This window comes from Acipenser ruthenus, chromosome 60 (assembly GCF_902713425.1).
Source record: "Acipenser ruthenus chromosome 60, fAciRut3.2 maternal haplotype, whole genome shotgun sequence".
NCBI lineage: Eukaryota > Metazoa > Chordata > Actinopteri > Acipenseriformes > Acipenseridae > Acipenser > Acipenser ruthenus.
In genome coordinates, this window is record NC_081248.1 from 200,568 (window position 1) to 261,515 (window position 60,948).

Below are 60,948 nucleotides of genomic sequence, written 5' to 3' on the forward strand. Positions count from 1 at the left end.
ATGAGAAGTGATACTGGTCAATGGTATGTGGTTTACAGTGAGAAAGAGCAATGCAATGAAGACACAGTCTGTGATTGAGAGGAGAAGTGATACTGGTCAATGGTATGTGGTTTACAGTGAGAAAGAGCAATGCAATGAAGACACAGTCTGTGATTGAGATGAGAAGTGATACTGGTCAATGGGATGTGGTTTACAGTGAGAAAGAGCAATGCAATGAAGACACAGTCTGTGATTGAGATGAGAAGTGATACTGGTCAATGGTATGTGGTTTACAGTGAGAAAGAGCAATGCAATGAAGACACAGTCTGTGATTGAGATGAGAAGTGATACTGGTCAATGGGATGTGGTTTACAGCGAGAAAGAGCAATGCAATGAAGACACAGTCTGTGATTGAGATGAGAAGTGATACTGGTCAATGGTATGTGGTTTACAGTGAGAAAGAGCAATGCAATGAAGACACAGTCTGTGATTGAGATGAGAAGTGATACTGGTCAATGGTATGTGGTTTACAGTGAGAAAGAGCAGTGCAATGAAGACACAGTCTGTGATTGAGATGAGAAGTGATACTGGTCAATGGTATGTGGTTTACAGTGAGAAAGAGCAATGCAATGAAGACACAGTGTGTGATTGAGATGAGAAGTGATACTGGTCAATGGGATGTGGTTTACAGCGAGAAAGAGCAATGCAATGAAGACACAGTCTGTGATTGAGATGAGAAGTGATACTGGTCAATGGTATGTGGTTTACAGTGAGAAAGAGCAATGCAATGAAGACACAGTGTGTGATTGAGATGAGAAGTGATACTGGTCAATGGGATGTGGTTTACAGCGAGAAAGAGCAATGCAATGAAGACACAGTCTGTGATTGAGATGAGAAGTGATACTGGTCAATGGTATGTGGTTTACAGTGAGAAAGAGCAATGCAATGAAGACACAGTCTGTGATTGAGATGAGAAGTGATACTGGTCAATGGTATGTGGTTTACAGTGAGAAAGAGCAGTGCAATGAAGACACAGTCTGTGATTGAGATGAGAAGTGATACTGGTCAATGGTATGTGGTTTACAGTGAGAAAGAGCAATGCAATGAAGACACAGTCTGTGATTGAGATGAGAAGTGATACTGGAGGAGCCTATTGGTGAATGCTATCGAGTTAAACCCCATAGATTATCATTGAGCTGGAGAGGAGCCTGTTTGTGAATGCTATCGAGTCAAACCCCATAGATTATCATTGAGCTGGAGAGGAGTCTGTTTGTGAACGCTATCGAGTCAAACCCCATAGATTATCATTGAGGAGAGGAGCCTGTTTGTGAACGCTATCGAGTCAAACCCCATAGATTATCATTGAGCTGGAGAGGAGCCTGTTTGTGTACGCTATCGAGTCAAACCCCATAGATTATCATTGAGGAGAGGAGTCTGTTTGTGAACGCTATCGAGTCAAACCCCATAGATTATCATTGAGGAGAGGAGTCTGTTTGTGAACGCTATCGAGTCAAACCCCATAGATTATCATTGAGCTGGAGAGGAGTCTGTTTGTGAACACTATCGAGTCAAACCCCATAGATTATCATTGAGGAGAGGAGCCTGTTTGTGAACGCTATCGAGTCAAACCCCATAGATTATCATTGAGGAGAGGAGTCTGTTTGTGAATGCTATCGAGTCAAACCTCATAGATTATCATTGAGGAGAGGAGCCTGTCTGTGAACGCTATCGAGTCAAACCCCATAGATTATCATTGAGGAGAGGAGCCTGTTTGTGAAATTCAAAAGTCATACAGCTTTCATTTATACAGTGGCTTTCATGCTGTGGGGTTAAATACATGTTGTGGAAGATATGAAATTTACACTGGCTTACCTACAGATTACGTGTTATTATTATTATTATTATTATTATTATTATTATTATTATTATTATTATTATTATTATTATCATTGTCGTTTTAATAATATGCAGCAGAGAGTTTGAAACGTGTGGGGTACAGTTTCTCTTTTAATTGTCTTGCTGTCCTTGTGGGAACCACAGCATAGTAAAGGTTAGTGAAATTCTGGTTCTGATTCGGATTATTATTCAGCAGTGGGTCGACTGGACTTGCCTCTGATTCACTTACATCCGACAGGCCTTAGGCCAGCCTCCACAGGCTCTCTGCTTACAATTGCAATGAATCAATACTGTGTCCTGCCATTGTCCATACACTGCAACACACACTGAGAGCCATTTCAACCATCTTCTCTCTATAACCCTAACCCTAACCCATGCACTGCAACACACACTGAGAGCCATTTCAACCAGCTTCTCTCTATAACCCTAACCCTAACCCATGCACTGCAACACACACTGAGAGCCATTTCAGCCAGCTTCTCTCTATAACCCTAACCCTAACCCATGCACTGCAACACACACTGAGAGCCATTTCAACCAGCTTCTCTCTATAACCCTAACCCTAACCCATGCACTGCTCCACACACTGAGAGCCATTTCAACCAGCTTCTCTCTATAACCCTAACCCTAACCCATGCACTGCTCCACACACTGAGAGCCATTTCAACCAGCTTCTCTCTATAACCCTAACCCATGCACTGCTCCACACACTGAGAGCCATTTCAACCAGCTTCTCTCTATAACCCTAACCCTAACCCATACACTGCTCCACACACTGAGAGCCATTTCAACCAGCTTCTCTCTATAACCCTAACCCTAAACCATGCACTGCTCCACACACTGAGAGCCATTTCAACCAGCTTCTCTCTATAACCCTAACCCATGCACTGCAACACACACTGAGAGCCATTTCAATCAGCTTCTCTCTATAACCCCAAACCTAACCCATGCACTGCAACACACACTGAGAGCCATTTCAACCAGCTTCTCTCTATAACCCTAACCCTAACCCATGCACTGCAACACACACTGAGAGCCATTTCAACCAGCTTCTCTCTATAACCCTAACCCTAACCCATACACTGCAACGCACACTGAGAGCCATTTCAACCAGCTTCTCTCTATAACCCTAACCCTAACCCATGCACTGCAACGCACACTGAGAGCCATTTCAACCAGCTTCTCTCTATAACCCTAACCCTAACCCATGCACTGCCCCACACACTGAGAGCCATTTCAACCAGCTTCTCTCTATAACCCTAACCCTAACCCATGCACTGCTCTACACACTGAGAGCCATTTCAACCAGCTTCTCTCTATAACCCTAACCCTAACCCATGCACTGCTCCACACACTGAGAGCCATTTCAACCAGCTTCTCTCTATAACCCTAACCCATGCACTGCAACACACACTGAGAGCCATTTCAACCAGCTTCTCTCTATAACCCTAACCCTAACCCATGCACTGCTCCACACACTGAGAGCCATTTCAACCAGCTTCTCTCTATAACCCTAACCCTAACCCATGCACTGCAACGCACACTGAGAGCCATTTCAACCAGCTTCTCTCACTGAATTGATTTATTCTTGTATTTGTATCATTGTGACTCGTACTGCAGGCACTGCAAAGCTACCTGGTAAACAAATAACAACACAAAATAATGATCAGATCACTAGTTCTAACTGTGATACACAGACAGGTTGCTGATAATCAGATCACTAGTTCTAACTGTGATACACAGGTAGGCTGCTGATAATCAGATCACTAGTTCTAACTGTGATACACAGGCAGACTGCTGATAATCAGATCACTAGTTCTAACTGTGATACACAGACAGGCTGCTGATAATCAGATCACTAGTTCTAACTGATACACAGGCAGGCTGCTGATAATCAGATCACTAGTTCTAACTGTGATACACAGGCAGGCTGCTGATATTCAGATCACTAGTTCTAACTGTGATACACAGGCAGGCTGCTGATAATCAGATCACTAGTTCTAACTGTGATACACAGGCAGGCTGCTGATATTCAGATCACTAGTTCTAACTGTGATACACAGGCAGGCTGCTGATAATCAGATCACTAGTTCTAACTGTGATACACAGACAGGCTGCTGATAATCAGATCACTAGTTCTAACTGTGATACACAGACAGGCTGCTGATAATCAGATCAGTAGTTCTAACTGTGATACACAGGCATGCTGCTGCTACACTGGTGACACTGAAGTGATTGTGATGAAATGTAAATGAGATCCTTTTTATTCTCATGATGTTTTTCACCTGCAAAGCTGCTATGATTTCTATATAAACCCATATGAGGCAGTCTGTGTTTAAGATGCAGTTCAGAAGTGTGACTTTGTGCTTGATATTGTTACAGTTTAACATGGAAAGTGACTAAGCAATCAGAGTGCATCTTTTAAGACTGTATATTTGTTTCAGTCTTTATAGCTCTATTACACTATAAAGTGGGGTGTGTTTAGCAGTGCTGGTTCAATGTACAGTACAAAGTGCAGCATTGCTGAAAGTGTTCAGGATTATTCCCTTCTTAGAGCAGCTCAATCGTTGAACAGACAGATAAATATGTATTCATATTTCTTGGCATTATTTACGTCAGTCAGTTTCATGTGTAATATATTTCAGAAAGGAGACAGCCACCAATGAAATGAAATGAATGATTTATTGAATTGACAAACAGACCTGCCTGTAAATGATTACGTTGTTGTTTGAATTTGGTCCATGGTCTTGCCCATTGGAGCTTGCTAGCCACCCCTGTGCTGGCAAAACTATAATACATTAAATATATGAGTTAGATTAAACTAATGCCAGCGGGCAGGACAAGCAGCACCCGAGGCCACCTTCCCCCTGGACAAGACACGGTGCAAGGAGGAGGCAGGGGAGGAGGGGACCAAACAAACACTGAACGATGAGGGAGGAGGGGACCAAACAAACACTGAACGATGAGGGAGGAGGAGACCAAACAAACACTGAACGATGAGGAGGGAGGGGACCAAACAAACACTGAACGATGAGGGAGGAGGGGATCAAACAAACACTGAACGATGAGGGAGGAGGGGACCAAACAAACACTGAACGATGAGGGAGGAGGGGACCAAACAAACACTGAACGATGAGGGAGGAGGAGACCAAACAAACACTGAACGATGAGGGAGGAGGGGATCAAACAAACACTGAACGATGAGGGAGGAGGGGATCAAACAAACACTGAACGATGAGGGAGGAGGGGACCAAACAAACACTGAACGATGAGGGAGGAGGGGACCAAACAAACACTGAACGATGAGGGAGGAGGGGACCAAACAAACACTGAACGATGAGGGAGGAGGGGACCAAACAAACACTGAACGATGAGGGAGGAGGGGACCAAACAAACACTGAACGATGAGGGAGGAGGGGACCAAACAAACACTGAACGATGAGGACAAAGATGAAAGAGGGTATTTATATAGTTCGATGAATAATAAGGGCGAAGATGAAAGAGGGTATTTATATAGTTCGATGATTACATATTCGTTTCTCCGGATCCTTACGTAAACAGTTGTAGTAACACATGGGAACATGTAACACAATAAAATAAAAAGGTCCTTATGCAAAATAACCAACGCAAGGGCCAAAACAAAAAGTCTACAAAAACACTTACGGAGACGCAAACAAACATGGACAGCTGGAGCCTTAATGAATCATTAAATCACTTATTCAATTCCTGGCTCCAGCCACATTCCCACGTGTTTTTGCATGGAGGATTTCCACACTGCCACACAAGTATACAATTGTAGATAAATGCACTGAATCTAAAATACCCAGATCAGTAGTTTTGTAACAGCTGCTAAAGGCTCAATTAATAGAGAAGATACACACCTCTATAGCACCAATATCATGTATATAAATATTCACAATTAATTGGCAAGGTAGTTCTCATATAATATAACAGCAATCATATAGACTACATATCTAAATGGTATTTTAGTAAACCACTTGGTTAAGGTTCCTTACTGAGGATACCGTAAAGCAGTCACTGTCACTCAAACACTTGTGTTGTTTTCCAGGGAAATGAAGATGAGATCCCTTGGGAGGACCTGTCTCATTGTCTTGAGTTTGCTACCAGCTGTTTCTACACAAGGTGAGAGGGACTGTAGAAATGAAACTGATGAAGAGACACATCACTAATGCTAACCTGAAGATCTTTCAAAAGGACAGATTCACTGAGATGCAAGATCACAAGTTTAGAGATGTTCTGTTTTTATAGGAAGGGGAATTGTAGTTCAATTTGCCTGTTCAGTCACCACTTACTAACAGTGCACTGGGGCTTTGGTTGAGTTCTGCACCAGTGTTCATAGCTGGATGTTTAGTGTAGAAGTCTCAGTGTCACAGCTTATAGCTCATATCTCATAGCTGGGTGTTTAGTGTAGAGCTCCCAGGGTCACAGCTTATAGCTCATATCTCATAGCTGGATGTTTAGTGTAGAAGTCCCAGGGTCACAGCTTATAGCTCATATCTCATAGCTGGATGTTTAGTGTAGAAGTCCCAGGGTCACCGCTTATAGCTCATATCTCCTAGCTGGATGTTTAGTGTAGAAGTCCCAGGGTCACAGCTTATAGCTCATATCTCATAGCTGGATGTTTAGTGTAGAGCTCCCAGGGTCACAGCTTATAGCTCATATCTCATAGCTGGATGTTTAGTGTAGAAGTCCCAGGGTCACAGCTTATAGCTCATATATCATAGCTGTGCGCTGCTTCTTCTTCTTCTACTAGGATAGTGTTTGAGTAAATGCTTGTTTGTTTCTAATTGCCAGTGTTTTGTTTTTCAGATGGCAGCTCTGTTGTTGGCTCTGATCAGACCCTCATTGCCTCTGCTGGTGAAGATGTCATCCTCCCCTGTCACATCACCCCCAGTGTTAGTGCTGTGGACCTAGACGTGAGGTGGTACAGAGACAGTTTCGATATCCTAGTTCATTTATATGAAGATCGAAGGGATCGCACAGATGTTCAGGACAGTGACTATCGGGGCCGCACTGCTCTCTCTAGATTTGAGCTGGAGGATGGCATTCTCTCTCTGAACCTGAGAAACCTCCGTCCCTCTGATAGCGGGGTCTATTCCTGCTATGCCACTGATGGAGTCTGGGATGGACAAGGAAAGACTGAACTGATAGTCAGAGGTCAGTGCTGAATTGCAATGTGTTTTCATGTGTAAATAACACCTCCATATCCTGGAGCAGACCTGGCTGGTGTGTCTATCTGTGTGTGTCTCACTGTCTCTATTCCCTGACAGCTCTGGGGACCCAGCCCTCAATCTCTATGGACTCTACACAAGGAGAGCAGACCCGGCTGGTATGCAGATCAGAGGGGTGGAGCCCTGAACCTGAAGTGATCTGGAGAGACAGGGATGGAAACGATGTGACATCACTGTCCAACACAACACTGCTGAGAGTCAGTCAGGGGCTCCGCAGTGTCAGCAGCTACATCAAAATCAAACAGCAATCCAACGTGTTCTCCTGTCTGGTTAGAAGTAAAATACCCAAACCAGACTGGGAATCCAAACTCCACATATCCAGTGAGTATCACATGTTTGTGGATTGAGCCTGACTGACACTGACCATAGATTAGAGTCACCATGATGGGGCATCAATATCTGAATCAAACACATGAAGTAGTGGACCAGTCAATATCTGAATCAAACACATGAACTAGTGGACCAGTTAATATCTGAATCAAACACATGAACTAGTGGACCAGTTAATATCTGAATCAAACACATGAACTAGTGGACCAGTCAATATCTGAATTGAACACATGAACTAGTGGACCAGTCAATATCTGAATCAAACACATGAACTAGTGGACCAGGGGGAGGGGGTATGGGCATTCCTCCAGTTTGACTCTCTGGTGTGTTCCAGTGTGTTGAGCTGCTGTGTTGTTTTCCAGGGGATTTTTTCCCAGGAGTCTCTGGATGGATGGTGGCTTTCTTCTTGACTTTAGCTCTCAGTATTGGAGCCATTCCTCTGCTGGTGATCCAATGGAGAAGAATGGATGGTATGAACTTTATCATTATCATGAGGCATTTCATATAGCTCTGTGCATTTTAAACATGTCAAACAGGTTTACAATAATATGGACTGTTCTGTTTTTCTTCTAGCCATGGAGAGAAAGCTTGAGCCTATGGGTAAGTAAAGCACTTAATGAAGAGATGCTGAAAACCCATTCCAGGTTTCTGCAGCAGTATCTTAAACTACCACACCCATAAATAAAGACATCCCTGGACCTGAAATCCAACTCACTAGAAATTATTATAAGCAGGTTTTTCATGTTAATTTAACTGGTTGTGTTTTTATACTGCAATTGAATCTGTACTGGAGCTGAAATAACCACACACTGTTCTGTCTGATTCATTTTAATCTGTGTTGGATCTGAAATAACCACACACTGTTCTGTCTGATTAATTTTAATCTGTACTGGAGCTGAAATAACAACACACTGTTCTGTCTGATTCATTTTAACCTGTACTGGAGCTGAAATAACCACACGCTGTTCTGTCTGATTCATTTTAATCTGTACTGGAGTTGAAATAACCACACACTGTTCTGTCTGATTAATTTTAATCTGTAGTGGAGCTGAAATAACCACACACTGTTCTGTCTGATTCATTTTAATCTGTGTTGGAGCTGAAATAACCACACATTGTTCTGTCTGATTCATTTTAATCTGTACTGGAGCTGAAATAACCACACACTGTTCTGTCTGATTCATTTTAATCTGTACTGGAGCTGAAATAACCACACACTGTTCTGTCTGATTCATTTTAATCTGTACTGGAGCTGAAATAACAACACACTGTTCTGTCTGATTCATTTTAATCTGTACTGGAGCTGAAATAACCACACACTGTTCTGTCTGATTCATTTTAGTCTGTACTGGAGCTGAAATAACCACACACTGTTCTGTCTGATTCATTTTAATCTGTACTGGAGCTGAAATAACCACACACTGTTCTGTCTGATTCATTTTAATCTGTACTGGAGCTGAAATAACCACACACTGTTCTGTCTGATTCATTTTAATCTGTGTTGGAGCTGAAATAACCACACACTGTTCTGTCTGATTCATTTTAATCTGTACTGGAGCTGAAATAACCACACACTGTTCTGTCTGATTCATTTTAATCTGTAGTGGAGCTGAAATAACCACACACTGTTCTGTCTGATTCATTTTAATCTGTACTGGAGCTGAAATAACCACACACTGTTCTGTCTGATTCATTTTAATCTGTACTGGAGCTGAAATAACCACACACTGTTCGGTCTGATTCATTTTAATCTGTACTGGAGCTGAAATAACCACACACTGTTCTGTCTGATTCATTTTAATCTGTAGTGGTGCTGAAATAACCACACACTGTTCTGTCTGATTCATTTTAATCTGTACTGGAGCTGAAATAACCACACTCTGTTCTGTCTGATTAATTTTTTTTAGCTGCTCAGCGCCTTCGTGATTTCCATTACACGAGAGTAGATGTTAAAACTTCATGCTGATTTGAACTCGGCTCTCGCCAAGATAAGCACCAACTAAGACGTAGCTTTACAGTAAACTAATGTGATCCATATGCGTCTCCATCCATTTACGTTTCCTTCCATGTGATGATGTAGATATCCTTCTGTCTGGTGTTAATGGCTGAAGTGTAATGCTGGCTCCAGGGATCAGCTTATTTTGCCTCCCTGGCGCATCAGCACACACAACGGCTGCGATGCTGGCTCCGGGGATCAACCAAAGTGCGGCCTCCCCAGCGCATCAGCATGACAACCGTCTGGATTGAGCTAAGTAGGGTACATCTCTGGGGTTTTCAAGTGGGCACCTTCCATCCTCAGTGTTTCGTCGACTAGCCCACGACACCTCAAGAGGGCTCGACGGTGATTCTGGCGTCCCAGCATCACCCCCCTCCGTCCCCCACTCAACTCAGCCCAGCTTACTTACCTGTCCCCAGCCAGAATCTTTCCGTCTCAACCACAGCCAGTTGCTGCTCCTCTCTGCTGCTTCAGATAAGTTCTTCACTGTGCGACGCAACTCTTGGCCACTGAATCCGACGTCTCTGAGAAACCGGGTTGTAGAGTGTGCCACAAATCCTCGACAACCCACTTCCACTGGGTAAACGCGAACTCTCCATCCTCGCTGTTCCGCTTCAGTGGCTAGTTGAGCATACCGCAGTCTCTTCCTCTCATACGCCTCATCTACAGCATCCTCCCATGGCACTGTTAACTCTACCAGGTGAACAAGGCGTGCTGATCCAGACCACAAGACAATATCTGGTCGAAGGTTAGTGGTGGCAATCTCAGGTGGAAAAATAAGCCGTTGACCAACATCTGCCAGCATATTCCAGTCTCTAGCAGCTTCCAGTTGTCCTGCGCGAGGATTGGTTTTAACACCTTTTCTTGGTGGTTGCTCTCCTGGGCGGAGGAATGTTGTCTTTTGTGTGTAATGTTTTGATGGAACAGGTGGCAACTTATTGGTCATGTTACGCTTGTCTTCCAATGCTAAGGCCAAACATCGCAGCACCTGGTCATGGCGCCAAGTAAACCGTCCTTGGCTAAGAGCCACCTTACATCCTGTCAAAATGTGCCTTAATGTTGCAGGTGATGAACACAAAGGACATGAGGGATCCTCTCCTACCCAGAGGTTTAGGTTCTGTGGTGATGGGAGAACATCATATGTTGACCTGATGAGGAAACTGATCCTGCTCTGTTCCATTGACCATAGGTCTTGCCAGCCAATCTTGCGTTGTTCCACACTCTCCCATCTCATCCATTCTCCCTGTTTGGCCTGGGAAATGGCCTTTATACACCTCATCCTCTCCTCCTGCTTTTGCACCTCGTTGACTACCAGCTTCCTTCTTTGAGCTGGGGCCGCCTTGTGCCATGTAGGAGGAGTTGAACTGAAACCAAGACCCCCTCTTCCATGCTGAACTTGCCCCATGATATCACCAATTCGAAGGGCAGCCTTTGCATCTTCCACAGCTTTCTTTGCCGCCCACTTTCTTCCAGTTTTCAACACAGGTGCTGCCTCCCTTACGCATTTATCGCGTGACTCTACTAATGTCATTTCCAATCTGACCTTGGCGCACTTAAACTCCTCGGTTAGAGCAGAGACTGGTAGCTGCAGTATTCCTTTACCATAAAGTCCCACTCTGCTGAGGCAGCGTGGAACTCCCAACCATTTCCTGATGTATGAACTGATTAAAGCTTCCAGCTTCTCTACTGTTGTCAAAGAAACCTCGTACACAGTCAGTGGCCACAGCAACCTCGGCAGTAGACCAAACTGAAAGCACCAGAGTTTTAGTTTACCTGGTAGAGCGCAGCTGTCTATGCTCTTCAACCCTTCCACTGCTTGTTGTCTAACTTCTCCCACACGAACTGTGTCCTTTAGATCCCCGTCGTACCATCTCCCAAGACTCTTCACTGGCTTCTCAGACACTGTTGGTATTGCCTCACCATTAATGAAGAATGTTTTATCTACTACTTTGCCTTTAATTATAGAGATGCTCCTTGATTTAGTGGGCTTGAATTGCATTCGTGCCCATTCAATGTTATTGGTTAATTTGCCCAATAATCGATTAGTGCAGGCTACTGTTGTAGTCATGGTTGTCATGTCATCCATGTATGCTCGAATTGGTGGTAGTCGCATTCCAGAAGCCAAGCGCTCTCCTCCTACTACCCATTTTGATGCCCTAATGATTACTTCCATTGCCATGGTAAAAGCCAGTGGAGAAATGGTGCATCCTGCCATTATTCCAACGTCTAGGCATTGCCATGTAGTGCTGAATTCTGAAGTTGAAAAACTGAATTGCAAATCTCCAAAATAGGCTTTCACTAAATTTGTTATTGTCATCGGTACACTGAAAAAATCAAATGCTGCCCAAAGTAGTTCATGTGGCACTGAACCATATGCATTAGCCAAATCCAGGAATGTCACATGGAGCTCCTTCCTCTCCTTTTTAGCTGATTGAATTTGTTGCCAGATCACATTGATGTGTTCTAAGCAACCTGGGAAACCTGGAATGCCCGCTTTTTGTATTGAAGTGTCAATGAAGCAGTTCTTTAATAGGTAAGCTGACAATCTCTGAGCAATAATGCTGAAGAAAATCTTGCCTTCTACGTTTAATAGGGAAATGGGACGAAACTGACTGATGCTTGTAGAATCTTTTTCTTTAGGTATAAAGATTCCACCTGCTCGGCGCCATGCTCTTGGTACAACCTGTTTTTCCCATGCCACTTTCATCAATTTCCACAGAATTCGTAGAACTCCTGAAGCACTCTTGTACACTCTGTACGGAACTCCATTAGGCCCTGGAGATGATGAAGCCCTTGCTTTTTTCACAGCTTGCTCTATTTCTTTCCACTTAGGTGCACAGTCCTCCATTTGGTATTCTGGTGGATTGATAGGTGGGATGTCTGACGGAATTGACATAGGCTCCTGCCTTTTTGAATCTGTATGTGTTTCCTCCAAATATCTCTCCAGCTCAACCTTAGATGCTTTTAGTGTGCCATTCTTCTCACTGATGAATAACTTCTTTACAAATTTGAATGGGTCTTTATAAAAGTTAGCTCTCGCACGCTCCTTCTTTTTGTAGCGTTTCCGTAGGCGCTCAGCTCTGCGCAATGTTGCAAGCTTATCTTTTATGACCCTTTGTAAGAGATTGAGTCCCTCCTTCTGACTTTGTTCTGCTCTTCTCCATTGGTTCCTCAGCTGTCTCCTTTCTCTAACTAAGCGTTCAATCTCCTGCTGCCGTCTAGACTTTCCAGGAATAGTTTGTACTTTTTCCTTCCTTTTTTCAACTCCAAACCTCTCACTTCCATATGCGTAGATGATGTCCCCAAATTTATCCAGCTTCTTTTCAACTGTTCCACTTAATCTTTCCAATGCAACGCAGAGATCTGTGTTTACTGTGTCCCATGCAGTTTTCTCACAAGCTCTTGGCCATTTAACTCCAGGCTTGTGCCCGTTGAGGTTCTTTTCTCTCTTATGCTGGTTTGTCTGACCGGGTTCACAAGGATCATTAGGTTCATCACTAACTGTGTCCATGCAAGTCCTCCTCACATCTATGACAGGGGTGCTGATATCCTGCGATCTGTGGTTTGCTTCCTGTCGCTGGATTTCATTCGACTGACTTGACTGACTTCGTAAGAAGTACTGATCAATGCGAGGCCCTTGTCCCTTCTCCCTCAAGCATTTCATTCTCCCTTGATGAATCTTCAAACCCCTGACCGTTGTCGCCTTGCTCCAGCCGCAGACACAAACCTGGAGTTCCATGTCTTTGTTAACTGCAGATCTTGAACTAGTCTTTTGTGAAGTACTCTCCATACTCATATCCGTTTCCGTTCCAAAGTCGTTAACCGTGTTGTCCAACGTTGAGTCATCTTCCGCCCCCGCTCTCGCAGACTCTAGGGGTATTTTTCTCTTTAATTTCTTAGAAGCCTTGGGCGGGTGTCTCCAGCATCCTGTAAACACAGAGCTGGATACTGCCGACAAGGGTAGCTAACCCTTACCAGCCCCAATGGGGTCTCTTTCCTCCTGTCAGCTGTCTCTCCAGGCTGTCACAAGGTCTTTCCCTTGTTGCCAGCTGCACTATTCACAGCAGTCACTGGACGTATCCAGATCTTCATGATTTCCATTACACGAGAGTAGATGTTAAAACTTCATGCTGATTTGAACTCGGCTCTCGCCAAGATAAGCACCAACTAAGACGTAGCTTTACAGTAAACTAATGTGATCCATATGCGTCTCCATCCATTTACGTTTCCTTCCATGTGATGATGTAGATATCCTTCTGTCTGGTGTTAATGGCTGAAGTGTAATGCTGGCTCCAGGGATCAGCTTATTTTGCCTCCCTGGCGCATCAGCACACACAACGGCTGCGATGCTGGCTCCGGGGATCAACCAAAGTGCGGCCTCCCCAGCGCATCAGCATGACAACCGTCTGGATTGAGCTAAGTAGGGTACATCTCTGGGGTTTTCAAGTGGGCACCTTCCATCCTCAGTGTTTCGTCGACTAGCCCACGACACCTCAAGAGGGCTCGACGGTGATTCTGGCGTCCCAGCATCACCCCCCTCCGTCCCCCACTCAACTCAGCCCAGCTTACTTACCTGTCCCCAGCCAGAATCTTTCCGTCTCAACCACAGCCAGTTGCTGCTCCTCTCTGCTGCTTCAGATAAGTTCTTCACTGTGCGACGCAACTCTTGGCCACTGAATCCGACGTCTCTGAGAAACCGGGTTGTAGAGTGTGCCACAAATCCTCGACAACCCACTTCCACTGGGTAAACGCGAACTCTCCATCCTCGCTGTTCCGCTTCAGTGGCTAGTTGAGCATACCGCAGTCTCTTCCTCTCATACGCCTCATCTACAGCATCCTCCCATGGCACTGTTAACTCTACCAGGTGAACAAGGCGTGCTGATCCAGACCACAAGACAATATCTGGTCGAAGGTTAGTGGTGGCAATCTCAGGTGGAAAAATAAGCCGTTGACCAACATCTGCCAGCATATTCCAGTCTCTAGCAGCTTCCAGTTGTCCTGCGCGAGGATTGGTTTTAACACCTTTTCTTGGTGGTTGCTCTCCTGGGCGGAGGAATGTTGTCTTTTGTGTGTAATGTTTTGATGGAACAGGTGGCAACTTATTGGTCATGTTACGCTTGTCTTCCAATGCTAAGGCCAAACATCGCAGCACCTGGTCATGGCGCCAAGTAAACCGTCCTTGGCTAAGAGCCACCTTACATCCTGTCAAAATGTGCCTTAATGTTGCAGGTGATGAACACAAAGGACATGGTAAGAACTGTTTTCATAACTTTATTTGTAGAATTACTGTAAATCTATCTATCTATCTATCTATCTATCTATCTATCTATCTATCTATCTATCTATCTATCTGTCTAGTGGTGCATGCTGGGAGAGTGAGGAGTGAGTGTGTACTGCTGCGGGAGAGTGAGAGGAGTGTAGAGTAGGTGAGCGTTTGTTTTTTCTTACTTTTTACTTTATGGTTATTTACTTTTTTTGATATAGGTGTTATATCGGGTTTTGTTTTCTGAGGTGGTTGTCAACAAATAAGATGACTTTTTGTCAGCTTAATAGGCCAGTATGGCCAATTCAAATGGGAGGGAATCTCCCCCAAATGTTGTGTTTGAAAAGCTAAGCCGCCGCCATGGGGTAAAAATGGTGACAGAGGGGTTTACCTCGTTGGAACAGTGTGTGCTAGCTTTAGGTAATTTGGTTGGGTGTGAGCGTATCTTGTCTGCGTCTCGAATGAATGGAGCAATTGTTGCTTTTTTATGTGATACTAGTCTTGTTGCAAAGGCTGTTGAAAAAGGCATTGTTGTAAATGATAGTTTTGTTGCGGTTACACCGCTGTCTGTACCGTCCCGAAGAGTCATTCTTTCGAATGTCCCTTCGTTTCTAAAAAATGATTTAATTGAGCGTGCGCTTTCTCGGTATGGTAAAGTTGTATCCAGCCCCAATAGAATACCGATTGGCTGCAAATCCCCGCAGTTAAAGCATGTAGTGTCGTTCCGAAGACATGTCAATATGATTTTTAATGACGTGAATCAGGAACTGAACGTTGCACTTAAATTCAAGGCAGATGATATTGAATATGTCATTTTTGCCAGTACTGATGTAATGCGATGTTTTCACTGTAAAAAGAAGGGACACATTGTTAAGAACTGTCCTGAGAAAGGAGGTAATGCTGGCGAGGAGAATGAGGGTGAGCAAGGGGAGAGAGAAGAAGCTGGGCAGCCGGAGGCGCGTGGAGCTGAAAGTGGTTCCGTGGTTTCTGAAACCCTGGCTAAAGAGGGTAGTAAGGTGCAGGACACAATGAAGGCTCGCGGGAGTCTGAATCGGGACAGCAACGCTGAGGAGAGTGTGAGTGAGTCGGCCGGGGTTGAAAAACCGGGCAGTGGGCTTCTGAATACTGGTGAGACTTCCACACTGACTGCAGCTCCTGCAGCAAGCGTCAGTGTGGAACAGAAAAGTAGCGACCAGATTGAGAAAGCAAGTGTCTGCTGAGTCAGAACTGACAGAAACAGAGAGAGATGATAAGAGTCTGAGAATGGAGCGTAGTGAGGAGCAGGAAGCGAGTGGCGGGGCGTTTCATTTTAAAGTCCTGAGAAAAAAGAGGCAGAGAAAAGTGACTGCAGATGTCGTCACTAAGAAAAAAGCAAATTACACGGATGATGGTTCAAGTGTATCCGATAGCTCTCAACCTGAAAAAAGCCACGAGAGCACACCGTGGAGTGTTAGCATTGCCTGTAAGGATCCCGAGGAGAGCTCAGAGTTTGACAGTGAGGAGGAGGGGAGTCAGACTGATTGTTCGCTGACGGCAGAGCCCCCTTGCACTGGTTACAGCGTGGGCAGTATTAAAACATTTTTAGAACTTACTAAAGGTAGGAGGGGGGTCAGCGTTGAAGACCATTTTCCTAACATTAAAAAGTTTTTACTGTCGGCACGTTTTTTGCTACAGAAAGTTTCAGGCTCTGGTCTTTCTGAGCAGGAGCGCTGGCATCTAAAGAACTTAATTGCAAAGGTTAATAAGCAGTCTAAAACTGCTTAAAATAGTTGACAGTTTTTTTTCAATTTTCTTCTCCCATGGATAAGTGGTTTCTTTCCTTCTTTCTTGTTTGTATCTTTCTATCTCTCCCTAACATGAGCTCTCTTAAGATTGGGTCATTAAATATAAACGGGTGTAGGGATGATTTAAAGAGAGCCAAGTTGTTTGAGTATCTGGAGCAGAAAGATTTGAAAGTAATTTTGTTGCAAGAGACACACACTGATTCTAGGAATCAAATAGACTGGGCCAGGGATTGGAAGGGGGAGACTTTTTTTAGTCACGGATCTAGTGTGTGCTGGGGTGGCAGTCCTTTTTTCAAAAGACTTTAAACCAGATTCTTATGATGTCACTGAGGTAGTGAAGAGGCGGTTACTTAAAGTGCAAGCAAAAGTCTGTGAAATCTCGCTTGTCTTTATTAATATTTATGCACCAAATGAGGACAGAGAACGGATTGCTTTCTTTCAGATTTTAGATAAAGTTCTGAACCATTGTGGAAGTGAGGAAGTCCTGTTTTTAACCGGTGATTTTAACTGCACTGTACATTGTTTAGATGATCGAAATCACCCTGAGCCGCACCCACAGTCTGCCAAAGAGCTTTTAATGATTTTAAATAAGCACGACTTGTCTGACGTGTGGAAAGCATTCAATGGCACAAATAGACAGTACACATGGGTCAAAGTGTGTGAAAAAACGGTCTCTTTAGCGAGATTAGACCGTTTTTATACTTTTAAGCAGCATTTCAGCCTGTTTACCAAGTGTTTTATTTCTCCCACCGGTCTTTCTGATCACAGTCTTTTAACAGTTCATGTTTTATTGCCTTCCCAAATGACAAAACGTTCTTACTGGCATTTTAACATTCAGCTGCTGAAAGATACGCATTTTAAAGAATGCCTAACTTTTCTATGGAACCGGTGGAGAGAGCAGAAATCTGCTTTTACTTCTCTGGCTCAGTGGTGGGATGTGGGGAAGGTGCAGGTCAGGTTGTTCTGTCAGCAGTACACTGCTAATGCCACAAAGAGGATGACTGAGACTCTGGAAGAGCTGGAGAGAGACATGTTAGAGCTTCAGGGAGCTCTACAGTCTAATCCCAATAGTAGGACGATTCAAGACAAAAATAAAAAACAGCAGCTGGCTGAGCTGCTGAATGTCAAAGTGCAGGGGGCGCTGGTGAGGTCTAGAGTGCAACACCTTGCAGAGGTGGATGCGCCAACACAGTTTTTCTTTGGCATGGAGAAAAAGAGTGCGCAGCGCAAAGTAATTCACTGCCTGAAGACACTGTCAGGGGACGAGTTGAGGGAGCCCAGAGAGATCCAGCAATGTGCTGTGGACATCTACACAAAGCTGTTCACAGCGGAAGCTGAAGGACAGCCGGAGGAGACACAGCACTTCTTGGAGACTGCCGAAGATCTCTGAAGAGGAGAAAGGTTTTCTAGACAGACCTCTGACAGTACAGGAGCTCTCTGACACTCTCATGGGGCTGAAGGGAGGAAAAACTCCAGGACTGGACGGACTACCTGTCGAGTTTTTCAAGTCTTTCTGGACTTTGCTTGGGAAAGATCTACATGCAGTCTACGCAGAAAGTCTGGAGAAAGGGGAGCTGCTGTTGAGTTGTAGAAGGGCAGTGATAACTTTGCTGCCAAAAAAAGGGGACTTGTGCCATATCAAAAACTGGAGGCCTATGTCGTTGTTGGCCTCTGATTACAAAATAATATCGAAAGCCCTCGCTAATCGGTTGAGCACTGTAATGGGAAATATTATTCATCCCGACCAAACCTACTGTGTGCCCAGTAGAAGCATTTTTGACAGTATTTTTTTAATTCGAGACACATTGGCTGCCTCTGAGCTCTTCGGTTTCCCTGCTGGGCTTATCTCTCTTGATCAGGAGAAAGCCTTTGACAGAGTCGATCACAAGTACTTATGGAAGGTATTTGAAGCCTTTGGATTTGGCCTGGGATTTCTATCCCACATACAGTTCCTGTACTGTGACATTTTCAGTCTGTTGAAGATCAACGGGGAGCTGAGTACACCTTTCCCAGTTCACAGGGGTATCAGACAAGGCTGCCCTCTTTCGGGAATGCTCTATTCCCTGTCCATCGAACCCCTTATTTGCAGGCTCAGGCATGTTCTAACAGGGCTCTCTATCCCAGGTAGTCCTTCTCAGCCCATAAAAGTATCTGCCTATGCAGATGCCATCTCAGTTTTTATAACCAGCCAAGCAGATGTTGATAAACTCTGTGACAGTCAACAGCTTTTTGAAAGAGTCCCATCTGCTAGAATTAATTGGTTGAAGAGTGGGGCTTCCTTACTTGGGAAATGGACGAAGCCTGGGCCTCCAGTGTTGCCTGGTGGATTGCTCTGGAGCCGGGAAGAGTTTAGACACCTAGGGGTTTTTTTGGGAGGTGCGAGAGCAGCTGAGAGGAATTGGGAGGGAGTGTTGGAAGCAATACAGGGGCATTTGCTGAGGTGGTGCTGGGTTTTGCCATAGCTCTCGTATAGGGGCAGAGTTTTAATAATAAACAACTTGGCTGCTTCCATGCTCTGGCACAAGTGCATATGTGTAGAACCTGACCAGGCGTTTTTAAAAAAAAATCCAGAGTGAATTTTTAAGTTTTTTCTGGGATGGACTGCATTGGTTAAGGCAAAGCATACTGTACCTACCTCTGGATGAAGGGGGTCAGGGATTGATGGACCTGTCCAGCAGGATTGCTGCTTTTAGACTGCAGGCTGTCCAAAAAATGCTTTATAGCAGTGAGAAGCCACCCTGGGTTGACGTGGCTTTACTCTTCTTTCGTCAAGTTGGAGGGCTGGGTCTTGGGATGCATATTTTCTTTTTAGACACTGCTCTGTTTGTTTGCTCCAACTACCAGCCTACTATCAGAGTGTGTTGAAAGCATGGCAGAGTCTGAGGGTGGGTCTGGATGAAGAAGCTTTAGATTTTTACTGGCTTTTGGAGAGACCTCTGGTTTTTAATCCTCTTTTTAAAGTAGAAATGTTAAAATCACAGGCTTTTACAAATGTAATGATGAAGGCCGGGGTCATCAAGTTACGCCATGTTTTAGATCTGGAGAGTTTTAATTGGAAAAGTCCACAGGTTTTGTCTTTAACCTTGGGGTTGCGGTCTGTGAGGGTAGCTGGGTTGCTGTTTTCCCAGATTCATGAAGTGTTATCAAATGCACAGAATGAGACTCTAAGAAAGGACTTTACTAACTGTATCTCTTCCCCCGGTGAAACACCTTTCCCCCTCATATAGATCATAGTTTAAAATTGAGAACTTGACAGATCTCCCCCTGTCAAGTGTGAAGGGGGACACATTGTATGAATTATGTGTAAAGCTAAGACACGAGAAGCAATTACATTGCCTTCCAGATACATCTTGGAGAGAGTGGTTGGAGGTGGAAGAGCAGGTCAGGCCAGCTTGGAGAAGCCTCTATAAACCCCCCCTATCAAAGAGGCTGGGAGATCTACAGTGGAGGCTCTTACACTTGATTCTCGCTGTTAATGCCTACCTCTGCATACTAGTCCCAATGGTATCTGACAAATGTCCATTTTGTTTACAAATAGTTTTATCTTTTGTAAAAGATTAGCTTCTCTTTTTACTGTACTCAATAATGTATTTGTTAAACTGAATGTGGTCTTTTCCGAATGTGTTTTTGTTTTTGGTGTGCCTTATATTAAGGAAAAGAAGCATCTGTGCCAGCTACTTAACTTTCTTTTGGGGCAGGCCAAGCTCTCCATTTTAAAATCTAGAAAAGCTCAAATTGCCCAGGTTGGGGAAACAGATGCTGTTACTGTTTTTAGAATGCTGGTGATTAGTAGAATCAAGCTGAATTTCAGTTATTACTGCATGATCCATGACTTAGATTCTTTTCAGTTAAATTGGTGTATTGGGGGTGTGCTCACTGAGACTGAAGGAGAAATCCTTAATATATATATTTATAATATGTATTTATTTATTTATAATGACTTAATGTTTTAAATTTTGTCTTGTAAATATTTTAATACATCTGTCATGGGCCCTTCTGAGCGGTCCTGAGGCCTGACAAAATGATGCTTTAAAAGAATTTCAAAACTGAGTCCCGACATGTGAATTTCAAAACTGAGTCCCGACATGTGAATTTCAAAGCAGTGCACAATCTAAATTTATGTAACTGGTCCATTTATGTAACTGCATAACTGCAGTTCCTACACTTTCAGTACAATGGGCAAATCTCTGTAATTCCCAGTTTTCGCCAATAGCGTTTATACACTCAGCGATCAGGCCCGTATCTGCAACCACGAGAACTATCTCTCTGTCTGCTTACGAGGGAGCCTCCCTACACCTGAATGAGGCTACCTTTTGTTCTCTAAGCCCCGACTCTTTACAGGTGAGTTTATTAATCTTAAAGCGGTGTACATTAATAGGGCAGGGAGCAGAAAGTGTCTGAACGCTGCTGAAAGGGTTAGGCTATCTATCTATCTCTATCAATCTGTACACTGGGTGTGGAGGGGGGAGGGGACAGAGAGTGTCTGAACGCTACTGAAAGGGTTAGGCTATCTATCTATCTCTATCAATCTGTACACTGGGTGTGGATAGGGCAGGGAGTGTCTGAACGCTGCTGAAAGTTGTCGCTATTGTTTTTTTTCTTGTTTTACTGTGCCTTTTGTTATGCTGTTTAGAAGTATTTTAAAAAGGGGGCCAGGATAGGCAGGTTTAGAGGGAGGCCACCTTCAAACTTCTCCTATTAAAGGCTGACCCGTAGGCACGGAATAAAGGAGTTCATTTCACTGCAGAAATGTGCACTCGCTATCAGGGAGGTGGAGGGCTGTGAACATACAGTCCGCCTCTCGTCTGAGTGGTTTGATTGTTGTTGTTTCAGTGGCACTGCTGATCAGGTTATTGAAAAGGGAATTGTGAATAAAACCCCTGAAGAACTAGCCCGTGTGGTCAGATGATGTCTGGTCTAATAAGGGAGGTGGGGGCCGTCAAAACAAGCCAAGCTGACAGAGGAGTTCGTTTCTCTGGAGAGATGTGTGCTGGCTATCGGGGAGGTGGGGGGCCGTCAAAACAAGCCAAGCTGACAGAGGAGTTTGTTTCTCTGGAGAGATGTGTGCTGGCTATCGGGGAGATGGGGGGGTGTCAGAACAAGCCAAGCTGACAGAGGAGTTTGTTTCTCTGGAGAGATGTGTGCTGGCTATCGGGGAGATGGGGGGGTGTCAGAACAAGCCAAGCTGACAGAGGAGTTCGTTTCTCTGGAGAGATGTGTGCTGGCTATCGGGGAGGAGGGGGGCTGTCAGAACAAGCCTGCCTCTTGTATGAGCGGCTCCAATGTTATTAAAAGGGAATTGTGGTGAACAACACTTTGTTTTCTGTCACTCCTGCGAACCCTACTGTATTTACATGCAGCTCTCCACAATAGTGCGCAATAGATTTTACACCTCAGTGTGCAGAATGTAATCCAGCTCTCTTCTTTCACAGAGTCTGTGAAGCGAGAGGTCCTTAAATCAGGTATGTAGAGTGTGTGGAAATCCACAGCCTGACTCACCCCAGCACAGCCCTGCCAGTTAGTGTGTGCTGCACATCTTCTGAACTGTAGAAAGTACAGGAGGAGTGATTGTAAAATAATGCTCTCTTTATTTCTGTGTTCTAGAATGGAAGTGGATCCTCAGCTCAGCAGGTATGTGTCTCTTCAATGGATTCCTTTTACAGTGGAGGGTAAAAGAACAGCAGGGAGCCCCGTCTCACTCACTGTGTTTACATCTATAATAAAAAGTGACTTCAGGGTAGCAGGGTCATGTAAACCCTGCATGCTAAAGGTGCTGGTGACCATGGCATTGACCTCATATGAATGCCACACTGAGTCATGAGATTTCTACTGTATAGAGACACAACACTTTCAGTAAACTGTCTTCATTTTTGGTAAGCAGCTGTATTCTTTGAGTTTCTTTGCTGGAGTCCAGTAACAATTACCCCTTTGCTGCCACTTTGCTTTTTAACTTCTGGCCATATAATTGATACAGAGAGCACACTATAAACGCTCACATTATTATTATTATTATTATTGGCGGCACGGTGGTGCGGTGGTTAGCGATGCTGCCTCACAGTGCCAGGGTCCTGGGTTCGAGTCCAGTCTCAAGGGTTTGTCTGTGTGGAGTTTGCATGTTCTCCCCGTGTTCGCTGGGTTTTCTCCAGGTACTCCGGTTTCCTCCCACAGTCCAAAGACATGCTGGCTAGGTGGATTGGCCTCTCTAAATTGTCCCTTAGTTGCCCTGCGATGGACTGGCGTCCCATCCAGGGTGTAGAGTCTCACCTTGCGCCCCTGTGTCTGTCGGGTTAGGCTCCAGCTCACCGCAACCCTCTATAGGATTAAGCGGTTAAAGATAATGGATGGATTATTATTATTTTTATTATTATTATTATTATTATTATTATTGTCTCCTCTCTTCTTCACAGTTGACAGTTTGACTCTGGACCTCGATACAGCACACCCCCGACTCACCCTGCCTGTGGATGAGAAACAAGTGAGAAGGAAAAGGCAGGATCATAACAATCCCCAGAGATTTGATTACAGGCGCTGTGTGCTGGGCAGTGAGGGCTTCACCTCAGGGAGACACTACTGGGAGCTGGGGGTGGGAGAGAATACATTCTGGAGATTAGGAGTCAGCAGAGGGTCTGCCCCAAGGAAGGAGGAGTTCAGCATGACCCCCCAGCAGGGTTACTGGACTGTGGGGTGGGATGGAGATGAAGATAAAGATGAGTTCACTGCTCTCACTGACCCCCAGACCCCCCTCCCCCGGAGCCTGAAGCCCCAGAAGCTGGGGGTGTATCTGGATTATGAGGAAGGACAGCTCTCCTTTTACAATGTGGAGACCAGATCTCACATCTACACTTTCACTGACATGTTCAATCCCAATGAGAAACTCTATCCATTCTTCTGGACGTTGGAATACAAAGACCTTGCACTGGTGTCCCCGGGGAAGATGAATGACAGCTCTTTCTTTCTTCTAGTCTGGAAAGGGATTCTTGCTGCATCAGGTACTGGTTCACTTTACTACTTGTTTGCTAGAGGCTGATTTGCTTGTTGATTTATTATTCATTTCTATAACTCCTATCTGGTTTGAAGTGTTACAGAACACCCTTTAGTGTTTTCAACAAACACACAGCTAGCCATTGCTTTTCATAATAATAACAACATGGGTCATGCAGGTTTTATTGTTTTATAGTATTGAGAAGTTCATGTCATAATAAAAAGTCTGCAGTTGTTACAATAACAGCAATGTATAAGTTTAAATTATTACAGAACACGCTTTAGTGTTTATAACAAACACACTCTTTCCATTGCTGTCTCCTGTGCTAAACGCATTGCTGAGATATCTTTACAACATCATATCAATTGTTTTGATATTTTTATTCACATCACATAAATTAACTGAGAAATGAAGGTGATGGCAAAATACAGCATGAAGATTGTGTCACACCTCCAGCTGTGTACCTGCCTGACTCTTCACACAGTGTGAGGATTGTGTCACACCTCCATGTGTACCTGCCTGACTCTTCACACAGCGTGAGGATTGTGTCACACCTCCATGTGTACCTGCCTGACTCTTCACACAGTGTGAGGATTGTGTCACACCTCCATGTGTACCTGCCTGACTCTTCACACAGTGTGAGGATTGTGTCACACCTCCATGTGTACCTGCCTGACTCTTCACACAGTGTGAGGATTGTGTCACACCTCCATGTGTACCTGCCTGACTCTTCACACAGTGTGAGGATTGTGTCACACCTCCATGTGTACCTGCCTGACTCTTCACACAGTGTGAGGATTGTGTCACACCTCCATGTGTACCTGCCTGACTCTTCACACAGTGTGAGGATTGTGTCACACCTCCATGTGTACCTGCCTGACTCTTCACACAGTGTGAGGATTGTGTCACACCTCCATGTGTACCTGCCTGACTCTTCACACAGCGTGAGGATTGTGTCACACCTCCATGTGTACCTGCCTGACTCTTCACACAGTGTGAGGATTGTGTCACACCTCCATGTGTACCTGCCTGACTCTTCACACAGTGTGAGGATTGTGTCACACCTCCATGTGTACCTGCCTGACTCTTCACACAGTGTGAGGATTGTGTCACACCTCCATGTGTACCTGCCTGACTCTTCACACAGTGTGAGGATTGTGTCACACCTCCATGTGTACCTGCCTGACTCTTCACACAGTGTGAGGATTGTGTCACACCTCCATGTGTACCTGCCTGACTCTTCACACAGTGTGAGGATTGTGTCACACCTCCATGTGTACCTGCCTGACTCTTCTACACACTATGAAGAGTCTGAAAAATAACAACGATGAGATTTTAGTTGTGCAGCTATTTAGTTTTAAATTGAACATTCTGAAATGGTTCATAAAAATGTCATGGATGCTGATAGGCAGGGGTTCACATAACTGGTACGCAGCTACGCACGCGCACCAATAAAAACAAATACGGACTTCCATACCGTCAGTGCATTTCTAACAGGAAAGCATTTTTCTCAGTGAGGGTGCACATTATCTGACTGTGACCCATATCTGCCTAACCTCCCGATTTTCGTTTAAGTCTCATAGTCTCTGGGATCTGTCAGTGATCTCCGGATAACTGAGCTTATTATCACTGATCATAGCTAAATACCAGTCCCCATATTTCACTTTAGGCTGGAGGGTTAGTCCCTCCCTGCTAGCGCTATCATTGGCTGCTTCAAGATTTAATAAAACAAAATGGATAGTGATAGGTAGAATCACTCCAGTTCATAACATCAGTCATTTCTTTTGATGGACACCACTCACAGAAGAGGGATATAGTTCCGGGGAGTGGCATTGTGAAAGCTCACTGACGCTTCACTTCCCAGACTGAGCGCGGATGAGAGGAGGAGTCGATGCTTGAGAGCCGTTACATTTAAACATGAGTTTAAAAAATACATTTACTTCAGCATTTTACTTAAAATAACATTTTGTTCCCTCAGTTGTATCCTTCTATAGATACTGTTGTGCTGTCAAGCTAACGTGTTTAACAGCACTAATACAGTGAAGAAGTGTTTTGTTTCTTGCTTTTGAATCCCCAGGGCTGGAATGTGGTGGTAGGATATTGAAATAAACAGAGACTGTGAGATGATTTGTTAAATTGTAATAACCAGCAATCCAGACTCCTAGTTAAACATTCAGAAACTCTAGTTGTTGTCTCTGACACTGCCATTAACCCTTTAAGGATGTGATGGTGTAACACGATCATACTGAAGTGTCATTCTGGGTCCGTGATCGGGTAAACACGATTAAAACACACTTCGTTTCTTTCACTTGCTGGGACACCATACTTTGCAGTACAGCTTGTTAACGCATGTCGTTGGATAGGGGAGGGGTTGAACTTCACTGCCTGATTGGTTGTTTATTCGTGTGATGTCACAGAGACTGGCGTTTCATTTGTAAAGGACAGAGGCATTTCATAGCAACACGCAGAGACAAAACATGACACAGGAACTTGTTTACAGCAAAGAAAATAACCGGGAAACACTATAAATTCAATATATTCAACTTATAGTAATATTAGAACATTTATTCTGTCTCGTGTTTTAATATATATGTTTTTACAACATTTCTAAATATTGAACGAGTGGATATAAGGGTTCTTGTTTCAGGGACTACATTTATTTATTATTTTTTCCTTATTGCTGAAAATAATGGAGTGAAGAACTATTATTTTATTTATACATATTTATTTTGAGTAAATAATCGAGAGTAGTGTCCATTATTGCTTCTAAAGACCCTGAGGATAAACGTGTATTCTGTCATTGCAATCACTCAGGTGAAACAGTGTCTCTTGTAATTTGGCCAAACATCAATATTTTTCAACAAAACTTTCAGGAAGTATTGTAAGGTCCATCGGGTCATAGAATAAGACATTTTTATACATGTATCTCTAAGCAGAATACAAAATAATAGAAAAATACTTAACGTTAAAAAAAGAAAATAAACGAAATATCGTTTTGAAAAAAAAGTGAAAAGCTTGTCTGGTTTCTGAAGTGCTTTATAATGCTCTCCAGAGTGTTCAGAAGAAAAGAACAGTTCCAAGATGCTACTCTAAAAAATAGATGTTTAGTGAATTTTTATAGGAAGAGTCAACTACTACCAAAAAGGGTTAACCACATTATAAATGTTTGGTCCTTAAAGGGTTAACCACATTATAAATGCTTGGTCCTTAAAGAGTTAAGCAGTGCTGCTTGTGAGCGTGGGTTTCCACATTTTAAAAAACAAATATCGATCCCACCTATCAGCCTCAGTCTGCCCTGATCCACATTCATGTGTGTAAGATGACACTGAAACCTTTGATCCTGAACCCAGCATCCTTGACAGGGTGCAAATTGCTTTGAAAATGATCAAACCCGCCCTAATCGAGCCCCCTCACAACTTCACACACGACACGACCCTTCTCTCCCGTGTATGTGGAGGAGTGGGGGGTGGGGGAGTCATGTGACTAGTCCCTCCTCTCTCCCTCTCCCTCCCTCACTCCTATCTCTCCTCTCCCTCTCATCTTCTCTCTCCCTCCCTCCATCATACCCTCCTTTCCCTCTCTCCTCTCCCTCCCTCTCCTCTCTCCTTTTCCCTCCCCCATACCCTCCTCTTTCTCCTCCCTCTCCCCTATCTCTCCTCTCCCTCCCTCCATCATACCCTCCTCTCTCCTCTCCCTCTCTCTACTCTCTCTCGTCTGCCCTCTCTCCCCTCTTCTCTCCCTCCCTCTCCCATCTCTCTTCTCTCCCTCTCTCTCTACTCCTCTCCCCTCTCTATCCTCTCCCTCTCCCGTCTCTTCTCTCCTTCCCTCCCTCTCTTCTCAATTCAATTCAATTCAAAGGTGCTTTATTGGCATGACAGTCATCAGCAGTATTGCCAAAGCAATTACATTACATATCATATGAACAATATATTTACAATAACAATAGTGGGGCTGTGTGTACTGCTCCCAGTAGGACTGCCAGTTTTTCTGGGTCAGCCAGTTGTGGGATGTCATTTTTCTAAGGAATTTGTCCCTTGTTTGGTTGTATTTCTCACAGTGTAGGAGAAAGTGCATCTCTGTCTCATCCTATGCTGTCTCACAGTGACCACAGAGCCTGTTCTCTCTGGGTAGCCAGGTCTGCCTGTGTCGGCCTTTTCAATGGCCAGGCTGTGGTCACTGAGCCTGTACTTGGTCAGGATCTGCCTCTGCTTTGTATCTCTGACAGTGAAGAGATCCCCTCCAGAGTAAAGTCTCTTTTTAGGGCCCGATAGCAATCCAGTTTAATTGGGGTTTTTGTTTCTTTGTCCCAATGTTCCAGATCGGAGTTTTTGATTTGTGTTACAGTTTGGTTGACTCTGATTGGCAGTGCTGTAGCAGAGCTGTCCTGAAGCTGGTTAGTGTTAGTGTGGGTTAGTGCATTGAGCTTCAGGACCCTGGGCTGAGCTCTTGGGTTAGAGTGCCTTGTACTGGAGGGAGTCTGGCTCACTTCTGTTTAGATTATTATTATTATTATTATTATTATTATTATTATTATTATTATTATTATTAATTATTTCTTAGCAGATTCCCTTATCCAGGGCGACATACAATTGTTACAAGATATCACATTATTTTTACATACAATTACCCATTTATACAGTTGGGTTTTTTTTACTGGAGCAATCAAGGTAAAGTACCTTGCTCAAGGGTACAGCAGCAGTGTCCCCCACCTGTCCAGAGCCCTAACCACTGCTGCCCTAATTGTAGTGCTCTTTTTGCATGTTGGTGAGCAGTGGGTAGCAGCCTAATTCAGCCCTGCATGCATGGTTTGGTGTTTTCTGCTCTACCCAGTGGTTAGGGCTCTGGACTCTTGACCGGAGAGTTGTGGGTTCAATCCCAGGTGGAGGACACTGCTGCTGTACCCTTGAGCAAGGTACTTTACCTAGATTGCTCCAGTAAAAACCCAACTATAAATAGGTAATTGTATGTAAAAATAATGTGATATCTTGTAACAATTGTAAGTCGCCCTGGATAAGGGCGTCGGCTAAGAAATAAATAATAATGATGTTTTTGCATGCAGATTCTGACAGGTAGATTTATTTTATAAAGCCTCCTTTTGATAGTATAAAAAGCTCTGCAGGCTTTTTCTTTTAGTGCATTCACTGCCAGGTTAAAGCTCCCTGACGTACTGATGGTCAGGCCTAGGTATGTATATTGTGTGGTGTGTTCTAGGGTGGTGTTGTGTAGAGTGAAGTGGGACCTGCTTCTTTGAGATCTGGCCTTTTTAAGATCATAATTCTGGTCTTTTTCATGTTTCCTGTCAGGGCCCAGGTCTGACAGTACTGCTCTAGCAGTGACAGGCTCTGCTGTAGCCCCTGCTCTGTGGGTGACAGCAGGACCAGGTCATCTGTGTAGAGCAGGAATTAAATTTATTTGTCGTGTAGAGTGAGGCCAGGGGCTGCAGACTGCTCCAACACCGCTGCTAATTCACTGATGTAAATATTGAACAGTGTTGGACTCAGACTGCAGCCCTGTCTCACTCCACGACCCTGTGTGAAGAATTCTGTTCTTTTGTTGCCAATTTTTATTCCACACTTGTTTTCTGAGTACATTGACTTTATTTATTATGTCATAAGTTTTATCCCCTACACCATGTTGTGGAATTTTATCATTTAAACCTTCATGCCAAATGGAATCAAATGCTTTTTTAAAGTCTATAAAACAAGAGAAAATGTTTCCTTTATTTTTTTGTTGTACATGTTTGTTGATTAGTGTGTGGAGGGTGTAAATATGGTCATTGGTAATTTGGTAGAAATCCAATCTGGCCAGTATTCGGGTATTGATGATACTGCAGAATACCTTCCCCAGGTTGCTGCTCACACAGATGCCTCGGTAGTTGTTGGGGTTGAATTTGTCTCCACTTTTGTAAATTGGGGATATAAGCCCTTGGTTTCAGATGTCAGGGAAGCAGCCTTCCTGTAGTACCAGGTTGAATACTTTAAGCAGGGCCTCCTGCAGCTCAGGGCTGCTGTGTTTGAGCATCTCAGTACTGATGCTGTCGGGCCACAGGCTTTCCTGGGTTTGAGTCCCTGGAGCTTCTCTGCTAGCTCCTGCGGGGAGATTGGGAAGTCCAGTGGATTTTGATTGTCTTTAATAGATAGTTCTAAAGTTTTTTCCCAAATTAAATTTTGCTCTGTTGTAAAATCCTCTTGTAGGGTTTCCTTGTAAAGATTTTCAAAATAGTTTTTCCAGATACACACCCACTCAATATATCGCAGGTGTCGGGGTCCAATACAAATCCACTATATATCGAGGGCTGTGATATTGCGAGAGACCCACAGAAAAACAAATAGGCTGATAACAAATACTGTACAACCACGCCCTCGTTTTATCAGGGGCGTCAGGGTCCAGTATAAATCCTCTACGCAACCCGCTTTCTCTCATTTTTCATATAAAAAGCAGCTTACTGTTTTAATTTGTACAGCGGAGGGTAACTTCAGTCTCCAATTAATTTCATGAGTCTTCCTCTCCTTTCTCAGATGCCCAAACCCGCTGCATTGAAAGAATCCACTCCCGAAAGGCTTGTTGCTAGGGAGCTGACGTCACTGCCGTGTGAATTTTGCTAGAGCATTGCTGCTGCCACAAGTGAACACCTCGCTGGCTAAAATAAAAACCGCTTCAGCAAGTAGATATTTAATTAGCTTTGTGTTATTGTGCAGTGTGTGTGTATGATAACAGTACGATAGTAATGCTTTGTTTTTAATTGTTTTGTATATTGTTGTTTGTGATGTGCAGTACAGAATAAAACGCACAGTAATTCTAAGTGCCGATTGTATACTGCAGGTAAGGCATGCGCAGTTAGACAGTAAAGATGGGGAGCCGACTCCAGGAGCGCGATATATCCGAATCCGCAGGATAGCGAGGGCCGATATAACGAGGGGTGGGTGTAGTTCCATTTTGTATTGTCAGTTCTTGTTTGTGTGTGGAGTTCATATTGTTCCACATTCCCAGAACTGATTTTGGTTAATAGATTCCTCCGTGTCTGTGAGGGTTGTGTTCATGTGTTTCTCTTTGTTCTGTTTCAGGGTGTGTTTGTGTTGCTTTAGGGTCTCGCAGTACCTGAGGTGTAAATCTGGGTTGTGTGGCTGATGATGTTTTTGATTTGATTCTTGTCTTAGTTTTTTCCTTATTGTTTCACATTCATCATCAAACCATTTTTCTTTGGGTTTGTGCTTCTGATTGTTTTTTACTTGTTCATTTTTTTGAGATTTGCCTTGCTTGCTGTTTTTTCTAATATTTCATTCACGTGTTTAACTGCCAGATTTACTCCTCTCACATTAGGCTGGCACTGTGTGATTTGGAAGGTGTCAGTAAGGTTAGTGATTTCAGGAGAGCCAGTTGCTTTATCGAATTCCTCTGTGCTGTTTGGAGCCCATTTATAAGTATGGTTCAGATGGTACAGCTTGCATGGCTGTATTAGTGTGTTACTGGGCTGTCCTGTTCTTTGTAGGAACACAGTAATTTGACTGTGGTCTGACAGACGTGTTTGTAGCCTGACAGTGAATGCATTAATAAAGGAGGGGTCCAGGTCAGTAATGGAGTAATCAACTATGCTAGTCCCAAGAGCTGAGCAGCATGTGAATCTACCTAAAGAGTCCCCTCTGATCCTACCATTAATGATGTACAGACCCCAGGCTTGAAAGAGATGCACTAACTGCCTCCCATTTGTGTTCACAATACAATCAGGGTTGTTTCTGTGGATTGAGGTAGGTGTGAGTTACAGAGGGGTTTGTCCAAATACATGGCTGTTACCTTGTGTGCTTCTACAGTCAGGCTCTGTTCCTGTTCTGGTGTTGAAATCCCCACAGAGCAACACATTTCCCTGGGTCTGGAAATGGCTGATCTCTGTGTGGAGGTGTGACAGGCTGGCTGCAGGGAGGAACTCAGACCAGAGAGAGAAACACACAGACAGACGGTGGTGATGAGAAGCTGAGTGCAAATGGTAGCACTCAGCGTTTATTAACAAAGTAAAAGGTTTAAACAGAACACAAAACAGGACACGGCACTTGTAGCCAAAATAAACAGACAAACAAAACGTACTAAACAGTAAACAGACAGTGCACGGAGACAAACAAACATGGTGAGTGAAAACACTTACTATTATTTTTATTATTCTTTCCGTTTATTTTAACTCCTCTCTCTCTCTCCCGTTCTCCACTCACGAACACCCAACCCCGAGTGAATGAAAATGTGTCTATATATACTGTTGTGCTGGGATTCAATTACTAATTAATTATTCACTTGAATCCCAGCACGTGAATTCATTACGTGCAACCCCGTGCTCACATATTATTACATACTTTAAATGTACGTGAAGTGATAGTGCAATCCCGTGCCTAAATATAAATCTACATTTTTAAATCACACGTGAAACACAGACCCGTTTATATCCCGTGTACCAATGACTATACACCAACATTAACACACGCAACATACAACACATAACACACAAATGCACACAGGGGCGGGGCACATTGCCACAGGAGGTTATGAAAATATTCCTCATTGTAGTTTGTGGATTCAGAGGGAGGGGTGCAGACTGCACTCAGGTAAACGTCAGTTTCACCTTGGACTGCGTTTTTGTTTATTTTGAGTTATGTGTGTGTGTCTGTCCTTGTTTAATTGAGCCGATGGATTGGGCGAGCTCCCCTCTGTGCCACACTAGTATCCCCCCCCCCCCCCCCCCGCCAAAAGATTTCACAGGAATTGAGAAATATGGGGCTGCACCTGCTATTGATCCGCCCCTGACCATAACACTGCCCCACATCCCGCCTACAGGAAGCCAATCTGGAAGCTCTGATCTGTGAATTTCTTTGATTGACAGTCCGCCAACCCTAACCCATTTCTGTGATCGCAGAATTGGGGAGTCCTGGTAGGATTGGTGATTAAACCGGTTCGTTTATCATTAATAATAGTGTCGTGTTGGATGTTCAGATGTACGCAGAATCAAATAGTCGGTCAGTAGAACACGTTCTTATGACGCACTGTTTCATACGTGCTGACATTCTGACAATTAAATATAGTTCAGTATTGAACACTTGATTTGGTGTGTTTGATGTTTATAAATAAGGGTTAAATTAACGTTTGGGGAGGGGGGCTCATCTTCCTCTTCCTCCGCCACTGGTTAAGGTCATGTGATCGCTCTGCTTCAGATGTAAACAGTGTGTTCAGTATTAATAAAATTACAATATGTCGAGTCCGCTTCCAAAGAATACGTTTTGCAAAGTATAAAGAACACAACAGGCAGCTGCAGGAGTTTGAATGCGTTTGTACCGCGGGCTCAGCTTTGAGGAGCTGGAATGGGTTTGTTCTTTTGTAGAAACGTTTTCATACTAACTCCTGTACTTGATAACATTCATTTAAAAATTCAATTGATGCCTCTGATGAATATGTTTTTGTGACTAATTAGCTATTAACATTTAAAACATTCAGTACGTTTACATGACAAAGTGTTTAATGAAAACTAATGTTTTCGGAAAACTGAATCAGAAAACTGATTTTCTTAAAACGTCACTTTTCTGTGTTTACATAATTAACGACAGAAAGTCTAATTAGAATTCAGCTGTATAAATGGATTGAAATTTTCAGAAAACGCAGGATATTTTCGCATGCAAAGTACTGTAGTACCCTAAGTACGATTTGAACAGACCGGACATTTTTTCTGCGATAGAACGGATACCAATCCAATAACAAGTGCTTTATCGAAGTGTCAGGTCTTAAATTCAAAGATTACTATCCTATACCTCTATTCAGATTCCCCACAATGTGCAATCAGCCTTTCCAACAGCTCTTCCTGTTCTATATTACCAGTTTCCTTTGCAGACATTATTTAAAATGATCACATAATTTTAAAGCTGGAAAACATGTGCTGCTTCAGTATGGGCTATTAAAAAATACTTCTTCTTCTTATTATTATTTATTTCTTAGCAGATGCCCTATCCAGGGGGACTTACAGTCATAAACAAAAATACTGTAACGACCCGGACAGTTGTATTGTTGCAGGACTTGTTGTCTGTCCCGTTTGTCTTGTCTATCTTTTATGTTATGTGTATTGTAAGGGGAACGGGTCACGCCGTTAGTTAGCAGCGGGAAAAGGGGGACTGCAGACCATGGGGTCGATTGGTTGAGCCGGTCAGCGGCGGGAGATGAGGAGAGGTTATATAAGGTGGTGCATGAGTGACAGAGGGGAGAGAGACTGAGAGTGAGAGAGAGTGACAGCGACTTGAGAGAAAGCGAGAGATGGCAGTAGAGGATAAATAAGGGTTTGTTGTTTTGGTGGCATGAATTCCGGCTCCTGACAGGAATTCTCTGTTTATTTCAATAAAAATTCGAGACCGAGAATTCCACACTGTCTCCATGAGTCCTGCTTCATAAACCTGACAAGATCGCTACACTGGTGTCAGAAGTGGACGCAGGTACCCCGGTACACACTCGTCAGACTGTAGCCTGGTGAGCAAGTCTGGGGCGGACTTGAGGCTGGCAGGGGAGAGTGTAGCGTGCACGAGGATTGGCAGCAGGGCTGGTAGGTGACGTAATCACACACAGAGACATAAGCCCGATATACGCTCCTTGCAAAGGAGCCGGCTCTTTTATACAGTGGTATCAGCGCTATGCTTTAGTGCGAGAGGTTCCGGGTTCGCGCCCGCCCTCCGCTCGTGTGTGGATTGCCTCGCCCTGGGTGATGCGCCTGCCTGCGTTAACCGAGATCGCTACAATACATTTCATGAATCACAGTACAAGTATTAATACAATTAAGAGCAGGATAAAATACAATGACTTCGGTTATACCAAGTACAAGTATGACAAAATACGATTCAACGGAGCAAATGGATCCATGCAGACTGATTACATATTATTATTATTATTTTCTCTGTTTTCTAAAACCACGTGCAGGAATGAAGGTCCGAGTTTGCACATGTGCAGTACGCTATCAGAATAAGTTTTCTGAAAAGTGCGTATACATGATATACATTTGGTTGGTTTTCGGAATTGAATCGGAAATTTCTAGGTGCTGTTTTCCGAAAACTGACCTAAGGAATATTCCGATACATTTTCCGAAAACTGTGTTTACATGACTTTTGATATCCGAATTAGTTTTCCAAAAAATATCGGAATTCTTATGCTCATGTTTTCATGGTCATAAGCGGCCTCTTGTGGTGAGATTTTGCAAAGCAGTCTTTGTCTCCAGAGACTGTTGTACAGTTCACCACAAGAGGGCAACCTTGTACCACCCCGTAGTTAAAGGTCAAACTTTGTTTTTTTTCTGCTGGTTAATGCAAAACACAGTGATATTTCGTTTTTTGTTCTAATAGTGGGATACTACAGGTAACAAGATAAGGTTAAATAGGTATAAGGTTATGGCTGAAGCAGTGAGCTGTGGAAAAGGTGGCGATTACTGCATAGAAGCTGGTCAGCTACAATTATAAAATAACACGGTTATAGAGCAAGCGATTCTTAAATAATAATAATAAAAATCTTTACAACAACAATAGGCTTCCCGGCCATTCTGGCCTGGAAGCCTAATAATAATAATAATAATAATAACAATAATAATAATAATAATAATGTATCCTCTCTGTTCCACAGTTGATGTGACTCTGGACCCTGATACAGCACACCCCCGGCTCATCCTGTCTGCGGAGGGGAAACGAGTGAGACTGGGAGAGACACGGCAGGATCTCCCTGACAGTCCAGAGAGATTTGATCGCTGGCCCTGTGTGCTGGGCAGGGAGGGTTTCACCTCGGGGAGACGCTACTGGCAGGTGCAGGTGGAGGGGAATACATGGTGGAGATTAGGAGTCAGCAGAGAGTCTGCCAAGAGGAAGGGGGGGTTCAGCATGACCCCCCAGCAGGGTTACTGGACTGTCAGGTGGAGTGGAGATGAGTTCATTGCTCTCACTGACCCCGAGACCCCCCTCCCCCGGAGCCTGAAGCCCCAGAAGCTGGGGGTGTATCTGGATTATGAGGAAGGGCAGCTCTCCTTTTACAATGTGGAGACCAGATCTCACATCTACACTTTCACTGACATGGAGTTCAAACCCAATGAGAAACTCTATCCATTCTTCTATACTCTGGACAGTGATACAGACCTTGTGCTGGAGTCCCCTGACCCTGACCCTGTCAGCGCTGCAGATTAAACACACATTGCTGTCTGAACCAGGAAACTATTCAAACAGCTCAGACAATCTCCTCTTCACTTTCACTGACACTCTCTCTGCACTCTTCTGGGCTGATGAGAAGAAATCCTCTCTCTTCCACCCTCTTACCCTGAGCCCCTCCTTATTTCTCTACACCCCCTTTCCTACTCTCCCTTCCTGTCTCTCTCTCTCTCTCTTTCCCCTCCACCTCTCCATCTCCAGATCCCTCTTTCTCTCCTCTTCTGCTCTCCTCTCTGCCTCCCCTATGGCTCTCCTCTCTTTCTCTTTCCTTCCCTCTGATATGTTAATCCCCTCCCTTTCCCATTCTCCCTCTCTCCACCCTGCCCTCTCTACTCTCCCTCTCTCCACCCTGCCCTCTCTACTCTCCCTCTCTCCTCCATCCTCTCTACTCTCCCTCTCTCCTCCATCCTCTACTCTCCCTCTCTCCTCCATCCTCTCTACTCTCCCTCTCTCCACCCTGCCTTCTCTACTCTCTCTCTCCTCTATCCTCTTTACTCTCCCTCTCTTGTCCCTGCCTTCTCTACTCTCCCTCTCTCCTCCATCCTCTCTACTCTCCCTCTCTCCACCCTGCCTTCTCTACTCTCCCTCTCTCCTCCATCCTCTCTACTCTCCCTTTCTCCTCCATCCTCTCTACTCTCCCTCTCTCCTCCCTGCCTTCTCTACTCTCCCTCTCTCCTCCATCCTCTCTACTCTCCCTCTCTCCACCCTGCCTTCTCTACTCTCCCTCTCTCCTCCATCCTCTCTACTCTCCCTCTCTCCACCCTGCCTTCTCTACTCTCCCTCTCTCCACCCTGCCCTCTCTACTCTCCCTCTCTTCTCCCTGCCTTCTCTACTCTCCCTCTCTCCTCCATCCTCTACTCTCCCTCTCTCCTCTATCCTCTCTACTCTCCCTCTCTCCACCCTGCCTTCTCTACTCTCCCTCTCTCCTCTCTCCTCCCTCTCTCCTCTCTCCTCCCTCCCCCTCTAATTTTGTACTGTGATATTTTGTAACAGCTGTAAGTCTCCCTGGATAAGGGTGTCTGCTAAGAAATAAATAATGATAAAAGACTTTCTAGACAATAGATGAATGCATTATTTTCCATGTAATCAATATTTACACTGAAGCTGAGATGCTCCCTGAATATTATTCATTGCTAAACTCAGTGAACTGATTTCTGCTATTTTGATATGAATCTTCTGCTCTGTTTTTGTAGCGCATCTATTTTCTATCTTTCTTGATAAAATGTATAAAAGATATAACAGTGTTGTGTGATTTACTGCTCAATTGTTTACCTCGGCAATCTTGAACTCGTAAAAAGAAAGACATTCATGACAGCAGAGTGCTGATTAAATGAGACCATTACACATATGAATGAATTGTATCCTTAAACTGGACATTTTAATTGTGATTCTTCCCACATAACTCTCAACAATAACAAGCCTGTTGGGTTCATGAGCAGATTCTTCACAGAGACACTGTGCTCTAGTCTAGCTGCTATAGTCAGTCAAACATTGTGCTCTAGATCAATGACAACTATCTGCTATACTGGCAGACTACAATAAATGTAGCCTCGATTTACGACGGTCTGTACTGTACATCGAGATTGTTTTTATGTATTTTATTAATGTTGCTTTTGATATAATATAATGGTTTGATATAATACTTGTTTGAACTTGCCGACTGAAAAAACATCAGTAAGCACAAACACCATCATCCCCACATCGCTGTCAGCCAAGATGCTAGAACAGAAACAGAACAAACGGATTCTGAGAAGAGACTCACCCTGTTCCTGTTACACATCGAACAAGCTCAACGTGTCCGAACCGGTTCACCTCCCGAGATTCCGCCTGTAATAAACGAGGCACTTCTGTGATGTTTCAGCACGCAGTTTCTAATCGTGTAATAGAATAAACAAATCGCTACCTATTTAAAATATAATGACGATGAAATTGATTAAGGACATTAACATCGTTTCTTTTATATCTGATATCAGATTTTTATTTTGGTCTAAAATGTAGCCTCTCTCTTTCCATCTAGATTTATTTGATGGTTTTAAAAGAAACACGATGTTGGGAAGAAAAAGCGAAAATCACTCATAATATAATGTAAACATGCTCCAATTGCGAAACTTAAAAACAACATATAACACTTACCGTGTAAACTACAGCTGTTTTATTAAATTATTGGAATATCATACTTATATAAATACAGTATAGTCATTCAGGAAAACATTGCTTGCTTATCCCCAGTATTAAGAAATACATTCCATTCAAATTAAGCAGTCTGTGTTTAAAATTGTTACGGAAAACGCTCAATAATAGGCAAACAATACTTATTTATGGCGAGAGAAAATACATAAACCAAACATGTACCCTTAACACTAAAGAACATAGCCCCATTCAGAAACTATAAATCAGACTTAATTTTTTTTTTTAAAAAAACAAGGAAAATAAAAATACGATTTCGTGATTGGACACTTTTCTGGACCCAAGAGTGAGTGTATATCCCCGCAATAAAACACAATCACGGGAGGGGTGGACTTCCAACTGGAAGCATGTTTCAGTGTAGCTCGATCGAAAACAAAGTAAACCAGTCCATTGATATTGTATCAGATTGTCTGATTGTAAAGAACGTGTCAATGATGTGGGAACGTGAGCTACACCCGCTGAGGCAAGGCGTGTGTTTGATATCGCTGCAAACAGACATGGTAACGCTGCGCTGCCACACACACTAGTCATTGCTGCAATTCTCACGCTTTGGCATTATTCAGACAAGAAAAATAAACCGATTCGATGCGCTTTTATAGAAAAGTGGGTGGCTCTTAAAAGAGCCTTTGGGGGCTTGTAAGATCTAAAAGCGGCGTCTGAGTAATTTACTTCTCGGTTTTCTTGGGCAGCAGCACGGCCTGGATGTTGGGCAGCACTCCGCCTTGATCGATGGTGACGCCTCCCATCAGCTTGTTGAGCTCCTCGTCGTTGCGCACAGCGAGCTGCAGGTGACGCGGGATGATTCGGGTTTTCTTGTTGTTCCGGGCTTTCAGCAGTCAGGTACTCGAGATAGATAGACCGGGGCTCCAGCGCCGACACGCTGGGCGTTCACGCCCGACTGGGAACTGCAGTTCGTGATGGGGCTGAATCCTCAGCTCATTCGACCCCACATGAACCAATTGAAGCAAACAGTGGTTCATTGAACCAGTAGGTCATGTGACCCGTGAACGGTGTTCAGCAGGAGCTGGTAGTTGTTTTTTTTTTATCCAATACGTACTTTTTGTCAGCAGTGCTCACAGTGTGGTGTTTCAGTCAAGCTGAAAGGATTTTTCTTTTTTAAATCCAGATGCTACTTTCTGTTTTATATTTCATAAATTATTTTTTTCAAATTAACAAACCAAAAAAGCATTTTATTTATTGGTAAAAAAAAATCATCCGATCTATTATACGTGTATAAAGGATACAGAGTACACAACTTTAAAAAAGGAAACTGCAGAGATCTGAGCCCTCTATTTTCCACCTCTCTACTTTATAAAGTATAGATGCCCAATTAACCGAGAAAATTAAAAATGAAATTGCTTGATATTGTCAGAAGTGTATGAAACGTCAGTGCAGTTGTCCACTTTACTAAATGTCTTCTCTGGAGATAGAGGTCTGTGTTTCCTCAATGCATTGCGCTGTGCAGATCTACCAGGAGACGGCACTGAAAAACATGAAGCACCTCGTGTGCTTCGGTTCAGTAAATCGTTTTGCGAACCAAATGATTCAGAGGGTTCAGTGGTTCAGGAGGCTACACTTTTCCCATCACTAACTGCAGTCCTGCCCTGGAGGAGCGAGTCTTTGCCTTCGCACGGGTTTTACCGCCGGTCTTTCCTCTTCCAGACATCTCCACTGCAGTTCAGAAACTCACAACAGTAAATGCGCGTCTGCGCTCCTGCTATTAGACACACCGGCTCATTCGTGATTGGACAAAACGGGGCAATACTTGTTAAAATGTTGAAGACGTCATAGTGGATGAGGGCGTGCAGAATCTTATTGCATGCCTCTGATTGGTTGGATCATTTCCTGCCCGCTGTTTCTGTTCTGCTGCGGTTTGTCTTGTTTCCTCTTGGCGCGCATTTTTAAATTGGAAGACAGTTGTTACAAAATGTAACCGTTTAGAAGTGTTTAAAACCACACTGCCCCACAGCCGTGTTCCAGTTTAGTTATAAATCCTAGGTTTTAGTTTACAGTTTAGAGTTCTGTGCACTTCAGTTAACTAGAAAGTCGATATTGTTGACTGTCCAGTTTGTTTACAGTGTGTAAAGGTAGTTCTATCTGCAATGTTACCAGTTTAAATTGTGTTACAATCATTTGTTATTTACAGTATAAAATGGATTCATTAAAACGTTTTGTTTTTACCCCAAAATACAAATAACCAAACTTATCGCTGTAGATTTTTAGAATGCCGTGCCTGTTTTAACTCGAGTATCCTCTGGATGAGGTTCAGTAACACAGGCTCAGATTTGTGCCCACATGAAAAACATTCCTACACATCCTAGCTGTGGTTTGAGTGAGATTATACAATGGCACGGAATACTGAAGGAATATTTACACGTTGCCTGCAGGATTGGAGCCTGCGCGGGGAGACCCCACTGGATTCCCAGTCCATCGTCTTACCCACTCGGGCTCGACACCCGCTGCAGAATCCCCCGCATCTGAGCAACGCATCCCCCCGGTGACAGGCAGCCTCCCTGCGTAAGGAGGACACGAAGGTATTTCCAGTGAACACGCTGCTGGTTCTGCGGTGTCAGCAGTTTGTTGATATTTAAAGTTAAGAAGCAGCGGTGTTTTTGCTTAAGGCTGTTCTAGTTTCTAGAACAATCCCTCTTTCCCTAGTTTACACGAACATACTAGAATAATTGAATCAGCTCGTTAATACATTCCCAGACAGCAGGCGGATTCGGGGCGGACTCCTCATGCCGGCGAACCCGCACAGGAGTCGCACACGTGATGCGGTGCCGCTCCGGACTCGGACCGCACGATGCAAGCCTGTTTATACTAATGCAGATGCGGTGCAAATATGAGCCAAATGCGGCCGGGATCAATAAAAAATATAATTTAAAAATACCATATCTGCAATATTTAAAGAACGTACAGAACCATTATTGAAGCACTTGTATTCGTTTATAATTTATTGGAAGGCTGCTGCCCGCTCAAACTCACCGGAGGATGATTATTAATCCCTGCTAATAAATAAATAATAATTATCATCATTTATAGCCTAATAATCTGATTCTCACGCGCACTGTCTACAACACGTGATTGGCTGGCTGGGTGACAAGAGGGGAGCTCCGATTGGCTGGCTCGGTGACAAGAGGGGAGCTCCGATTGGCTGGGTGACAAGAGGGGAGCTCCGATTGGCTGGCTGGCTGACAAGAGGGGATCTCTTTTTGGCAGGCTCGTTGTCAAGAGGGGAGCTCCGATTGGCTGGCTGGGTAACAAGACGGCAGCTCCGATTGGCTGGCTGGGTGACAAAAGGGGAGCTCAGATTGGCTGGCTTGTTGACAAGAGGGGAGCTCCAATTGGCTGGCTGGGTAACAAGAGGGCTGCTCCGATTGGTTGGCTGGGTGACAAGAGGGGAGCTCCGATTGGCTGGCTGGGTGACAAGAGGGGAGCTCCGATTGGCTGGTTGGGTGCAGCGGGAAGGAGAGAGCTTGAAGGGCGGAAATTTTGATGAGCAGAGCGACAATCCTATCTGATAAATATTCTTTACACTGAGGTGTGTAAAATGTTCCGAACATGCGTCTAGAGCTATCGGGAGTGCAGCCTGAACCTTATAGTAATGAACTACCGGTATACTTGTTAGAATAGATATTTGTAGATATTTTGTTCTTGTGTCTGATTCAAACGTCGATAGATCTACTCGTTATAGTTTTTATGGGTCCGGTTTCTGCACATGAGAGACGAACACAATGCTTGTGTGAACGCACATTTTAATTTAGACGCACGGATGCGACTAGAAATCCCTAAAGGTTGAATATAAACAATAAACGAGATTTATTTATAAAGCTGAAAAGTATAAAACAAAAGAGAACAAAAGAACCACACAGTCGGATCTAAACTCAAAGCTCAATCGCAATGCACTCTGGGAATGTAGTTTATTGGTGTCCGCTGCCCACTGTGAATCACACATTAAAAACTACAAATCCCATACCCGCCAGTTTCACTGAATTATCAACCGAACAGTTCAACCAACAGGGGATAAAAGATTTGCCCTGGCTTCAGTTTAACAGCGTTTAAAAAAATAAAAATAAAAAAAACTCCATGTTGTGCCCGTTTTATCAGGATGCAGGGGAACTGATGGCAGGACAGACTGCATTTTTAACAGGGAGCCAGGAGTTCAAACATGAAAATATCTTAAACACAGCGCTTCAAAACGACACGCAGTGTGCGGAGAGGCAGCTCAGCGCGCTGCCATAAACAGCAAGCAGCGCCTTCTGAGGAGCATGCGAGCAGACAGCTAAAAACACACAACCCTCCATTTTAATTGTGTTGATGCAACAGTATTGAACTGCACAAGTGTTGTGTAAGAAAGGAAGGAAACGAAGATCTGTAGATATTCAACTTTTGAAGTGCGCGTCTATCTTTTTTTTTTAATTAGGCGCACATGTGCCTAAAAGATACCGCGTAGAGCGTCTGTTTCGTGTTTGTTGATGTGGTTGTTTTGTTTCATTATTGCTGTTACGCATTGGACGCTATTATATTAAATCCCGCTAATAATTGTTGCTCACAGCTGACGGGACGATCGCGGATCGCGTTGAGATCCCCCACAATGCATCGCGGTGTTTGCTGTTTTGGCCCCCACTGGTTTAGTAAAATACACTTGAGCTTGTTCACCACACTGTAGCTAATCAAGCTCTTCTTAAAACCTGGAATGGGTGACATTGCTGTGCAATAGGAGTCTTATCTCCATCTCTGCAGTCATGGAAATCAATTCTGGGTTTGGAAACCAAGCAGCTTTCTCACAGCAGTTCACATGTGCTGGGTAGTGTTAAAAACAGTCACCTCTGATGGGAATACAAGCACTTCCAGCCTCCGCTCCAGAGCCATCATCAGGTACAGATTCACTAACTGCAGGAAGTACAATTCAATCACATCAGGGACTGCAAGAATCTGCTGATATAGTGAGCAACTGCTTTATATTTTGGTATGGATTCCACCAAATTCACTGTCTAAAACAAGTTTAATGTGAATTTCTGTAAACCCCTTTAATAAAAAGCAGTTTGTCAGGCTGAAACAACCTCAAAATCTGAAATCAAGATTTCTGTTTGAATACTGAAGTGCCACTCTGGTTGCTGCAAGTGAGACCCCAGATGCTTGGGTGTTGTGGTTTTGAAATGGTTCCTTCTGCCACCAGTGACCCACAAGTCAGGGCAGTGTTCCTCGCGAGGAGTTTGACGTACTTTTCAGGACTTGCGTTGCTATGCAGTTCTGATTTAGGGGGGGAAAAGCGTCCGTACCAATACAGATGAGTCAATTCATAGTCATTTAGGGTACGTGTCTGCTTACTAAGTAGAAAAAGAACGACTCACACACACACAATTATATAACATATTTTCTACTAAATAGTTTTACTACTTCGAATTTATATGTGTGTGTGTGTCAGTGTGTGTGTGCGTGCGTGTGTCTGTGCGTCGGTGTGTGTGGGGGGGGTGTGTGCATGTGTCTGTGTATCAGTGTGTGTGTCAGTGTGTGCGTGTGTCAGTGCGTGTGTGTCAGTGTGTGTGCGTCAGTGCGTGTGTCAGTGTGTGTGTATGTGTGTGTCAGTGTGTGTGCGTCAGTGTGTGTGTCAGTGTCCGTGTATGTGTGTGTTAGTGCGTGTGTGTGTGCGTGTGTCAGTGCGTGTGCGTCAGTGTGTGTGTGTGCGTCAGTGTCCGTGTATGTGCGTCAGTGTCCGTGTATGTGCGTGTCAGTGTGTGTGTGTGTGTGTGTGTGTAAGCTCTGTACTCTACAGTCAGCGCTGCCAGAGTTTCTTTGCAACGCGCCGCCAAATTTACGTGACGAGATCAAATGCGCTGATCCACGATTTTTTAAAAAACGTTTATTCAGAAGGTCGTGTAAAATTTAAATTGTCCTGAACTGTCAGACAACAAATACGTCTGGCCCAAAACCGGCTGGAGAGCCGGCCCAGATCCGGGCCGGTGTCAATTTGCACAACGGGCCAATACCGGCCCGGATCAACTGGCCCAAATCTGGTATCCAGTGCTGGCGCAGTTCTGGCAAGCTTTTACGTATTAGTACCCCAAATGTGATCCAGGTCCATTCCAATGTTATTCCTACACCAGGCCTCTTCAACTGGCGGCCCGCGAACCACATCCAGCCCGCAAGCAACATCAAAGTGGCCGCCAATAGTCAGGACTTCACACCCCGACTCCACAGACACTGCCCCGGACCTTCACACAAGGAAAAAAAATAGTTTGTTCGTATTTTTTTTATTTCCGATCTCCACTCAGTCCGCACGTCTTATGCAAGACCGATGCGTTGTTCCGTTCTGCGTAATGCGAGGTACTGTACTTTGTGGGGGAAAGTGATCTAAACATGTCTCTCTGTACTCTAGCTGCTAAGAAAAGAAAAACTGACGATGAAAATCATCAATTCAACAATGAATGGACCAAGAAGTACTTATTTATTTTGCCAGCTGCACCTGATGCAAAGCCAATGTGTTTACTGTGCAATGAATGTGTGTCCGCAGTTAAAGAATACAATGTGAAAAGGCATTTTGAAACCAGACCCACAGCTTTTGGAAAAACGTATCCCGAGGGCTCTGCAGTTAGAAATTCAAAAGTAGAGGGGCTGATCTCTTCATACCAACATGCCCGTGCAACTCTAGTGCGATCTTTCACTCCACAAGAGAAAGCTGCAGCGGCTTCCTTACGTGTGGCGTGGATACTTGAGAAGAAAAAGAAGCCGTTCACAGATTCTGAAACTATGAAGGAGTGCGTGCTGGCAGCTGTGAATGAAATAATCAGAGATGAAAAAATTAAATCAAGTGTAGTTTCATCGATTCAGAAAATTCCACTTTCAGACACTGCTATCATGCGCAGGGTTGAGGTTTTGGGAACCGAAGTTTTCGACACGCTCCTGGACCGTCTGAAAAAAGCAGAGTTCATGTCACTTGCAGTAGATGAGTCCACTGAAAATACAGACAACGCTCAGCTATGTGTGTCTGTGCGTTTATTTGATGGGAATTGTTTCCGTGAAGAAATGCTAGCTTTACTCCCGTTGGAAAGTTACGCGACTGGTGAGGTAATTTCTCAAAAGATTACTTCTTTTTTTGAGGAGCATGGTCTTGACCTGAATAAAGTTTGTCTTCTAGTTACAGACGGTGCTCCTTCGATGATAGGAAGGAAAAATGGTATGATAGCGAGGCTTTCTGCTTTAGCACCACAGATGCAGTCCTTGCGTTGCATTATCCATCAAAGTGTTTTGTGTGGCAAACTTTCAATGAGCTGAAAGATCCCATGAATACAGTGACATCAATAATAAACTTCATCCGATCAACATCAAGCCTTCAACATCGGCTGTTCCGGTTGTTGCAAGCTGGCATGTCCGCAGACCATCATGATCTGCTAGCGCACAACGACGTACGCTGGATCACTAAAGGTAAAGCACTGAATCGCTTCTGTGACCTCAAGGATGAAATCATTGAATTTCTCAATAATTCTTCTCATAAGAATGCAGAGAGGTATTCAAATATGGTTCGGGATGATGAGTTCATGGCAAAAGTGTGTTTTTTGAGTGATATATTTGGACACTTAAACACACTCAATTTGGAACTACAGGGAAGGGATAAAATCAATAATCGATCTTGTGGAGAAGCTGAATGCATTTCAAAGTAAGTTGTCTCTCTTCTCATCGGATTTGCATTTGCAAAAACTTCTCCACTTCCCACAGCTGCGCAATTTCACCGCCTCATCATCAGTGAAAGTCACCAATGTGATGTCTGATTTCTTGATCAAGCTGAAGGATGACTGTAATGACAGATTTCAAGATTTCCATGTACCGAAAGAAGTCATGATGTTTGCTCGGAATCCATTCACCGTTTCACCGGAAAGTGATTTTGCATCGACCGCAAAGCAGTTACTCTCGTCAGTTGAAGAAGAGCCACTGCAGCTGGAACTTGTGGACATTCAGGCATCTTCTTCTTTGAAACAGGATTTATAAAATGATGACGCTGTCAGGTTTTGGACTGAACACATTCAGCAGGTTGAGTTTCCAAATGCTAGGAAATTAGCTGTACTCCTGCTCGCTATGTTTGGCTCTACCTATACATGTGAGTCCAGCTTTTCTCTCATGAATGTGATAAAGAGCAACACACGCAGTTCACTGACCAGTGAAAGACTGCAACACTGCCTTCGAATCGCTGTAACGTCGTATGAGCCTAACTTCATGCATGTGGCCCAGGGAAATAAATGCAATTTATCCCATTAAACCGAGTTGGAATAAGAAAGAAGGACAGTCACAACTCAACAGCTGTGAGTATATGATGTTTAGGCTATGCAGTACTATTAGCTTTAAAATCTATGAAGGTCATTATGCCGTCAGAGCAATACAAGTGCTTAACACTATTAAAATAGTCATTAATAATACTCGTGTGCGCTGTCTTTTGATGATACAGCGGTAATGTTAAAGTGTTCTGTTAAAGCACTATTCAGATGGTGAAATTATGTAAATATACTAACATTAGTTCATATAATACGTATTGTGTTGCTTAAAAATGTGCTGAATACAATGTTTCTGGCCCGCCTACTCTTAACTTTTTTACAATCTGGCCCCCGAAATAAACGAGTTGAAGAGCCCTGCGTTAAGCCATTCGTGTATCTCAATCACATCCTGAGAAACGCGTCAATAGTAACATTGATTTAATTTTTTTTTTTTTCTGTGAAACAACTAAATGGGCTTTTAAATCGTAAGTCTGACGTTTTCATTTCAAAGCAGAAGCGACTCTTCTTATGTAAATACAGTCACGCACAACAATTGAGACTCCAGCAGAGACTGACAGCTGAGAGCTCTCGGAACTGCGGCGCGAGCAGGGGGCGTGGCCACTGGACTGCGTGTTCTCTGTGTACGTGCGTGCGTGCGTGCGTGCGTGTGCGTGTGCTCTGAGTGTGTGTGTGTGTGTGTGTGTGTGTGTGTGTGTGTGTGTGTGTGTTTCTTCTCAATGGAATATCACTGTGCTCTGTGTGTGTGTGTGTGTGTGAGTGTGTGTGTGCTCTGTGTGCGTGTGTGTGTGTGTGTGTGTGTGTGTGTGTGCTCTGTGTGCTCTGTGTGTGTGTGTGTGTGTGTTTCTTCTCAATGGAATATCACTGTGCTCTGTGTGTGTGTGTGTGTGTGTGTGTGTGCTCTGTGTGCGTGTGTGTGTGTGTGTGTGTGTGTGTGTGAGTGTGTTTCTTCTCAATGGAATATCACTGTGCTGTGTGTGTGTGTGTGTGCGTGTGTGTGTGTGTGTTTCTTCTCAATGGAATATCACTGTGCTCTGTGTGTGTGTGCGTGCTCTGTGTGTGTGTGTGTGTGTTTCTTCTCAATGGAATATCACTGTGCTCTGTGTGTGTGTGTGTGTGTGTTTCTTCTCAATGGATCACTGTGCTCTGTGTGTGCTCTGTGTGTGTGTGTGTATGTGTGTGCTCTGTGTGTGTGAGTGCTCTGTTATTGTTTATGTTCTGTTAATGTTCTGTTATTCGGCACACTGGACCTGTAGGGCGGTGCTCGTGTCCTTCATCCTAGCCTGTAGTTACACAATAACGATACACTAGTCAGAATTGTTATTATTATAAAACCCATCAATACATGGTATTTTAAATGCATTCAAGAAGTCCATTTTCATAAACCAGATTATTATTTTTAAACTGGTATTAATTTCAATATTACCGCATCGGCTGAAACGGCTGTGATGACAGCTCAAAATGACGTCAGTGGCTGCGCGGAGGCACCGTGTCGAAATATTTTGAATCTTCACTGCGCTAGTCCTGTTTTTGATTTGATTTATATTTACGTGTTCAATGAAAAGTAGACTGAATAAACTTTCTTCCTGTAATTTGTCTTTTGTGGGACATTTAGAAATGTGAAAAATCCAATTCCAAAATTCACTCGTATTTGTTTTTACCTAAACCAATCAGGCACTTTGTAAGATTTACATGATTTGTTGTTGAAGGTGTCTGTAACATCGTCATGAAATATTTAGCCAATCGGGGTGGCTCTTTTTTTTAGATGAGGGCGGTCATGTTGTAAATGCTTCGGAAATTAACATTCCTGCATTGAATCCTATGAAGGAGGACAGGGCGATGATGTCACGAAATGGGCGGGGCTAACGGTTACGCGCTTTACTGTCATTGTGGCTTTCTAACACCGAAAATATATTTTAAAATTAAACACAGTTATATCTTATTTTCTTGACAGTACAATGCATTCTCATTCATATAAACTATTAGTTTGGTTTTGATATTTAGTTAAGAGATCACGAGTCCTTAAAAAATCCCAAATTTCCATTTTCCGTATAGCCCTATTTTAACACCAGCTAGAGTTAAATCAAAAGACATTGGAGCAGGCGATTAATATCAAAGATATCGTATGAAGATTAATATTGGAATCCTGATATCACACATTAAAGAAATGTATTTTTCAAAATGTTTATTGATGATCTGTCCTTATTTCATATAAAGTTGGATAGCTAGCTGGTTTTATTTTTGGCATGTCACATGTGCTTAAGGAGATGCTGGTTCCAGTGGAATGTAAGGGAGTGCAGCGATATGTGAGGGTTCCTAAGACAGACCCCAAGTATGATTACACTGAATTCATCCAAGCAGCTCAGTTAAGACAGAATCTCAGGACTATTTCATTTCTTTTGTTGTGGATAGTTCATTTGTAATCAGATGGGCTACATTTAGGTAGGCTTAATGTCTTGCAGTGGAATTCAATTTTGCGCTCTTGTGAGTGTCTCAGGTCAGTCCAATGGTAGCTAACGTGCCCATTTTTTCTCAGTTTCAGAAAAATTCAATCTGCCACCAGAGATCCATGTGGACTTAAAGGACTCTTCAGGAATTGAAGATGATGCAGACATCTTTGATGAGCTTATGACGTCAAGTGAAGTATCCTTCAAAGTCTTCACTGGAGAACAATCTGGTAAGACTTTGAGTTATAGGCTAAGCAAAGTTGATCCTGTTGCGCATTCTGCTTAAAACCCTTTAAATTCTCAAAATGATATCATACGGAGCAGAAGCGGACATGACGTACTGGCTAAGTACTCAAGCTAGCTGTGCTTTAAAGCCCATTGACCGTGTTTTGCATTGGCTAATGTAAGGAATTTATTGAAAGGAGACTTGTGATTTTGGCATTGTCATGACAATGTTCTGTCAAATTAGATGTCATTTGTCATCCTATCATCCGTTTTTTATGACAACTGATTGCTTACTTTAGCCAGTGCGAAACACAGTCAATGGGCTTTTGAGCACAGATAGCTCGAGTAATGTGCCAGTTTGTCATGTCTGCTTCTGCTCCCATTGTGTGTGTCTTCAGATCTATCTGAGGCCTCGTTCTGCTCAGTGGGGTCTGATTCATCATCAGGTTCAACTGTGATTCTTGAAGAAATCAAAGCAAGGAGAAGAAATCGGACTGATAGTCCCGTAGACAGTAATGCAGCAGGAGATGTGAGTTTAAAAATATATATATATATATTTTTTATTATATGCACTGCTTGTGCATTCGTGAATGTTTTAGAACACATTGTGTGGTTTCTGCCATTTCCAGCACCCTTGAAGATGCACTGCTGTGGCTGTTAGGTTTTTATCTTGTTCTTCCAGATGATCAGTGCCATCCTTGACTCGAAGGCAGGTGGTGAAAAGATATTCCTTGAGTTTGCCAAAACCAATAGTCTCTCTGATAGCACCCGTAGGCTATTAGTGAACATGCTTGTGGCAGATATGATTGAGAAGCATGGGTAAGTGAATGATTCAATGTGCTGGGTCTGTATGATAACAATGCTAGAATTACCTTTCATTACTGATAACATAATCACAAACCAACATTTTGTCTGGCACGATTTTAGTCAGACTTAGTCTTAGTCATTAATTTTCATATATTCATGTTGTGGTGTTCTGTTGCAATTTATCTTAAAAGGAGGGTCCCCCCATCAAGTGTGCGCACCAAGCATGCCCTGGGAATCGTGACTTTATTACCCTATTTGAAGGATCCAGATTCAAGTAATGGATATGTAAGTTTGGATTATTGTAGGTAACAATGCATGCACATTTTTAACCTTTCTTAATTAAATTGGTGGGGCCAAATTGCTTCAATTATCAGCTCAGGACTCATCTTGTACTGGGGACACCTGGCCAAGAGTACTATGGTCCTAAATAGTGACCTTATGTATTTGTCAGTGTTTCCCCTAGATTATAGTCCAGACAGGGTGGGAAGGCTCCATCTCTCATCCAGACCCTCTTTATCCGAAACTGTCAATAGAAACCAGTAGAAGCCTAAGTCTTTCTGGTGGGGGAGCACGAGACCTAGGCAGGCAGGGCTGCCCTGCATACACAATCGTAAGGGGAACTCTGTTTTGTCAAGTTCTTACTGTGTTTTCCTTTTGAAAGGAACACTACTGCGATGCCGAAAGTGGATCGGGTTACCTGGCCTGGAGGATTAAGACTGTCCAACGCAACACATCACATGGGACCAAGAAGAGATCCATGTCCACATACCAAGATGGTCCAAAGGCTAAGCGGGCTTCACATTCAACTGTTGAGCAACTGACAGGCGACGAATGCAGAGAGGCGATATATGTGCTTCAGCATTCAACTGACGAGTCACTGGTCAAGGAGAAGATGAGGGCAACATTCAAACACAGACAGAACATTGTGCAGGATCCAGAGAAGTCCTCAACCATCTTGGGCGTCTTCCCCCGATTCCTTGACATACCAGGCTTGGTAATTATGATTAGAAGCAAGCTTTTTGCCATACTTTGTAGATTTATAGAGAAGAGTTTTGCGAAACAATGTTGGTTGAATGTTTTTCAGATCGACCAAGACTTCACAATGCTGTTTGGAGAGGATGCATCTGGCAAGTTCCTGGCGAAATGGCCAACTTTGTTCAGACCCAGGGTCATCACAGACTGCAAGAACCTACCCCCCAGTGCCCATTTGGAAGCCCTCCTCTCTTCTGTGCAGCATGACTCTGATGATTTGGGTACATGAGTACATCATTTCTGCTTGACCACCAAATAGTTTTAAGTCTTACTAACATGTCATGTGAGCTTCAGGTTTTTACTGTAGCGTTTACTGTAGCGTTTGCTCTACTGTGTTTATACTTCACTAAGACTAGGATGGGACAGTGACTTGGCAGACATTCTGTTGCTGCTGCATCTGCTACCCCCGACCTCAAAAGGCAAGAGGGCTGCAAAGATCGCTGTCTCTCAAGCTGCTGACCATCTGGTGAAATATATGAAGGTATGTTCTCTTATTTTGGTTGTGCTTTTCTGTGCCACTCTCCTTTTATCTAGCACAGTGCCTCCTTGCCATACACACAGCCCCTGCAAGCCCCTCTCCCGCCCCTTGCTTTCTGACAGTTTCACCAAGGTGATTGGAGGTGCATTGCAGACAGCAGCTGTATCGTAACCAATCAGCATGTTTGCTCAATCTGAGTGCAATAATGGAGGCTACTTTGTACCTCAGGCTACTTTGTCTTTGCATTGTGTGACAGAAATGAATGGCTGTGGTTTCCCCTATGTTCTTTCTTTCAGGTGGGGACGAGCATGGTGACCTTCCTTGCACAAGTTGGACATGAACAGCCCTTCCTCCTCTGTGTTGGCGAACAAAAGAACATCATCCAGATATTCTACATCGTCGTTGACCAGAAGGCCATTCCAGTTTATACTCTGATGTTTCCAGAACTAGTTGGGTGAAGAACTATGGAAGCGAGTATCACATTGGTATGTTTGTTTGCTCAGGTACAGAAAGTGAAATGCCTGTATTCAAGAAGATCATTAATGTGATTGGAAAAGATGACCAAGCTTTTCTTTTGACCTCGAATGTTGCTACGTTGTGTTTTGATGATCACTTAAATGCATTCAGCATTGAAGAAATAAGTGATGCATTTACTGTGATATGTGTAGAAGACCTGGTTTACCATAGACCTTATGACAGGCAGTTTTCGTATGACACGGATGATGAGAGAACATACATTGTCCCATACTGTCACATTGTATGACTTGCATTTTGTTTTTGATGTGTGTTGTCACGGGTGACCCCGAACCAGTTATTATGTGTAGTAAGAAATTGGATTCCTTTGCATGGAGAATTTCAGTGGCTAGAGTTCACGGCTCCTCGATTGATTCAGATTCAGTTGTATTAAGTCTGCCCACTAATAATGTAGAGCAAAATAGGTATTGTGGTGTTTGCAGAACCAACTCGGGATGAACCCAGAACAGAAATGGAGTCCTGCTGGGAACGAGCTGAAGCCTTGGACATGGATTGGATGATTTAAATATATTAATGAAATGCATGTGCTATAATCATTTGTAATGTTTAATAGTTTTTAGTTTGTATTTGTAATGTTTAATAGTTTTAATTTGTAACCATTGCTGTAAGAATGCTCTCTCTGTATGACCCTTTAACTGGAGCGGGGACAGCCTGACACTTTAACCCAGTCAGCCTTAAACCATCTCTTATCAAGATGGGCACAGCTCCACAATTGGGTGCTGAAATTTCTGCTAAAACTTTTTAGCTTGAATAACAGAATAATGCTATACTACTAAATACATGTTAACATGCTTGTTCTAAATGGTATAGATTGTTGTGGTAACATGTAATCATAGGTAGTGGTAATCATTGTTAGTTTAAATAATAGTGTACTATGAACAATTTTTATGTATAAGATCATATGATTCACTTTACTTAATATGATAGCATACCTGAAGCTGTTTTCTATTAAGATGAGCATCGTTAAAAACTGAGTCCTAATTCAATGAAAAGGATTACTGTGTGCTTACATTCAAGAATTATAACTTCCGAATATAAAGGGAAAAGGAGTTAGGAGTATTCTTAAGGGAAAGAGAAAAACAGAAAAGGATTAAAAGACCTCGCTTTGAGTAGGTTTCTGTTGGTAATTCAGTTTTAAAATAAGTAGGTGAGTAAGAACAACCTAGAGTAAAAAGCAGACTCTAACTTAAGAAAAATAAGCATTGTCAGAAGATACACCACAAATAGAGAGCAGAAAAATTGAATAAAATCCTATTGTAATATTGCTGCTATGCTGCGGCTAGCAGAAAGTAATAAGGTTAGCAGCCATACGCTATAGGGAGTAAGGTACTAGTTTGACTCTGAAGTTAAAAGACGCAGCATAAAGAGAACTTGTGGTAAACATACAAAATAAAAGGATTGAATAAATAATGAAGAATAAAAGCAGGAGATAGGTTTTAGAAGAATAAACTATGTGACCTGTCTTCTTGAACTCTCTATCAGCCTGCCCTTGGAGAGATTAATATTAGCTGCTGGAAGGCCTCTTTGGTGGGAAGAAGCCGGAATTTTCTTATCAGAAGGCTTATAGTGTCAGGGGCCTGACTGCAAAAATAGGGAGTTAGAATGGATGGTCTTGACACCTAAAATAGCTAGTCGAAGGGCAAAGGAGGCATGCGAGACATAGGTGTAAGGAGATTTATAGAAACATCCATCACTACCAAACTTGGCAAGGGAAGAGGTGTCTTTAACAAACTGGATTTAGCCAGTATGAATATAGCTGAAACATACAGGGTCATCTGGATGTCAATTGAGTTCAGGCAATTGGGGCCCATAGGAGAAAAAGACAACTTCACAGCTCAGTAAAATAGTTGGGTTTTTCATAAGGAGAAAACTCTATACTAAGAAAGATATAGAATAAAAGTTCCCTATAATACCGGCTGAACATACACCAGTAAGGAAAGAAGGAAACTAATTTGAGTGAGATGACATGAAGGAATATATTTTTGAAAGCCAAGTTCATGTAATCAATTATAACTATAAACTGCTATATTATGATATAAACTGTTGGTGTTGCATATATTCAAAACATCACTCTTTTTTATATTGGTGTTGCATATATTTAAAACACCACTTCTTTTTATAATGCACACATATTAAGTAGTGAATCAAAATAGCAAGGATTTTTGTGAACTCTGCTTTACCTAAATTTTTTAGATAAAGGAGGGGGCCAAGGATGAGTGGATGGGATCATGGGCCAGTGTTGATTTATTGGCATATGACTCCAAGTTGGTTGAATTCCTTATAGATTACTGTTCGCTAAGAGATAAGGACTGTCCATGAGGATTGATGATTGGAACTAATTGGGGCCTCCCATTGCTTTCAATGGGACCAAAATTGTATAAAAACCCTGGGCTGATCACACTAAAACCACCACAACCAAGACTCAGCTTTGCAGAGCCACGTGGTCCATCCTTTGCAGATCTCCACAAAACAGTCCTTCTCTTTTGTTCACGCTACTCTTCCTTATAATAGGAGGTAAGCATATTAATGGTAATATTGTATCTTGCATGTATTGGTTATATTGCTATGAGGTTTTGAAACTATGTTTTAGTATTGAGAGTGTTATATTGAATGTGCTGAAACATAGCAGTGGGTGCTTGTAGGCTTTGTGCTTAACCAGCCTGAGGGCTGCACTGAATACATATAATTGTATTATGTTATTGAAGTATTAAATGCTGAAGCTTGTAATAAACTTAGGATTGCTAATTATTGTTACATGTTTTCGGGTTTTGGTAGTATGCGCAAACTACTAAACCAATATTAAAGGCATTTTAATAAAACGAAGGAGCGCTGATGTTGCTCTGATTCGTAAAACTTTGAATAAATGAGTCTGAGTGATTTTCTTGATTAAATAAAAAGGTTTTAAGGACACACCGCTCGTCCAGTGCTCGAACATAAACCACTAGGAGTTTTAAACATCTCTGTCCTCCTTAACGTCTCCCCTGAGTTAAGAGTGTGTGCAGAGCAAATAATATAATAAAAGAGAACGTGAAAAGTGAAAACGTGACAGTTGGCGCCCGACCGTGGGGCGAGCAAAATAAACGGTCCGCAAAATAAACCTAAATCGAGAAAACACTAATAAATACGATCGACCAATAAAAATTAAAATTGTTTAACATTTTGAAACACGTTACTAAAATAGTTTAAACATTTTAATTCCATCACGTAATTTTGTAAAGTGAATTGCGTATGGGCATTTAAACTCCGGAAACCCGACGTTGTGACGCAACCCCAGATGCGGCAACCTCACTCGTGCACAAATCTTCCGGTAAAATAAAGTCTAGCAAACAAAAGAGGACGTTAAAACGGGCTACTCTAAATGGCATCTGCAGGGAGATTTATAGAAAAACTCCTTGAAATAACTTTGTGGAAGAAAGGGTTTACGCAGTTATAGACAGATTATCTCAGACTATAGACAGGGAAATAAATATTGATGATAATCTGGAAAGCGCTTCGGATACAGTGTGAGAGTTGATTTTATATTTACACCCTACAGGGTTGAAAGGTAGAAAACTGGCAGAGTAAAAATGTACTCTGATGGAGTTGATTGTTAACACGTTACACTAGTGTAGAGTTAATGCAACAATAACCAGTGTTGGTCAGTGTTCATTTTTAACTATTTACAGAGATACAGTAACTCTGCTAAAGTGTTAAAAAGCTAACACTTTTAAAAGTGTAAGATTAACACTGTGTAGAGTGGGACAGTATAGACACTTTCTGAGTGTTCAATTTAACACGATTAGAGCTGATTTAACACGAGAGAGGGAGAGAGGGGGCGGGGCAGAGAAGGAGGCGGAGACGCTGCTAGGCAACCGGCTCCTGAACATTCCACTCCGCTGAGCAGAGACCGTTAGGATTTAAAAATGCGAAAGTTCCGAGCGGCGTCAGGCGCTTCGTTTAATTAACACACCGTTGCTGATATTTTAATTTTGAAGATAACCAGATTTTAAATACTCAAATAGCACTGATAATTCATATGTTAAACTATAACACCACACTACTTAGCACTCCGAGAAATGTAGAAACGATTCATTTGTAAAGAATGAGCTGTGAGATTATTTAGATAAATAATCAGAATTATGGATGCATGGATTTTGTATTAAAACATAGCCACATGTATGTTTGTTTCATGTCGTAGGACAGGGTGTGTGTGTGTGTGTGTGTGTTATCATGAGGTAATATCACCACGTCTTGGGTGCGTTGTGAGGCTCTAGATGAAGTGGAGTCCTTCAGCCGCACAGGAAGTGGTGATATATTCATGAACACAGCTTTAGACCTACAGGACTATATTTATATATCCCTACACCCCCTGCTCACAGCTGCGCCTGCGCACTGAAGGGAATAAAGAAAGACTGCATTTCCCAGCGTCGCTCTCTCTTTTTAAAGCTGCGCCTGCGCACTGAAGTGAATAAAGAAAGACTGCATTTCCCAGCGTCGCTCTCTCTTTTTAAAGCTGCGCTTGCGCACTGAAGTGAATAAAGAAAGACTGCATTTCCCAGCGTCGCTCTCTCTTTTTAAAGCTGCGCTTGCGCACTGAAGTGAATAAAGACAGACTCAGGGTGTGTTCACGGAGATCATTCTGTGCAGAATCTGACCAGTTTATCCGATGATCTTCTATGAACTGGTCAGATTCTGCACAGAATCCACGCAGAATGATCTCCGTGAACGCGCCCTTAATGTCTTCCTTTCACAGCTGCCCGGTTCAGCGCAGTTAATTCAGAAGCGGTTCTGTAATTACAGATATTACTGAAGCGCATTGATACCTTACATACATAAATAAATAAATAAAAATAATACATGAATAAATAAATAATAAATAAATAAATACATTTTAAAAATCACGTATATAGAGAACCATCACGTGACTACGTGTTAAAATGTACGTGTTTTTTTTCACCCCCGTGTTGTTTGAGTGGACGCGCTGTAAGCAGGATACAGTCACTCTAATAAGCACGTGTACTGCCCTGACTCACGAGGAAATCCTTTACCAGCTTTGAAAAACGAAACTGTGCGATTGTCGTAGGGTCTTATTATTATTATTATTATTATTATTATTATTATTATTATTATTATTCACGTGTGGATTGTGTTTCTCATGTTATTATTTGATAAATGTGTATTGTGTGTGTGTGTGTGTGTGTTGATTTATTTATATAAATGTGTGTTTTGTTGTTCAGCTCTTTATTATTATTTCTCATCTCGAGTGTGGTTTGATGGATTTGCTTCACTGGACCCCCCTAAACTACTTTCTCTCTTTCCTCTATGGAACTATACGAGCGAAACTCCGATTGGCTGAAGGACTGTCTGCCCAATGCACGCCCCCCCCTGTTGCTTAGCAACCGCGTGTCCCGTTCCACGGCTCTGCTTGCCAGCGGCTCGCTGCTTGATCTCCCCGCCCTGCCAATCATCTACTGCCTTTATAAATGCGGAGGAATCTTGTGAGAGGGAGAGCCGGACTTGTGAAGGAGATTCCGCGCTGCAGACTGGAGCTGGAACGCGGAGAGACTTTATGAAACTGATAGATCCGAGTATTTTATATTAACTGCAATAATATAAACTGTGCCTTTTGTCCTGCTATGACTGTCTCTCACATCCCTGTTCTGTCCTCCCGTCCTCGTCCTCTGTCCTCTCTCCGCTGCTGCTCCTCCAACCCCTCTAACCTCATTTCTCTGCCTCTCCCCCCCTCCCGCACACTCTCTGGTGCACTCTGGAACTGTCACTCTTCTGCTAACAAAGCTGATTTCATCTCTGCCTTTGCCTCCCACCTCTCGCTCGATTTCCTTGCTCTCACTGAAACCTGGCTGTCCCCTGATAACACTGTTACTCCTGCTGCCCTGTCCTCTCTCTACGTCCTGTCCCATACCCCGCGTCTCACTGGACGGGGAGGTGGGACGGGTCTTCTCCTCTCTCCCTCCTTACTCTTTTCTGTCCCCTCCGATCTCATCTCACTCTCTGTCAGTACCTTTGAATTTCATGCAGTCCAACTAACCTTTCCCTGTCAACTCCTGCTCATTGTTCTGTACCGCCCCCCTGGGCCTCTCACTCACTTTCTGGATGAACTCGACTATCTACTCTCCTCCCTCCCCTCCCTGTCTACCCCGACTGTCCTGTTGGGTGACTTCAACATCCATCTCTCCAACCCCAGCCACTCTGCTGGATTCCTCCCTCTCCTGCACTCCTTCCACTTCTGTCTCTCTCCGTCCCCTCCTACCCACAAAGCTAGCCGTCAACTGGACCTCACCTTCTCCAGGGCCTGCTGCCCCTCCACCCTCTCTGTCACCCCCCTGGACCTCTCTGATCACTATTTCATCTCTCTTTCTCTGTCTCTCCCCCCTCTCCCTGCTCCTCCTACCCCCACTGTCACCTCTCGCCGTAACCTCCGCTCTCTCTCCCCCTCTGTCCTTGCCTCCACTGCTCTCTCTCACCTCCCTCCTATCGACTCCTTCTCACAACTCTCCGTAGACTCTGCTACCTCCACCCTCTTCTCCTCACTCACCTCCTCCCTCGACTCCCTCTGTCCCCTCACCTCCCGTCCTGCTCGCCCCTCCCCTCCCCATCCCTGGCTCTCCTCTGCGCTCCGCTCGGCAAGAATCACACTGCGATCTGCTGAAAAGAAATGGAAGAGAACCAAACTCCCTGCTGCCCTAGACCTTTACCGCACTCTCCTCTCCTCCTTCTCCTCTACTCTCTCCTCTGCTAAATGTGCTTATTTCCAATCTGTAATCCAAGCCTCCACTAACAACCCACGTAAACTATTCTCTACCTTCTCCTCCCTCCTAAACCCTCCCCCCCTCCTCCTCCCTCCTCTATCTCCCCTGATGACTTTGCCTCCTTCTTCTCTTCTAAAATTTCAGATATCCGCAAACTCTTTAACACCTCTCCCTCCCCCGCACCCCCTCCCGCTCCAACTCCTACACCCATTGCAACCCCTACTAACTCACCCTCCTTCTCCACCTTCTTGCCCCTCTCAGACTCTGACCTCTCCTCCCTGCTCCAGGGTCACAAACCCACCACGTGTGCCTTGGACCCCCTCCCCACTCACCTCTTTCAAGCTGCTGCTCCTGCTCTACTCCCCTTCATCTCCTCCCTCCTCAACACCTCTCTACTTTCTGGTATCTTCCCCTCTGCCTTCAAAAAAGCCTCTATCACTCCCCTCCTCAAAAAACCTACCCTCGACCCCACCTCCCTCCAGAGCTACCGTCCTGTCTCCCTCCTACCCTTCCTCTCCAAAACCCTCGAGCGGACTGTACACCGCCAGCTCTCTGCTTTCCTGTCCAACCACTCTCTGCTTGACCCTCTCCAATCTGGCTTCCGCTCTGCTCACTCTGCTGAAACCGCCCTCCTGTCTGTCACCAACTCACTTAAATGTGCCCGAGCTGCCTCTCTCTCCTCTGTCCTAATTCTCCTCGACCTCTCTGCTGCCTTTGACACTGTTGATCACTCTACTCTACTATCATCTCTTGCTGACCTGGGGATCTCTGGCACTGCTCTGGCCTGGTTTTCCTCCTACCTCTCCAACCGCACTTACCAGGTAACCTGGCGTGGAGCAACCTCCACACCTCACCCTCTCTTAACTGGAGTCCCCCAAGGGTCAGTCTTGGGTCCTCTCCTGTTCTCTCTCTACACCCGCTCCCTGGGCCCCCTCATCGCATCCTATGGTTTCTCATACCATTTCTATGCTGATGATGCTCAGAGTTTCCTCTCCTTCCCCACCTCTGACTCCACCATCTCCTCCCGTATCTCTACCTGTCTGTCTGCTATTTCCTCCTGGATGCACTCGCATCACCTCAAACTCAACCTCTCTAAATCTGACCTCCTTTTCTTTCCCTCCTCCTCCCCCTCCTCTGATCTCTCCATCTCTGTTCCTCTGGAATCTACCACACTCTCTCCCTCTTCCTCAGCTAAGAACCTTGGAGTCACCCTGGACCCCTGCCTCTCTTATTCCCAGCACATCTCCACTCTGGCACGCACTTGCCGATTCTTCCTGAGCAACATCCGAAGAATCCGACCCTTCCTCACCAACTATGCTACCCAGCTCCTGGTCCAGGCCCTGGTACTCTCCCGCCTAGACTACTGCAACTCCCTCCTGGCTGGCCTCCCTGCGTCCGCCACCCGTCCGCTCCAGCTCATCCAGAACTCTGCTGCCCGCCTGGTGTTCTCTCTGCCTCGCTTCGCCCACGCTACTCCACTACTCCGCTCGCTCCACTGGCTCCCGATCACCGCTCGCATCCAGTTCAAGACTCTTGTACTAGCCTACAGATGCCTTGACCAGTCTGCACCCAGCTACCTCCAGACCCTCATCTCTCCCTACACCCCCACTCGACCTCTCCGCTCCGCCTGCACTAGAAGACTAGCTCTACCACCGATACGCTCCCCTGCCTCCAAAGCCCGCTCCTTCTCCACCCTTGCTCCGCAGTGGTGGAATGACCTTCCTACAGATGTCAGGACTGCCCAGTCCCTGACCACATTCCGGCGCCTCCTTAAGACTCACCTCTTCAAAGAGCACCTGTAGAACTCCTCTGTTTGTATCCTGGGACACTATCACCCTTCATGTAAATGTGCTTTATTTTGCTCTTATCTGCCCCCTATTTTACTGCATTTAATCCTGTACTTCAGAATACTGTAATCTGCCAAGTTTTTAACCTGTAGTACTTTGTATTTAATCACATCCTGATGTAACTATCACTATTTAATCATATCCTGATGTAACTATCACTATTACCTGCTGTATTATTGAATTGTGGTTTGTCAAACTTGTACTTTGCTTGAACAAAAGTTATTGTATTTCTTGCTCTTATTGTATTACTTGTATTGTAACGCTTGAAATGTTTTTGCTTACGATTGTAAGTCGCCCTGGATAAGGGCGTCTGCTAAGAAATAAATAATAATAATAATAATAATCTGTGGTAACTAGTTTAATTAACTTCACTATAAGAAACTGATAGATTTAGAGTTTGTTTTATTGTATCATCCCTATCTATACTAGACAATTGTTATAAACTGTGAAGTGAAGGTGGCATTGTCATATGGTTTACATTATTGTTAATGTGTTTGAGATTTTTTAAAATCTGGTGTGTGATTCCTTGGTTTCTCCTGGATAAGAGAGTTTGTGCTTGAACCAACCACTCGAGGTCCTTGTCCTCGATAAACACAAGGTGGCGCAGTCAAATTATTAACATCGATTTAGCAAAGACCTGTTACAAAAAAATAAGAGGGGAAACAAATATTCACAAGGTGCACAGATATTCTGTGACAC

At 43.7% G+C, this 60,948-nt stretch overlaps 3 protein-coding genes across 4 annotated transcripts; all 3 read left to right on the top strand.

Annotated features, from left to right (window-relative positions):
- Positions 1-5,947: 5,947 nt before the first annotated feature.
- LOC117965839 (butyrophilin subfamily 2 member A2-like) lies at positions 5,948-17,890 on the top strand. Its single transcript, XM_059018550.1, has 8 exons — positions 5,948-6,018; positions 6,706-7,053; positions 7,167-7,448; positions 7,820-7,927; positions 8,031-8,057; positions 9,365-9,399; positions 15,574-15,844; positions 17,673-17,890. Exons 1-8 carry the CDS (start codon positions 5,949-5,951, stop codon positions 17,888-17,890), a joined length of 1,359 nt encoding a protein of 452 aa, XP_058874533.1. The 5' UTR covers position 5,948.
- Positions 17,891-21,746: 3,856 nt separating this feature from the next.
- Positions 21,747-37,031, top strand: LOC131725057 (E3 ubiquitin-protein ligase TRIM39-like). The gene is made up of 4 exons (XM_059018494.1): positions 21,747-21,962; positions 22,105-22,131; positions 22,908-23,489; positions 35,108-37,031. The coding sequence occupies exons 3-4, from the start codon at positions 23,153-23,155 to the stop codon at positions 35,656-35,658; spliced, it is 888 nt and encodes a 295-aa protein (XP_058874477.1). The 5' UTR covers positions 21,747-21,962; positions 22,105-22,131; positions 22,908-23,152; the 3' UTR covers positions 35,659-37,031.
- An 8,938-nt stretch (positions 37,032-45,969) lies between these two features.
- Positions 45,970-52,072, top strand: LOC131725055 (uncharacterized). Of its 2 annotated transcripts, XM_059018492.1 has the most exons (9): positions 45,970-46,163; positions 48,667-48,807; positions 49,201-49,331; positions 49,485-49,621; positions 49,801-49,894; positions 50,271-50,603; positions 50,694-50,862; positions 50,993-51,122; positions 51,416-52,072. In XM_059018492.1, the coding sequence occupies exons 1-8, from the start codon at positions 46,064-46,066 to the stop codon at positions 50,995-50,997; spliced, it is 1,110 nt and encodes a 369-aa protein (XP_058874475.1). In that variant the 5' UTR covers positions 45,970-46,063; the 3' UTR covers positions 50,998-51,122; positions 51,416-52,072. The 2 variants fall into 2 exon arrangements, with proteins under 2 accessions (XP_058874475.1, XP_058874474.1); XM_059018491.1 differs by lacking the exon at positions 51,416-52,072 and having other exon boundaries at positions 50,694-51,392.
- The last annotated feature ends 8,876 nt before the right edge of the window (positions 52,073-60,948 follow it).

Coding starts and splice junctions, on each gene's coding strand:
- LOC117965839 (XM_059018550.1), top strand. CDS start 5,949: ATGAAGATGAGATCCCTTGGGAGGACCTGTCTCATTGTCTTGAGTTTG. Junction 6,019..6,705: donor ACCAGCTGTTTCTACACAAG/GTGAGAGGGACT, acceptor TTTGTTTTTCAG/ATGGCAGCTCTGTTGTTGGC. Junction 7,449..7,819: donor ATCCAAACTCCACATATCCA/GTGAGTATCACA, acceptor GTTGTTTTCCAG/GGGATTTTTTCCCAGGAGTC.
- LOC131725057 (XM_059018494.1), top strand. CDS start 23,153: ATGACCCCCCAGCAGGGTTACTGGACTGTGGGGTGGGATGGAGATGAA. Junction 23,490..35,107: donor AGGGATTCTTGCTGCATCAG/GTACTGGTTCAC, acceptor TCTGTTCCACAG/TTGATGTGACTCTGGACCCT.
- LOC131725055 (XM_059018491.1), top strand. CDS start 46,064: ATGAGCCTAACTTCATGCATGTGGCCCAGGGAAATAAATGCAATTTAT. Junction 49,622..49,800: donor GATATGATTGAGAAGCATGG/GTAAGTGAATGA, acceptor TTATCTTAAAAG/GAGGGTCCCCCCATCAAGTG. Junction 50,604..50,693: donor TCCTTGACATACCAGGCTTG/GTAATTATGATT, acceptor AATGTTTTTCAG/ATCGACCAAGACTTCACAAT.